This window comes from Zosterops lateralis (assembly GCF_965231275.1).
Source record: "Zosterops lateralis genome assembly, chromosome: 4".
NCBI classification, from domain to species: domain Eukaryota; kingdom Metazoa; phylum Chordata; class Aves; order Passeriformes; family Zosteropidae; genus Zosterops; species Zosterops lateralis.
Genome location: NC_139765.1, coordinates 33,001,360 through 33,073,448, shown reverse-complemented (window position 1 = coordinate 33,073,448; position 72,089 = coordinate 33,001,360). Strand labels below are relative to the sequence as shown.

The 72,089-nt window shown below is 37.0% G+C and overlaps 1 protein-coding gene across 1 annotated transcript; it reads right to left on the bottom strand.

Moving 5' to 3' along the window:
* Window positions 1–22,151: 22,151 nt before the first annotated feature.
* SLC6A15 (solute carrier family 6 member 15) lies at window positions 22,152–58,912 on the bottom strand. Its single transcript, XM_083860473.1, has 12 exons — window positions 58,714–58,912; window positions 48,230–48,701; window positions 39,368–39,525; window positions 38,772–38,898; window positions 36,686–36,867; window positions 35,307–35,417; window positions 31,642–31,883; window positions 31,343–31,535; window positions 30,125–30,317; window positions 27,588–27,747; window positions 24,799–24,961; window positions 22,152–23,403 (listed from the first exon to the last, which is right to left on the bottom strand). The coding sequence occupies exons 2-12, from the start codon at window positions 48,516–48,518 to the stop codon at window positions 23,032–23,034; spliced, it is 2,190 nt and encodes a 729-aa protein (XP_083716599.1). The 5' UTR covers window positions 48,519–48,701; window positions 58,714–58,912; the 3' UTR covers window positions 22,152–23,031.
* Window positions 58,913–72,089: the final 13,177 nt, after the last annotated feature.

The window sequence follows — 72,089 nt, the reverse complement described above, 5'->3', positions numbered from 1 at the left end:
GGGACCAATCACAACCTTTTGCCAACGTATAATGAGGGAATGCACAACTTTTGAACCAATAATAAGTAACTTGGGGAGGAGGAATACATGATGAGGGGGTGGGGAAGTTATATAACTTAAAGATTGACACTTAACAGAAAAGTGGTAAACAACTATTATGGGATAGGGTTACCAGGACAACCAAGGTTTTGGCAGGAAAGTCTGGGGAAAGGGGAGAAGGGGAGAAGGAGAGGGAAGGAGAGAAGGAGAGGGAAGGAGAGGCCATCTTAAACAATAGTAATAATTACAAAATTATAAAACACAAATTATAAAACCAAACTGGAGCAGTAAAAACCCAATTGGAATTGAATTTAAGCACCACCACAATTTCTGAATCTCTAATTATCTGAAGTCCACAGAAGAAACCTGTATTGGCTGAAGTCTGTACTTTGCAGCTATAAAAGAAGTAATGATTTCATTTAGTTCTTTCTTTAATAAACATTTAAAAGCCAACAGTAATTCAGTTTATAAAAATATCAAATCCTACAATAAAAACCAAAAGACCTTTCCTTTTTTGACCTTAAGAAACATTTTTACTGTGTGGTCTGGACAGGTACTTCTGGTCAAATTACAATAATGAGTCAGATTTCATCTCCGCTTTGTGTTGGGAATAGGGAAGGCAATTAATGTGGAATCAATTTGGGAGTCATACTGTATGAAACAATGTACTTTATTACAGAAGGCTGCAAAAGATAGCAGTTCATGTAATGATTTGTTATCAACATACAGTTACCCTTCTGCCTCATGGCATGAAGGCTGGAAAATTCATGTTTCCATACCCAAGTAATATAACTTTGATGTATACTGTACATTGGTACAGGGAACACCTGTGCACCAACCTTGTCATGCCAATAAAGATTCCAGATCAAAATGTTTAAATAATTCACCAGTTTTACATCAAAGAGAGACAGATTCTAACAATACAAAACAAGCTAAAATGAACAGAATATAAAGGAGAACAGGAATTTCCTGTAAAAATCACTGATTACTCCAGATGCCATTGTGTAATTAAAATCTGAAAAAAAAAACCCAGGGATCACTTTAGCGTCCTGTAAAATAAATTGGAATATTCCTTTTGAGCATTTTACTCAGTCCCATGCTGCACAATGTGTATTTACCATTGCATTGCCAGGTTCAGTTTTAAAAGCTGTAGCCTTTTCAAATGGTGTGAAACTGAAATGTAAAAGGAAATATATATAGTGCTGTATTATGTGCAGAAGAAAAGCTTGTTAGACTTCAGAGATAGTTAATGAAATCCAGTCTTGAAACAGAAAACAGATTTGCAAAACAGAAATATAAGACTTTTGTCTCAATCAAGAGGACTTTTCCAGAAAGTGTGAAATGTAACAGAGAACAAGGTTACATTTTTGTCTCATTTTTAACAGTTGGAAAAATGAGTACTAGAGCCAAAATGTTGGCTTTTATGTTATTTTCAATATTCCAGCATGATTTTTATCAGTTATCTCCCTTTATAACAAGGCCTTTCTTCTCTTTCCATGTTGGGGCCAATCTTACTACAGAGCAAAACAGATCATCATTCCTTTTTTTCATTTTTAACATAGTCAAATGGTGAGAAGAAACACAGCAGTCTGATGTGTTCCCACCCTCCCTTTTCTCTTTTGTAAAATGAGATATCAATAAAACTTTAGATTATTTCCGTGTTAGTTACAGAAAATCTAGATATCTTGGGTGCTGGACATAACAGGAAAATCACAAGCCATGTTTTAAAGAGCATCAGTTTTCAACTGGTTTTACAAGGACTAGGCAAAGAAGGTGAAAATAAAACAATGTTAAAAAAAATAGGAAAACATTTGAAGGAAGACTTCTTTTGGTATGGGGAAAAAAAGCTAAAACAATAAAAACCAAGAGTTTTTAATAGGTGTGGGAGAGGTACTTGTAAGCAGTTGAAAAGAATCAGAAAATGAGAAATCACAGGGTGAAAAAAGTTTAGAAGGTGAAAATAATGAAAAGTAAATAAATGAAACATAAATCAGAACCAGACTGGCTAGAATAAATTGAGTAGAATTTACAAGGGAAGAAAGAAATAAAAAGAAGCAGATTTATTTCAGAACTAAAGGCCCTTCAAAGAAATCCAAAATGTATAAGAAAGTTGACCTAAGTGAAATGAAGCGCAGTTAAAACTGGAAACATAATTAAAAGTAAAATGGTTGGAAATATTATTATGAAAAAAAACCCTGAATACTTAGAAATTGAAAGGAACCAAAGAACAAAAATTAATACTGCTGACTGAAACATAAAACTCAAAGTAAATAAACTAGAATTTAATTCATAGTGTGAAAATAATATGGCATAAAAAGCTGCAAGATATAACTTTGTTCATTTCTAACAGCTACCCCAATGGAAGAGACTTGACCTTCATTTTAAATATACAAATCAAAATGGAAAACCATTCCTTTCCAGGCAAAACCAAAAGCTGTCACTTTTTATTTGCAGCACAGTTATGTTTGGGTTTTTTCATACTATTTCTCAACATAAAAGTTTGGAAACACACTAAAAACACAGATCTCTTTTTTTTTTTTTTTTTTTTTTTTTTTTTTTTTTTTTTTTCCATTTTACTGACATTACCTTGGCAAAGACATACCCTGAAACAAGCTAGGATTATAGTCCTTCTTCCCTGGTGCCTCATAAAAGGAGGCTTGATATCTTCGACTCCCTCCACTGACAAATGGCTACACCTGGACATAGAAGCTTATTCATACAAAAGCTGACTTCTTCGCATGTATTTTTATACCAAATGACAAAATTAGTATTTTGTTCAATGAGAGGAAAGATGATATAAAAAAAATCAACTTTCTATCAACTTTCCTGAAGTCCTGTGAAAGATGGTATTAAATTTCCTTAACTGACCAGCTAGGCAAGATCAAGTAGATCATTATTTTATGTATTGTTGCAGGCTACTTGAGTAGGAACCTGTTCTTTTCCTGTACTCATGGTGAGCTCTGAAGATTGCATATCTGGTTCCTGTAGAGAAGGAATAGATGTTTAACTCATGAAAGACTTAAAGATAATCTGGTATCTCAGCTTAAATGTTTTATTTTTTCACTTAAGCTCTCTACTAACTTCAGTGTGAAATCAGAAAAAAACCCAAACTTCAATGTGAGTCTGGTGAAATGAGGCTGCCAGAGTATATTTCAGGTATTTATACTTATTCTGTTTTTAAAGATCTAGATTTGTTAAGATTTTAGTTATAATATTGCCTTGGATTTACTGCCTATATTAAGCATCTCTACAATAAATAGTTCTATTTCTATTGTCCCAGTGTAATTTTGGGTTATAGTATATGGATCAGAGCTAAGGAAAATCAAAACTTCTGAAATTAAAATACCATGTCACCTTCATTTACTTTAAAAAGAATAAACCATTAAGAAAACACATGAAGTTATTCTGATCCACATTTACAGTAAGTGTGCATGTGACAAAGAGACTTTCAAGACATAAAATCTTACTAGTGGGTATTATATTTCCTACTATTGGAATAATAATACACCATTCACTTTTTGAATAGAGTATTTTGTTTCAAAGTATTACCTTTGGTTACTATTGTAGAAGCAACCCCAACAGTTTTAAAATTTCTTTTGAAACTTGAGTTGATGCCAATAACAGTGAACTTGTGTTTCTTTTGAAAACTCTGAAATGTGTGGAACAAGCAGCTATTTGAAAAGATATCCTTAAATAGGAAACATTCCCTAATCCAACATGGAACAGAGGATAGCTGCTCTCCATACTATAGAAATATTTTCTAATTTCATATCAACAAAATGGAAATTAAACTGTTCTTTATGAGCGTATCCTTAAATGTAGCATACTCAAGGCTGGCATTGAGCGACAAAATTAAAGAAATTAATGTTGCCTGAGGATTTGGCTAATGTTTTCATACTGAGAGACTGCTTCTTTCCTATTCTCTGCAGGTCAGCTGGCACAAGCACTCATGAAGGAGAAAAATCTTATTGTCAGATTTTGTTGAAAAAGATAAATGTCAATGTCATCCCTACCCTGGGATTGCGAATCCTTCATGATTCATAGGCTAACTTATGGGGTCGTAGGCTTGTCACAGCAATAAGAGCACTGACACAGTAACAGACTAAGAGAAGATGATGCTTACAATGAGGAAAAGGAAGGATGGACATCTGTAAGCATAGCCAAAGGTTACACTGTTGTAGATTACTGGACAAAATCCTACAAACTATATTCCACAAGATATGAGCTTAGGTGTCAGGATCATTAAACTTTTTCTTGGTTTCTTTTCTCATTATTTCAACAGTGCCAGTGCTAGATGTTTTGATGCATTCAGACAAGGATTCTGTGTTGCTAAGACCACTGAAAAAGGAAGGGAATGTTTACTGTGAACATTATGCAGCCTCCTCTGCCTCAAGCACAGTTTCTGAAAAATCTATGTCAAAATTACCTTTTTCTAAGGAGAGGAGGGGAGGGGGAAAAAAAAGTAAAAAACCAATCTTTGCTCTTTAGTCCATTCTTACTGTGCCAGAGAGGAGGTTTGCATTTTCAAAAAATTAATGAGTATTAATTTTCAAAAAATTAATGAGTATAACTATACCAGTTAGAGTATGTCCCTATACTTAAGCATAATTTTCAATACTGTGTTTTGCTATCCATAGTGAGTTAAATCATCTGAATCAAATGTTATTCTGTTATATGAAACCTGTCTGAAGAAATACTATCAAGATTTTATGACAAAAGATATTGAATTTCCAGAAAGATGATTAGCTGCTCCTTGTCACAAAACTGATGAGTGATTTGGAAGTTTTAAATACAGTTATTAGTTATCTAGGGAGAATGAGCAGATATGAATACAATGTGCATTTGTCACTAAGCCAAGAGGACAGTTAAAGTACAAGAATAAAGAATAAAATCTAATTAATATGTATGTGCTTAAGGATTTTTAGTATGTTTACTGAGAGAAGACATGAAATTGTTCTTCATTAAATTTGTAGATGACACACAAAGAGAAAGGGTATTTAGATTCAATTTATTTGGCAGGGTTTGGCAGCAGGGGGGCTGCTGGGGTGGCTGCTGTGAGGTCAATGAGTTGTACTGTGGTGTAGGGACAAAGGGTGGATTATACTCTTTATCAGTGTACGTGAGCTTTGTGTAGCTTGTGTGATGAATGTATATTTTAATGATAATTTTAAAATATATTCTTCACAGAGGTGAGGGGGTGATGTCTGAGGGCAGATGACTCAGTGCAGGCAGAATAAATATGGAAGCTGCAGCCTGTGGGGTCTTGTACTGCAGCAGCTCTGGAAGAGTTGCATCCCATGGGAAAGAACCTTGTTGAAGAAGTTCATGAAGGATTGTATCCCATAGGAGGGACGCTGCAATGGAGCAGGGGAAGGGCATGAGGAGGAAGGAACAGCAGACCTGAATCATTATGAACTTATCACAACCCTATTCCCCATCCACTTGCCCCACTCACAGGTGTGGGGGGCAGACGTGCAGAAGTCAGGAGAATCTGAGCTTGGAAAGAAGTGGGAGCAGTGAGAAAGTGTGTTTAATTTTGCTTTTGTTTCTCACTATCCTACTCTGTTTTCGTTTGGAAATAAAATAAATTATTCTTCCTTACTTTTACTCTGTTTTGCCTATGACAGTAATTGCTGAGAGATCTCCTTCGCTCAACCCATCAGCTTTTAATCTTACATTGTTCCCTTGTCCTGCTGAGGAGCAGAAGCAACAAAGTGGCTGGGTGGACACCCACTGCAGTACTGAACAATGAAAGGGCAGTTTCTTATCAATACCCCTGTTCTCTGCAAAGTCTGTGCAGTCAAAAATAAAGTCAATAAGCTACACAAACTGGAGGGAAACTTTTAAAAAGAAGCAACTAAGAGAAAGGTACTGAGAAAATCGGTTTAATATAATTGGTTAAAATTGCTTCCTGCTAAGTGCAATTTTTGAGAATATCATGGTGAATTTCTTATGTGTAAACAGAGCATAAGGATTGGAAGGTGCAAGTGTAGATACTGTGATTTCCTTTTGCCTTTCTCTGTGTGGCACTTGTGAAATAATTTTTTGTGATGTGTTTATTCGAAAGAAAAATAAGGCAATTGCATTTCTTTCTGTAGGTAAGTATGGAATAAATTTCCTAAAATACAGACATCTTTAACAGACAGAAATTTTGCAGTATACAGTGGCTAGAGGCTTTTATAAGACAAACTCAGACTAATATTGAAGAATTGTTTTTTAACACAGAGTAGCTAGCCATTGAAATAACTTTCCTTGTGAAGCATTGAATATTATATCATCTGCAGTCTTTAAATAAAGGCTAGATCATTTCTCTAAAACATCTCTAGCTCAGAAGTTGCATAGTGGATACATAATTTACCAGTTTAAAATCCACAGCTTCTACAAGCAGGTCAAGTTATGATAATTCCTTATAGACTTGAAATCTGTGTTAATTCTTAAGAGGCATATTAAATGTGAGTGATAGACTAGAAAGTAATTGCAAAGAACAAGGAAACTTAGGCACAAATTTAGTAAGATGGTTGTAGAGATGAAAAAGGCAGTATGAACACAAAAGTCTGCATCCAAAAAAATGTGTGGATTCAGTGAATGACTAGTGATTTTATTTTAATGCATCTTAGTGTGAGTTATCTTGTAACACAAACTGGAAAGGTTTCGGAGAAAATCAGCAATTCTATAGTACAGAGTTTATTTTTATTGTGATGTTTCTATTTAATTATGTAGATTTCATGTCTGAATTGTGACATTTTAGTCAATGAGTACAAATGGCAAAGAAAGTAAACAAAACATGGTGCAGGACTCTCATCTTTATATATACTTACCTCTGAAAACCTGGTTTAAAAGTAGGATCACTAGCATTTCATCACATCCAGATTTTTGATGCTTTCAATTTTCATGATTCATGAATTCAAGTTATATTTTCTAGAGAAACAGCTCTAGAATAGGGTGGAGCCAAGTACATTTCACAGACCATATTGTATATATAGTCACAGATCATTTGTTACAACTCTAGCCATGTGCCTCCATTCAGCCTGAAACTTCCACTGATTTCTGGAGATGTTTAGAGAATGCTTGAAGACGAAAAAGAAATTGGTAATAAATTTATCCAGCTTGGAACAACTATCATAGCATTCCGCCCTGAACTTTTCAATGACAACAACCTGACTTTTATGCAACTGCTGACAGCAGAAGGAGAAACCAGCAAAACTAGGTTGTCTACTATTAAAACTGGAGCAAACTTAGAATTAAGCAAATAAGAGTAAAATCCTGTTATGGCTGACACCATGCAAATGTGCATTATTTTGCTTTCCAGTCTGTGTATTCTATCAGAGTAACTGTGTGATTTTATTATATTAAAAATAGTGCTTTGCTCCAGAAAATGAGAGTGATTAATGATTGATTTGCCGTTGTTCTGTACTTTACCATGTGGTTCTTGCTATGCTTCAATTTAAATGCAGGCTTTATTGCCAACATCTTTGTTCTACATCCCTCCAAGATTGCTTTTACACAGTAGGAATAGCAAGGAAAACTGCCAAAAGAAACCGAACTTTTCACATAGCACCTGTGCACACAAGAGCTGCACATCCCTAGTCTGTCAGAGGTCACACCAAGTTGATAGTTCCCTTTCCTTTTAAGGACAGTGTGCCTGGAGGAAAAGCAATGTGTGAAGTTTGACATCCTGCTATGCACTTCCTCATCTGACAAATAGAAATTAGGGCTTTCCCAGTTGATATGAGGGCTGATCAAATTTGGGACTCATGTACAGCGAAAGTTATTTCGTATCAAGTCCATTTTCCTTTCTGGTTTGATTCTTCCCCTTGGCTTTAGCAGCCTACCTGGTCTAGCCAAATGTGTTCTCTCCTTTTCTGGATGGCATTCACAGGCAGCTCATTTTTCACCTCCACACTGGAACAGAGTTTTCCTGGAGTAGTTCTTCTTTCTCAGAATTGAGGATGACAGCTCAAATGCTCTTAGAGCCTTTGCTAAATGGATTTTGGATGGTCCCGCAACAAGAGGCAGAGCTGGATACTGATCAGGATATCTTGCTATACTAAACTAAGATGCATGGGTGTAGCAACCTTAACCTTTTTTCATTTTCTCCGTGACTGCAGGGAAAAGCAGTGTATTAAACCACAGCAATGTAGATTTTAAAATGGGCAGAGTTTGGAATAATTTCATGATAAGTATCCTTTGATTCTTTCTCTTCTTGTGGGGCCCACCAATTCACTAGCTAACTGACTAACTAACCCACTCTTAACTAAACTGGCACTAAACCCCATCCCTGCATCTCTTAGAATCTAGGGCTTTTAACAACTGGAGATGATGCTTTCCTAGTGCAATAGGTGGAGTGGCAGCCACTGACATATTCCAATGTTATATCCTGGTTCTAAACAATGTTTATCCTGTAAAGCACATTTACCAAGCGTAATCCTACATCATTAAATCTTTTATTATTCATATTATATATCACCTGATTTCAACTATCTTTCACCCTTCAAAAAGAGTTAGAAATCTCTTCCACCCAGATACCTGGGTGCTGACTATGTGTGAGTCACTGGGAGAAAGTATATCACTACTTGTGAAATTTTAGAAGATACACCAGGGTTCTTGTTGTGTGGTTTTATGAAATTATGATGCACTCCATCGGTTTATTTCAACTTATTTATTATCTGGTTCCTGTTTTACATTAGAATAAAGATTACTTTCCAAGTACAAACCCAGACCATTTATTATACAAATAATTCATCTCTATCCACAAAGCCAAAAAGCTATTTCTCAAGAAAAGTTGTAAAAACAGATAATGCAGTTGATTTAGGAAAATTGAGCTTTGCTCATAGTAAAATATGACTAGCTGGTAAGCGGGCATTTCTTTTCAGTAGCAGAGATAATGAAATTTCTTCCTGGCTCATATTTGTGGATTGGAACAAATAGCTGCAAAGTTCTCAAGGCAGGGGTGTTTTTCACCTTTAGAAATATGTCTCCCTTCATATTCTAAAATAAAATTTATTTTCTGTATACAGTGAAAAGAAATTGAAGATCTAGTGATAAAATGGCTTCTTTTGCATTTTGGGGGGTTTCTCTTGTCCCTCGTTACTAGACAGAATCAGATACTACAGCACCTCATGTAATTTTTTTCAGCTTATTTGGCTGGAAGTACACTTTCAGCAGCTACATGGCTATGCTGCACTGTGTCTTTTTGTGTCCATGAGTTGTATGTTTCCAAAGCTCAGAAGTCTGATTCAAAGAAACCATGAAAATGCACAGGCAGCAGATGTGACAACCTACAATATCTTCTGTGGCTCACGATGGATGGGAGCCATGACTTCTGTCTCCTGTTATTTTGTGTGGGTGGTCACTTGACAAGTTATCTGCAAGGATATTACTAATACACTGATACTTTTATTTGAAGTCCAAGCCTATCAGTTAGAATGAAATCATGCTGAAGAACAAACACATTTTACAAGGACAGCGAAAACTTTCTTTGAAATGAAACTTAGCCTCATGAAATCTGCAGCTCTGGCAAGTGTCTCCAAGTGGCTGACCTATTCATCACCAGCAGTTTCCGTAGTTAGTTGAGGAAAACTATCAACAAAACACCTCATTCCCATGAGCATCAGAGCATCCCTGCTGCCAAAAAGAGTCTCATTTTTATGACTGTATAACCTGCCAGCATCTAAATATGACTATTAGCCACAACACTGTGGAGAAAAACTGCTTTGATTTTGTGAGCTGAGTACTCGCAGACCCCCATTACACAATAGTTCTAATAAGAAATCCAGGTCTCATATGGCCTGGATTTGTAGGAAGAGCTGCATGTACATTGGTTACAGAGGTGTTTTACTTAATGCAAAAGCCACCAAAACTTCTTGTACCAGTCTACACATGGTAGAGTTTTTCTGAAAAAGCTAAATATATCCTCCCATTACAAATGAAATCAGGCATTAATAAAAGACTTCAACATCTGCTGTTCTCACTCTATTTCTTCAATTTTTTAAACTGGAAATAACTGGGGAAAATGTGATATTTTCAAGAAAATTTCAGTACAAATAAGCATCTTTATACCACAAAGAATTTCTAAGCAGCTATCAACTTCCCCTTGCCAACTTCACAAAAATGATTGCAAAATCCCAAACCCTCCTTGAAACATGCATATAAACCATTCTTTTTCTCCTGCAGTTCTCTGAGTGAAAGCAGCCTTGCCTGCATTCCCCCTGTATGTGGTGTGACTGAGTTAAGCCTGAATTAAGAGTGCCAAATTACAAAATTGAACTTCTAGAGAAGAGCTCCAGCTGATGTCTCTGCTAGATGCTTTTTCAAGTTCTGTTCTGTGTGGGGGCAGCATTATGTATTATGCTGTCTAACCCATTCATAATTGATCACCTCAAGCCTCTGTCCATAAAACTGAAATATTATGCACATCACTGTATTGAATGGGCTGGATGCACACTTATGACTACACTTGAAAATGAAATGGGTAGAAACTCTGCCCAGAATATAGTGCTCTATTCTGCCATAATGGAGGAAACATAATAGAGTGTCACAGAAAACTCTCAGGCATTTCTGTCATTGAGAAGAATGGTTTTCATGAGGATTGACCAATCTATCTATCTCTGTACCAATCCATATTTCTGTCTTCATTAATCTATTTCACAAGAGATATGCAGTGTTCCTCCGGATGTGTTGCACAGATTGGAATCTGTGCTCTTATTGGCAAATCTTTTGACCCAAAGCACATTAACAGTGTACAATAAAGGACTCACAAGAAATTAAAATCTACATTTGCTTACAGATCTGTTAGTCTCAGATGGTATTTTACTATTTTGAGTATTTGTTAGCAAATTTTTGACTGAAGGCTAAAAATTAACCTGAATCTCATTCTGCCTTGGGAGTGGCTAAATTTTATTATCCTGCAGATCAGGTAATTGTTATTGTTATTACAATGATCAGATTCACGGCTGTACTATTTCACTCCCAGTGTAGTCATATACTGGTAGAAAATTGAATCAGTAGATCAATGACTCTTGTCTTTACAAAGAAAATTTCTGTTCTAGCTAGCCACAGTCTAACTAAAAAGGAAAGTGAAATTACTTATGAACCTAACTATGAAGGTGCTAAGCCAGGTTCCTTCAGAGAAAGTGCCAGCAGATATTTATGTCTTGAAGTGGTCCCAGCATATGTGGCTTACAAGCAACCTCAACACTACCTGAGATCCCAGGCTATGAAAAATCTATGCTCTAGATAGGTTAGATGGCAGCGATTGTTTTTGGTGGAAAGGAAAAATCAAAGGATTCTCTACTGCTGATGGAGCTGGCTGAGTCTAATACTGACTGCAAGAGACCTAGGACTTTATTGCTGCTAATACAACACAACTTTCCTTCACTCAACTGCACCTAGAATTCCTTATGCGAAACTCAGTATAAAAATAGAATTCTAATTATTAACTAAAAAAAGAATACTTGCTCTGCTATTTTGACTGTGTTCAATGTAATAGTGATTTTTTATTATTATTATTATTATTATTATTATGGGAATATTAAGAAAAGTCTGGCAACATATTCAGAATTTATGCAGAAAATGGCAGAAGAGAGATTAATTAAATTAAATCACACAAGAAATCTCTGTCAAAGTTAGGTTTAGAACTAGTGTTCCCTGATGCATAACTGTACCTAGAGCTTAAGAAATTCTCTCCTATCAGTACCTTGTCCATATGCAGAACAGGTTTCAAGCTTACATTGTATACCTGTCCTGACATTCTTGGTGCTCAGCTGTTTGGACATTTGTGCACCCTATGTCATGGCTCCACATGTGTCTTCTCTGAATAGCACCTGCTGCCAAACAATCTCATTGTCCCAAGGCACACGTGTGCTATATATAGCTGCACATCATCACGAAATGTCAACATGCATGTGAATTTTCTACTTTTAAAGCAAAAAATCCAAATTAATTTTTTTCTACCTTAAAAAAAAATTACAGGAAAAAAAGATAGCCAAACCTCTCAATTAAACTAGGGAATCACCTGCTCTTTCTGTTCCAAAAAAGATATAAAAAAGAAAACCTAGGGTAAACATATTTCCCAGGGATTATAAGGCTATTCAGCTCTGCACAAGGTATGTGAAATTGCATCAGTACCCAGTATCAGTCTCCTAATCCACAAAATACTTTTTAAAGTAAGGACACATTTCTTTCTTTGTCTTCATACAGAAAGTGTTAGCTTCTTTCTCTCCTTCCCAGTGACTGTGATCTGATCTTTGTTTCTAAATCTGTCACAAATTTCATTTGTGTCCTTTCTAGTTTTTTCCCTTCTCTGCACAATGGAGATCAAACTTCCTATTTCATAGGATCTTTGTGTAAGTACAGATTAAAACTAAAAAAAAATTTAAATAATAGAAAGCATGCATCATGGTTCTCACAGTACTGGAAGGGACTAAAATGATCCAAATTATTTTTGCAGTCTCATAGGCTTAAAACTATTGGAGAATCAATGTTATTGTAACATCACCCAAGAGGGATGTCCCGTGTATGTTGTGCACATGCTGTGCACTGTTGCCCCTGCATTTCTTGCTTTCAAGTGTTTGAACCTTTGCAGCCTGATTCTCATGCTGCTTCATGTAAACAATGTGTATTCTTAGAATTTATCTGTATGTTTTGCATAGCTGTTCTCTGAGAGAGAATTTGACTGATGGTCATAGTCAACAATGGAATCAGGAGGTTGTAACCTCCTTGGGCCAATCTTGGCCCTCTGTACAAAATGTATATAAGTAGATTGGAGTCAGATAATAAAGAGCCTTCCATGTTTGACCCTGCTGCTGCCTGCTGTCCTCTGTGAGGGTCCACACCCACATCGCAACTTGTTACCCCTCTAAGGGCAGGGATAACAGTGCACTGCCTGTTGTTTCAAGCAGCAATAAAAACTCAACCCATTTCCAATGTCTGACAGCAGACAGTCCTGTGGACTGGTACCTGCCCCTTTCCAGGAGTAGTGTAGTGGCTGGGAAGGAGGTATATCTCATGGAAATTGCATGCAATTCTACCTGCACAAGAAGAATCCTGTCACTTCTTGATTAGGAGGTTTTTACAATGTTACCAAGCATTACTCATGACAGCCTCTCAGGTTTTGTAACAAATTTCCTCCATTGGAATCAATTCCCAAATCGGGGTTTTTTTGTTGTTTTTGTGGTTTGTGAGGGGTTTTTTTGGTTGATTGGTTGGTTGGTTGGTTTGGGGTTTGTTTGTTTCTTTTGTTTTTTGGGTTTTTTTAGTGAAAAGAGAAGAAAAGTTATAGGTGGGGAAACACCAAGTTATCCAACCACCTACAACCATACTCTTCCCTCCCATAAAAGATATTGTCTTGGGAAAGATTATTTTTTTTTACGACTCAAATAATTATTTTTTAATGGCACCCATCAATGAGTAGAACTGTCTCCTCCATGTAGAAAGGGCACACTTGCCAGCAGAATTGAATCCTTCCTAGTGTTAATGATGATGCAGCTGTATTAGTTCAGCTTGGCACAATTTTATGACATGTGAGTCAGGATGTGTAGTACATGAAAGGTTCAAAAATCAAAATCTTCATTCCTAATGGTTGACACGTCTTTAAAGGTTTAAGCTGTGTGACACCCATTAAAGTAAACACAGGTATAAATCTTAAATCTTCTGTCCCACATTCAAGACTTCCCACATTGTAGCATGGCTTTCTTCATACAGAAGAAAACCATATTGTCCCCTTAAAACCTGAAGTCAACAAAATGAGAGGTTAATCCCTTTAGTTTATGATGTGCTACCTCACCTCCATAGTATCATGTACACAAAAAAAAAAAAAAAAAAAAAAAAAAAAAAAAAAAAAAATTAAGAGAGGCACTATTTTCTCATTTTTGGAGTGGTTTGCTTGTTATTTTATCTTTTAAGAAAGGCAAGTAAAGAGGAATATAAGTGAACATCACAGTTAGTGTCTCATTTTGTTACTGTTGCATTTTTCTCCCCATTTTAACAATCATAATAAATCTAGGTTTACAGAGATGCAGACTGGGGCAACAGTGATGCTACCCAACAGGTTGCTTCTGTCCAAAAGGGCAACTGTAAGACTGTTCAAGATATCTGAGCTTGGCTCTTGTTCTACTTGCATTAGAGGATTATATCCACATCTCACTGAAGATCAGTATTTATGTGTCCTTTCTCAGTAAAACACTGTCTTGAGGGAAGAGCAGGTATCTCCCACTGAGTATGTTTATCTATACTACTGTCTGTCGGTACCTTGCCTGAAGCAAACCCAAATTTTCTTCATTTTGAAGCACAGTCTTAAAATCTGTTACACCACATGCTGAATTTCTGAAATATTTTGCCTTCAAGACTTCAAACATATCTGTCAATGTGCTAGGAGTCAAATCTCAGAGCTGACTTTGGACACATTTGCAGTCTTTAAAGAAATGGTTTGCCATAGATAAGTAATGATATGCTGTTAAATAAAATTAGCTATTCAGTATTATAACTATGATGATGAAAGGTCAACAGCACACTAAATCCCACTTCAAGACAGGGAAACTTCTTGAGTTAGTTCAGCAGAAACCAGCAAACAGAGTTAAAAACTGAAAGAGTGGCAAATTATTATATTCACTTTGAAGACAGGATTTGGCTCTAATATTTCCCTCTCAATTTTCCAGAGATTATAAATGTGCTTTAATAAGAATGTGCTTTATGAATTTAATATATATTGTGAAAGTTCATGAACACATAAGATAGTCTTTTTATTATACAGGGGATACAGGGGATTTGAGAACTGCTCCTTCTAGGCCAAAGTTTATATTATCAGGTCACACATCTCTGTCTTGGTGTAATGCTAGATGACTGAGCAGATATAATAATTTCATTACTAATAAATGAGAAATGTCAATTCCCTATCCCACTCCAGTGATCTATTCCTTTCCTGACTGTACAATGCCTCCTCCCTCCTGCATCTCTGCTTGCACTCATTTCATCCTGAGAGGAATCAGTTTGATTCACAACTTAAGAGGAAAATAAAAATTGGAATAACAGGTGAAGCATTTTTCTGGGCTAATGAAATGGATCTGTCTGTGAAGTTCTGATGAATATGAAAGTGGGCAGGAGTGAGAGTAGGAAAATTAAAAGAATCTCCTCCTCTTCCCCTTCACCAAATTGCTAGATTTGTTCAGTTGCTTGTTCAGCACATCCCATAACAGGTGTTTCAGCTAAGAATGGTATGAAGTGTTGAAGAAAATGAGAATTAGATCCCTGTGTCCTTTACACAGACAATACAAAGGGATGCAGGATGTTTACACACTCAGAGTGTGTTCTGGTCCAGACTCCTTCTGACCTGTGCAATACTGGCACAAGTGTTTTCTGTCCAGTGCTGTCCAGCAGTACAGGCTCAGCTTCTCTGCATTCAAAGTGCAAAGGCAAGAAAACAAATGTAGATAATTCAACAGCAATTTTTTGTATGTGTGTGAAGCTGCTTCTGCCAACTCCAGATACTTCAACAAACTGTTGAGTCCTGAAGATTGCTGCTTCTCTGTGGGGTAAAAGGCAGATATGGAAGGATACAAAATGTAATCCCTGAAAACAGAATGAAAAGGCTGTGTAACAATGCTTAAGAATTCTGATTCAGTTTTATTTTTAATGATTGTTATAAAGTCATGGTAGTGCCACCAGTGTTTCTTACATGGCTGTATGGCCATATATTTGTACTCCGTGTGTTGCCTAATTTTCAGCTACTTGACAATTGTAAATTATGTAAAACCCTTAAGAGGCTGGATACTTTTGCAATTGTTTATTTGTTCATAACGTAGTTTTTATAGAGTACTGAATACTTCTAAAGCTGAAAGCAAAATTCCATGTTTCTTTCTTCGGGTGCAGTGCAGGTTTAAGCAATTTCTGCTCTCAGCCCTTCCTTCCTGTCTCCACACCACCACATCCATTGTGCCAGCACAGCTGTTTGTGCAGCTTGTGGTGAAAATGGGAACCATCTGAGAAATCCCAGTGTTGCAGTGTGCATTTTGCGTTTCTCAAAGTTCTGTACACTTTGTTATTTGTAATGGTTTGTCCCTATAACTCCATGATCAAACCCTTTGGTTTTTCCCAGGTGATGGGTCCTGTCAATCACTCTGCCATCCCACCCTAAAGCCTGGAAAGTTCCAGTGAGGCTTCAGGGTGATTCAGGAAGTTCTCAAGTTCCCCACTCCCCTTTTTATTCACAGATTGTTCTGCTAATTGTCCCCTGTTCTGGGTCACACTCCCCCTTCCCTGGAATGGTTCTAGGTTCTCTGCTCTGTCTACGCCCCCTGTACTTAAGCTGAAACCCAGGGCCAGTCCTCACTTTCAAGTGGGCTGTCTGGGTGGAATAAACCCTGGTGAGAGTCCTCCTTCCTTCCACGCCGTCTGCCACGCCTCTGCCTGGGGTTCAGACCCATCAAACTTAAAGGGCACAAGGCTGCACCCCTGAATGCAGACTCGGTGAGCTGGCTGGCCACTGAGCAGCCCCAACACCCGCATATCCCAGGGTGGCAGAGAGGAACCAACATCAAAAGGAAGCTTATAACAATGTATGAGCTAAGATGTATGAGAGGATAACCTTGCATTGTGACATCTATGAGGTCTATGGAGGCCTTGTTAAGTTGAACCTAAAGGATCTGAGGTTGAGGGAAACTTTTAGAGTCTCTTATGAAATTTCAAAATATGTCTAAAGAACCATCTTATTTATCTAATTCAAAATCTCTTTCACTATCTAGTGACCTTAATTTTTAGCTGTTTGTTGCTTTGAAGATTCTTTATGGAGCAATATTAAACTTATTAAAAAATAAACCTTCCTGATGAGTTAAGACAGACCCTTAAGTGACAACTCTTCTTTCTTCTTTTTGCTTTTTTCTCAGAAAGTAAGATGAATTGTAGCTAGATATATGCTTATGTAAACATATAGGAAAAGAGAATGTGTACATATAATCTTTGCAACATTTTTGAAAGTCACTCTATTTTTTTTTTGTGTCAGGTAAGCAGCTTGTCTGGTTTTGCTGCCTGTGGGGGAGCAGAGCATTCATGACAGCTTTCTTAAATGCAATATCCATATAATTAAACACAGTTTTATTCAAAATATTTTATACTCGAACAAAGCTGAATGTTTAATTTCTGCAGTGACCCATAGACATTGATATCTCACCCCTCTGTTGGGCAGTTTCTCCAGAGTGCCTCAGTTCCCTCTTTTTTTGATAATGAGGGGTTCTGTCACACTTAAGTCTCACACCAAACGTTGCTCCTTTATAGTCATATAATTTTGGAGCACTTCACTGTCCAGATGCTTTGCACATGGGAGGCTGGGTATCTGGTTTCCATTGCAGGGACCAGGCAGTAAAATGCATATCATTTAGGTGCTTCTGAGATTTTGGCTAATTTCAAGTCTGTGAATAATGCTTGGAACTATTCATAACGTTGATGCTAGGCAAATGCCCAAGAGATTTACTAAAATGTTAAATCACAGTAACACAGTGGTCTCCAACTCAGAGCTTTTAGTCACAAACTCCTTTTTCTTTACCTCATACATTGAGTTTGCTGTGCTTTTAAGTAATTATTTTTCTCCTTAAGCCTTAAATACATGGCAAAATTTCACTGCTATTTTACTCTGATAGTTTTGTCTTCTGATCAGACAGCTAAAATGAGGTAATTTTGGAAGGCTGCATTTCCTTAACATCTTTCCCCAGAACATCTCAAAATGTGTTATGAAAAATAATCAAGCTCTTCAGTATGTCAGAGACACTTGAATACTTGAAGGGAAATTAATTCTGGAACAGCTCAAGTCTTTCTTCCCAGCCCAGCGTTCCCTGTCCTGATTCATTCCTCCTCTCTTCCTCTCCTTCTATGCTAATAGAACTTCAGCTACCTTTGATTCATATCTGTTTAACAGCTATATCTTTTCTGCTAAAGGCTTGATTACACCACAGTTCACCAGCCATCAAAATCTGTTTTCCTTCTGAAGTCCTTTTTTTCCCCCCCATACCCCTTATCTTTTTGATCAACTACTACCTGTTCAATTACACTTTGTCATTTATTGAATGAGTCTTATTTCCTCAGTATCTTTTTCCTTCCTCTTTTAATGTGTTTCACTTCATTTCCACCCCTTTCATCAACCTTTTGAAATGTTTCTTAATTCTTTATTTGCAGGATTGCAAAACTGACTCTTTTGTTGTGTGTCTTTCCTTTCTGCTTGAATCAAAAACCTGAAAATCAACTAGACTTGCCTTGAAGGAAATTTCTTTTGCCTTTTCACACCATTCTTATTTTCACTAATCAGTTCAACTTCTTTCAGTTAAGAGAGTATCTCACATCTTTGAACTTCTAGTGTTGGAAAACATACTCTTTTTTCACCTGTTGAGTTTGGGTTGGACATGAACGATCCAGAGGGCAATACAAAATCAGAAAACTACATGAGACTGAATAAAAAAGGAAGAACGTTTGGTAGATTCTTTATCTTAACACCCTAAATTAAAGACTATGCCGTGGGAGCTCTCATTGCCATTCTGTGTACTTTACTGGATAAAAATCTCTAAAAGACATGTACTGATGCTGGTTTCAGACAAGGTTGCCTTGGTTAGTCTTTTTCACTCATTTAGTGTCAGTAATGATGAATACAGAATAAATGGAAGACATAGTGGTTTTTTCAGAGCTAGTGAGATATGCTTTACACCTTCCTTACCAAAAGGGTCAAACAGATGCCCAAGGCACGTTTACCAGCTGTACTACTTTTAAAATGGTATCAGATATCTCAGTAGCTGCTTTCCTCAGAAGCAATGTTGCAGGCTAGAGTCACTCCTTCATCTGCTGCCTCTTCTCAGTGTTCCTTGCTACCTCCCCCACACCTTTCATCTACCTCCTGGCAACTTTAATCATTTACTGATGATGGCACTGAAGTTGAAGTTTTTAATATAATCAAAATTGAAGTTTTTAATATAATTATCAGTGTTAGTTGTAATGTTAATCCAAGATTCTCGTATTCCACTAATTTGTCAACTAATTACTTTACTAATTTAAGAAATAAAAATAGTAAGTAATAAGATATTTTAAAAATAATAATTTAAAAAAGCATTTCAGAAAGTACTGTTTCAAAATACTGACTCAAGAACCTACTGTCTGCTCTCAAGACCTGCAAGTGTACTACCTGGCAATGGGATACTGATGGATTTGTTTTGGTTTTGATAGCATTAAAAATTTTGGGGTTTTGAAAATAAAACCCCAAATATGTATGAAAGCTGTTGAAGGAACAGATTATCAAAATTCTGAGCTTTAGCAACACCATGATTATTCAGAAGTCTTGTCTTGGCAGAGAATAAAAATATTCTGCCCTTTTCGAAACTCTCAAGCAGTCAGTTTCACCAAGAGACGTGACATATGAGCACCATCAAGTGGCAAGGCACGTAAATTACAGCTAGTATTTCGACTTCTTTTCCTCGAACGACAGAATCTAACCAGGCATTTAGATGCTTATGTTAAATTTCCTGCATTTTTAAAAAATTCTCATAACTGTCTTTCTGCTAAATTCTCAAAGATGCGGTAGAAATAAAAAGCTTTTTTGGAATACTCTGCATGTCACCTGAAGAGGGCATCTGAGTGTTCCATGGTGGTTAATACAGGCAAGTATTTTCAGAGTATCTAAAATTCTTTTGCAAACTCCTTTTTTTTCTCTGTTACTGGTACCACAATCATAACTGATTCCTCCCTAGTATAAAAAGACCCCTGTTCCCCTTACAGCAGGATAAGAATTTATCAGCTAAACTGTATCTGCTGCTTCCTGAGAATAGGGTTATGTTTGTTCTACTCTTTTTTCCCCCCTTTTTCATGCTTGCATGTATTTTTTCCCCGCCCCGCCCCTATTCTCTTTCTTTTCTTCACTGCAGGATACTCTGTAAGATATCAATAAAATTTTGATCCATCAAAAAAGACTAAAAAGAGGTATCAAGACTGTATCTCTATCCTGTACTTCACTGAATCTGGGAACCTCCCCTGAAGAGTATGGAGGTAATTATGTGGTCTTCATTTGTGCCATATTAATGGTGACTGATTCTTTTAAATTTCTGTAGCAAAATCGGATCCCAAAAATAATATTGGTTAGAGGAACCTTATGCCTTCTGCAATAATTATATTGGTAATCTATTTTCGCTCTCCACATGGATGATTCTGTTCTTAGGCCATTTCCTAAGTACAAAATTGTCTAAGACTCAATGAAGATTTTCTTTAATTTTAAGCATGACTGACTTTTGCAATGGTCACTTCCTTAAACCTCACCCCCTAGATTAATTGTAGCTATGACTGACATGACACACAGACATTCTCTTTTAAGTAGATAAATATGAACTCTCTGTTCTGCTTTTACTACTCTGCTCCCAAAGGTGAAGTACCAAAGCAGTGTAAATTACCTTGACTTTAACAGTAAATGTACATACGATTTCTTTCTTTGCTTCAGTAGTTCTTTCATTAATATGTAAGAATATGGATGTCACACTTTACAGTGTGACATTTTAAATTACGTTTAAATTTTTTATAATCTTCACATCTGGCTATTTTTCTTAACCAGTACTGCTTCTTTATGCTGGACAGACTGTGCCTTTTTAAGACACAAACAGAGCTTAAGAACTTCTGCACTTGAGCGTGTTCAATCATAGTTATTATCAAATTATGAGCTGAGCATCTGACAGTAGACAGGACATACATTCTGGCCTTCCTCAAGCCTGAAACATTTCATGAAGCCAAGGTGATGTGCTAACTAGAGATAATAGGAAGCAACCAGTTGAGATCCAGTGGTTTAAATGAGTGGAAAATCTTAATACTTATTAAAAGTGTTGAAGTAAAGAGCAAAAGGACAGACATATATTCCAGCAGAATAATCTTCAGCAGTCAGCTAAAGCAGCATTAGTCCCCTTTGTGATTAATTGAACAGAAGTAGTTCTTGCATTTTAGTAGTAAGATCTTGCTCACATTCAAAGAGCTCTTCTGTAGCAGCAAACATTTGACTATGACTCTACATTGAAAACTAGGGATATAAGCAAAAACATCTGTCAGTGCAGGTAACTCATCTCTAAGAACAGAGTTCTGCACTCTGTGGACTGGGCACAGAGGGATGCATGGCAACTACCCCTAACAGTCACTTTAGAAGCCTGATGTGGTATGATGGTGGAAATTCGCTCTTGCTCTGCCACAGCTGGAGTATTTTGTACATGCTTGCTCTGTCTCTAATGGTGAGCCATTTCATACATGCTAATATTGCCAATACATCAGTAACAAAACAACAAGGTGCTTGAATTATGCTGGCTCTACCCCATATGTTCCAATGCATTTTAGAGGCCTTCTTTAAATGCTCTTTTAGGTGCACAATTTCTATCACATGTAAAATAAGCCTGATAATTTAATATAGCTTTCTGTCAATTAATGCTACTAAGTTCAACTTTCCAATGACTGGAAGTTATTCCAAAAACTCTCAGGTTAAAAGTGGAAAATTATCTGAGATCATTCTCCTGTGACAAAAGAAGTTATCCATAACAAATTTTATCAAGTTGCTAAAGTGCTTTGGCTTAAGATTTTGCTCCTTTCCATTGACATAGCTTTTCCATACTGACTCAAAACTGTAGTCTTACAGACATACAGAGCTTCAGAGACTTGTATTTACCTCAAATAAATTACTCTGGTTCTTTGATGCTGGGACAATGTGAGCAGGTTCTGCCCTTTGCTTATTAGAGGTAGAAAAGTCAGAATTTATGCCTAATTTTAAAATACTTTAAGGTAAGGAGTAGATCATGTACCAGCTTCCAGAGTATCCTGCCTGTTCACAATGCTACATCACCTCCTGTATTGAGAGTAAATGGCCCTGTCCAATAGTTTAAGGTGACTGATTTTTTGTTTTCAAGTTCTTTTAGCATCTCTATTAATCTAGTAAATGTCTTTCAGGTAGTTCAGATGAGGAAAAAGGAGGGTGTGTTATACTAAGTGTATTAGGATATCACAGAGAAATACTTTATCAATCTCTTTATTCAGAGGTTAAAATGTAATGCCATACAGTTCTTAACAATTACTGACTGAAAAAAATTATCTGCATAAAACAGAAGCAAAACTGAAGGAGACTAATTTAAAAAGCCATCTTGCTCCAACTTTTGAAACAATTACATACAGAATAATATACATATTTACATTACAAGTATATTATATAAATATAATATATATGTAATCTTGTAACCACAATAAATATCAAGGTCTTTTTTAGGCACACAGCATAGAAAAAATGCAGAATCTGCACAATCCTTAAGATTCTTGGAGTGACTCACTCTAACATTGTTTTCACACTGAAAAAGCAAATATTTTACACAAAATATACAGCCACAGTTTATGCAGTCCCCAGTGAACAGGGAATCTTTGATCGCTTTCCTATAAGTCTACTCCTTGATTTTCTAATACTATTGCTCTATACAGCTATTACATAAGAAAATAGTTTGCAGGTTCATTTTTTACTCAGCTAATAGCCTAAGTAATTATCAGTGCTAATAAAGTAAGTACAGCATATCTACATAAGGTATATACAGGTGTTTACACAAACACAGGTTTGGTGAACTACTATGGAGCTCACCATTAATACTTGGGAGTTAACCTGAAATTGAGCAGAAAAGAAATGGATTTTCAATGATATAATCTCAGAAATACTTTATCATTTGAGCAAGACCTGGGCTTCAGAAATAGAAAGCTTTAAATTTAGAAATTAATTAAAAAATTAAATTCTTGGCTATGCTGGCAGATGTAGGCTGCCATTGAATTTGAATGTTTTCTTCAGTGCAAATAAAAACTCAGAGAATCAATCCAAAGGGAGTTTTCTCAACCAGCACATACAGTCATGACATATTACAGACTGTCACTATGGAGCACCTGAGATCACACCCTAGTAAGTGACGCTGACCACTTCTCAAGGCAAGGCCGTGATCAGTGAGAGAAGAAACAAACAGAACTTTTTTCCTGTGGTTACAAATCAGACTCTGGCATGTCAGGCATGTCTGCCATCAGGTAGCCGATACCGTAACGTCCATTTGGAGCCGTGTCCAGGGTTGGCGATCCAGTCTGTTTCCGATATATGTTTTTGCCGAAATTTGGAGATGGCACTTCACTTGGACTCTTCCCATGAATCAGACTTGTATTATCTCCCTCCAGATTAACAGGTTCCTTTATTATCCGCCCTCTTTTGTAGGATACAGATGCCAAACTACCAGAACTGTCATCAATAAGGTTGCAACGGCGTACCATGAAGACTATCGGTACTGGCAGTATGGCCAACACCATCAAAGATATACAAACAATCATTCCCCATGTTGGATAGCTGTGGAACTCTTCCATAGCCTGAGAAATACAACAGAAAAACTATTAATCATCCTTACCAGAAAAATAACAAAAACCTGCAGTCCTCACTGAGGTCTATAGTTTTCAAGCACATACTCCACTGCACTCACAGTGTGGGCACCACTACAGATCTCAAATTTGAAGAGTCATGGAGATGTAGGATTGCTATCTTTCAGCCAATGGAGCAGGACTAAAACACTGTTGAACAGTTTCTGAGAGCACTTCAGCAACACACAAATCAAGATTTTCACTTTAGGCTGTTACATTTCTCTGTAGTTGTTCCCTGATGCTTTAAAGCGTGTGCAGAACAGACAAATGTGCAAATGTATCTGTAACTACCCCTGTAAAACTGTTCTGTAGGCTGACAGCTGGTCTAGACAGGAACCATCTGAGTTATGGCACTTTGCATAAACTTCAGGTAAACTATAATGCTGGGGCACTGACTACACCCCACACCTGTATTAAATCCATGCATCAATGGCCAACAGGCTCCACTTGCCTAATTTTGGACGTGGAAAGGAATGGCATGTTTGGTATTCTATGGTATTTCTCCTTCTAATTTTTGAGGACAAGAATTAAATGTAACAAGAGCATTCTTCTTAGAATCATGCAGTTGTCTGGATAGAGGCAGGAATACTATCTACCTATAGTAAAGCCAGCCTCTTGTGTTTATCCTTTACCTGTCTTTGCTGTGACTTCCCCCCACCCCTGGCCAATTTGGAAAAGTTGTTAGATTAATTTCTCTGACATTTTCCCTCTCTCCATTTTGCATTAAAAACCTGTAGAAAGAGCTGAGGGCTCATGAGCCTACAACTACCCAAAGTCTTCAGTTACCTTGACTGAACCTCTTTTTGAAGTCAAAGCTCAGAACTGTTTTGCCACTTATCCTCACAAGTTCTTATCAGAGACACGTTCTAATACAGCTGCAACCCACACTGTGATATGTGTTCCCAAAGGGAAAAAAATATGACATGGTTAAATCTCAATATTTAATTCCCCATAAAAAACTTGATGTAATATCTGAAATGATTTATGAAGTCATCACCTGTTTTCTGCAGTAAAATAAGACTTAATGAATGTGAACAACCTCTCCCATCATTAAAAATTTCGACATACATTACAAAATAAAAGTCACCTAGAACATAAAAGTTTGTGTCAGTTATATTTTAAAGTAGAACTACTCTACAATTTAAAAAAATGTTGGGTTTACATCACAGTTACTTGAAATAAAAGCAACCATGTCATTATTTAAACTGATTAGGAATTTCTAATCGTAACTTATTTGTCTGTTCATGTGTTTCTCAAATGCTTCAGGTACAATCACTATGATGATGACAGTATCATATATACATACAAACCCTACATCATATACACATATACATCCTATATACATACCGTATCTTCAATCCAAGCATTGTAACCAGGAGGACTTAATCCCATTTGGACAATGCTAGCTACCAGCAAACATAACAATACAAATGGTGAAACATACTTCCACATGTAGTAATAATACTGGCTTGGAGAAAACCCCAGCATATCTTTCAGGTCCTCCATAAATCTGTGAAAAGATCAAAATGTTATTGTTAGTGTAGACACTGAGATTTTGAGCACTATAATTGATACATAGCACCTAACCTGAGGGAATCAACAGACTGGAAAAAAAACATATTTAGAAAAAGTTGTAGTTTAAATTACTTGATGGGCTGAAAAATAGAGCTTATACTATTAGTTCAGACCAGATGAACAAAAGGAATCCCTGCATACTGCAGTGACTTAGTAAGCTGCTTTCTGGACTGTGCTGGAAGATGTTTAAACTCACTTTTCTTTTATAAGATTCTTTTTTATATTTTCTTGTATTGTCTACTAGGTTGTTTATCAGCACATCTAACAGATTGTGCAATACTAGTTTTGAACCCACACATGTGCTGCAGTCTAAAAAACTAACTTACGCATAAGCTATGGTTTGCATCATATAAGCTGCTGAAACAAAATTTTGCCAAGCTATAAAACTGCCTCCTTTTGTCCTCAAAATTATAAGTTAAGACATGAACTCCTATTTCTGTACTCATGATGGAGTACATGGTTCCAGAGCCAGTAGAAACAGAGAATGCTTTTAGAAATAATTCTTTTGGAGTGTGCACAAGCAATGATTGTTTTAACTCCCTTGAGTTCCTACTCCCTTTTGAAATGTGAATCTCTTATAGAAGACAGCTCTTACAGAAGGATGTTTTCCAAGCAGTTACACATGTGAAGCTTCTGTCATGTAAACTCCCAGAAAAAAAATTTACCTCCTCAGCTTAAGGCATTCTATTGTTGGTTTACACTGAAATAAAACACATTATTAAAAGGAAGCTGAATTTACAAATCGATTGTGCCCTCTACAGATAGCCTTCTCTTTATGAGATCTCCAGTTCTTCTTCCAGTTGAACATGAATCTGGTATCTTTCTTTTCAAGTCTTCCATTGTCTCCATCCTACTTTTCCTCTTCCTAAAGTCTGCTTTAGCTCAAGCTCCTTATAGCACTGATGCCAGCATGGGAGATTTTCCTTCTTGGCTACAGAGATTCATGGGTTGTCTCTGTTCTGGAGCACCCTTTGGATGCTATGCTTTGGTTTTCTACCATCTGATCAAAGATTTTATGCCTAATAAAACATTTATATGGCATTTCATCTACAAGGAACCCATGGTACTATGCCCAATGGCAACCTGAGGCTGTTGATACTGAGTGTTTTTGCAAACTGAATTGTTAGGTTCCTGAAGGATATTCTGAAGAAACATACATCAGAATAAATACTAGGAATACTCCAGAGGGAACATTTGGGTGGTCATTACAAACAAGAAACTTGGCTGTTAACTTTTCACTGTATCCTGTCAGAACCCCTCCTGAAAACATGGACTGCCTGCATTGTGAGTCATAAGCAAAATATTACCATATTTTAACTATGCCTAAACATCAACTTCCTCACAGGTAAGGTGCTGACTTTTGGCATGGCTACCTCTACTCACAAGGGAGCTTGGACATTACCTATCTTATAACTAAGTCATCTGTTTCATCTTTTGGTTGCATGTGTAAAATAATCTACATGGTGCTTTTATATCTAAATCATCAATTAGAGGATTATACATGTGGTCCAAGTTGGAATTCTCCCTTAATGAGCAAGCAGACCAAGTACTACATGCATACACCAGAAACAAGGTCTGGAAACCATAAAGTTAAATTTTCTTCTTATATTTTTGTTTCATTGTAACGAAGGATTGGCTGATTACTCAGATCAAACAAGTGAAAAGTCAAATGAAACCCTGCCTATTCTTTGTCACACTTTTTCTTCATGCAAAGTAATTATAAACTTTCAATTTTTTTTTATTTTAATTACTTCAACATGTTAATACGGCATGCTGTGTTTGACCTGCACATGGCACAAGTTATTTTTGATACAAACTCTGCCATTCCTTAAGTGTGGCACATACTGATCTTACTCACTGAACACATTCTGCTGATTTTGGATATAAAAGGAATAAAGAAAATAAAGAAAAAAAAAAAAAAAAGAAAAAAAGGAAGAGGGATTTATAGTCATTCCTCTTCACCTATCCCCAACAGGTCACATTACTGTTGTCAACTGTGCTGCTTCCAAGTAAGCTTTGAGCCTGTTTTTGCTATCATCTCCTCTCTCACAACTAAAACAAAGAAAAATTAATTACTATAAACACCTCAAACTAAATTTAGTTCATAAATTGAAACTTCTTCTTTTTACTGTCATTAGAATTTGCTTTGTTTCTTTCTCAAGCTGCCTGGAATACTGCATTGAAATACTCATCCTCATCTGTTGCTTAGACCATGGTTATTTTTGAAATCTTTCTCTTGATGTCGTTGTTGATACAAATTCCCTATACTCTCCTATCCAGCCTCCTTTCCAAATCTCTAATTTTGTCTCTTTTACTGCATTCTCCTCTTTTGGACCTCTTGCAATCATTCTTTGGGTTTCAGTACACTGTTCTGATGTAGTCTATCTTGCTCCAAACTTGTTCCTAATAAAAGACCAGATTCTTGACCAGATTGACCTGCTTTCTAATTATTTGTATTTCTGTGTATATTGCAAATGCTTCATACAATATAATTAAAATAGCAATAATTATTGTAAAGGATGGTGTTGATATGGACAGCAAGATACATTTCCTTCACTTACTTGTCTATTCCATAAATTCGGATGACTGCAATATTCTCCAAAATGACCACGATAAGCAGGGGCAGAGTAGCTGAGTAGTCATCAAACATTGTCACAAAATAATTTCCAGAGCGCTGCACAAAGATCAGGCCAATAAAAAATGCTACCAAGCAGCAGATGACTGGAATAAAGGACAGAAATGTGAGTATAACTACAACAAAGAGTGACTAGACAAAGAGTGACTAACACATTATTTCACAAAAGTAAAGTCGATAACCTTTTACTGTTTAGGGGTTCTCAATTTTAAGAATATTAGTAATCCTACCTCTATCCTATAAAACGGAGAAGTTATAAAATTAGAATTACTAGAATCACCATACCACAGCAGTCCTGATTAAGCAGCAGAGATTAATCAAGTGACTGTTTCTCACTAAATGTAATGCAAATGGCAAGCCTAAAATCAACCAGTAGGCAAAACATCATATATCATGTTAATTGGACACCACCTCACTTTTTGGAATTCAGAAGTGAAAAGAACTTAAAAGTGAAAATATGGGGAAAACATTACATAAAAAGTTTCTATGATTCTAAAAAATACAAAGGCTCAACAGACTTCCCTTAAAAGATGGATCATGGCATAAAGTTCTGTTAGAACCTGTCTAAATGTATTTGTACGTTAAGCAACACTTCTGTCCCTTCTTTAGGGACAACCCAAAATATATTTCTAGAAAGGCTGATACTGCATAATGGATCTAAATATCATTTTTCTTCAACCAAATTTGTCAGTAACGGGACTTAATACTTAAGTAAGTCAAATTTCAATAAATCGTGAAATCAGTTGCAGGCTGAGCATCAGTAAGACTGATTCTTACAGTTTAAGTGTTCTTTTTTTTTTTTTTTCTTACAGAGAATTTAGGCTAAGGATACATCTAAGTAGTCCAAAAATAGATTAAATTAATCTGGGTCAAAATATAAAATATATTTACAGAATACACTCATTGCATGAATCTGAGACAATGAATTATTATTGATTATGGTACTGAAAGTAAGACAATGACAATGTTTCAAATACTGTGGTAGAAGTCTAATCACTTTCTTGAACCTTGTAGGAACTATCATTGTAATGACTTTCTGAACTTTCCACCACTCAGCATGAGGCACATTGTTGAATGTAAAACAAATTTAAGCATTTGAGTTGGTTTGCCTGAACTCTTAAAACTTGCAAATGTGCTAACAATTCTGTTAAAGTTGAAAGTTTTTGTCTTGTAAGCACACAATCTATTGCAGCCATAATCCTTCTTAAGTGCCACATGAAAAATAATCCAGATACTTCATTTTTTTCAGTCAAGAAACAAGACAAGTCGTACTCTTTTGAGTACAGCTGAGTTTAGCTAAAATCACACATGCACACCACTTTAAAAAGTTACAAGAGAAAGGCAGTTCTTGAATTTTTTTTTTTGGTCAAACAGGGTAACAAGGAGTAACTGTAAAATGCTTCATTACTCCAGTGCAATGACTACATATCATGGTATTTACACACATACTTAGGAAGAACAGCTAATTTCTAATCGTTGCACTGGTTATTCAGCAAGAAGTTAGGACCTAATTAAAAACCAAACAGACCAAAAAGTGCTCAATATCTTAGGACTTCTGAAGAATCAATTGATTTATCTTTTTTAAGATTTTGGTTTTATCTATCAAAAGTAACTTATTATCTCAGCAAAGTAAGGAAAGCAATTGGGAAAAAAGCAGTGCTCTGCTGCATCAGAGGTTAACTCTTATAAAATGTAGTATTATTTCTCTGATAGTTTATTATTTTCTTCATAGAGTTAGATAATGTTAAATCATCTTTTCTTAAAATTTATTTTCTACCCCACCTTTTACAGGCATTGATATGAAATCTGAATTGGTGTACTCACATCCCTTTGCAGCTGTCCTGAAGGTTTTCAAGACAGCTGAAAAAACTTTCACACCTTTGCTGGTCTTTTATAAAAGAGAAATCCCTACAAGTGAAAACTACGTGAACATGCTACACCTCAAATAACTTTGGGCATTCAAGTAATAAAAAACCCAAACAAAACAACCAGACATCTTGTTTAAGATTTTTATAAACATCTAACAGTGAAAAAATATGGTTCTCTAGAGAGTAACTGTACTGATTTTAGCATAATAAAAATTTCATCATAAATTAAGATTTCATCTGGCCCACTCAGCATAACTGGTAGTAATTTGCAATGTTTTTTCATTCTTTCCTTTTTCTTTGTTTCTTCAATTTGTGACACAGTCTGGAACGGAAAGTATTCTGAAAGAGCCCGAAAGGACGGACCATACAGAACTTGTAACAGAAATTAAATTAAGATTTAAGTTTTAGGGTTTTTATGCTACTGTAACATTCAAGAAAAGGTTTTATTGGCAGATATTAATGTGCTTGTGCATGGTCTGGAATATAGTGATTTACTGCTCTGTAAAATGCTCTGTAAACTTTTATGTCAAAAAAAAAAGAATAAAAAAAATTTAGTTTACTGCTCTATGGTGAAAAGAAAGTTTGTGTAACTCACCAGTAAGAATTTCTTTCCTGACCTTGAAGGTATCAACAATGGGTGTGATAATGCCTTCAATGGTTCCAAACATACTTCCAAGTCCCAAATTTACTAACATGAGAAAGAACATGACTGACCAGAAGGGAGAAGCAGGGAAGTGGGTCATTGCTTCTGTAAATGCAATAAAAGCTAAACCAGTTCCTTGAACTGCCTGTCAGAGAGGAAAAAAAAAAATTATATCATTATTTATGAATCTATTTCTTTTTTTCGGCACTGTGACAGCCTGACAAGTCTGACTTCATGTCCCTACAGTGTCAGTGATTACATCTTGGAGGTAGAGTGGGAAGTTGCTATCTAATATGCAATTTTCCCAATTAATACTATTTATTGAAACATGAGAATTTTTAAGTTGATTGGCATTAACACAATTCTTTCATAGAATCATAGATTACTTGGTTTGAAGGTGTCACATGGATCATCTGGTCCAAACTTTCTTGGCAAAAGCAGTCTAAACAAGATGGCCCAGCACCCTTTCCAGCTGAATCTCAGAAGTGTCCAGTGGTGTGGAAACCACCAGTTCCACTGAGAGATTAGTCCAATGGCTGATTGCACTCGTTATGAAGAATTTTCATCTTGTGTCCAATCAGAACTTCTTTCTCTCTTTCACTGAGAATCTTGCCTGACAGCTACTATAAAGGTCTACTACCAAATATACTATGTTTTCACCAGTAAGCATATAAAGGATTTAACTTCTATACTTTTGTTTCAAATTTAAACAGCGGCCATAGTATAGAAACTTCAAAAGTCTAAGTCCCCAATTTTATATTTTATCTTCAGATGCTGGTGCAACTATACAGAAGTCAGTGTTTAAATCTGCAATTGCCTCTCTAAAGCTAGAAAGCTGTAATTTCTGTTACAGATTTGGCTTACTGTAAGATTTCAAAACAGGATAATACTCATTAAACAACTACCTAATAGATAGTAAAATCTTATCGCCTCCTGAGAAGAACGATATAATGAACAAAATATATTATAAATCACTGAAGTCTATATTAACTCATCAGAACCAGAAGTCCTCAAGTGAGCTAGAATGCAACCATGTTTTCATCCAAGTCTTTATAGGTGCACAGCTCACAGGTACACTGTACTGATACTCTGTAGTTACACTTCACAGCTTATTTCAGTCTTACATATATTCATTTGTTCATAATCTCTGTATTCAGGACTTAATCTCACCTTGTCAAGTTCATCTTCGATTTGACAAGACTTCAGACCAAGAGAATCAAATTGTTCTTCTTTGACTTTCTGTATAATGTCATAAACTAAATTGTAATCTTCTGCTGTAATGCTTGAGAAATTGATATGATGTGGGATCATGTCTTGGCTGAGATTGCCCATTTTCAAAAGTTTTAAAATCTTCTCTGAATTTCTGTAAAACACAATAGAACAGAGAGAAAAAACTCAGTGGTCTGTGTTAGCTCATAAATGAAATAAACCGTAAAATAAAAATTAAAAAAATAAATGGATGTTCATACTGGATGACACATTTTTCATTTATGATATTGGCTTTGAAGCCCAGAACTGCAAACACCACCAAAGTTGCCAGCACAGAAGTGAAAAAATTGATGAAGGACACCAGTACAGCATCAAAATGGCAGTTGTTGTCTCTCTTGTTGTAGCTTGAAAAGGCAATGACTCCACCAAATCCAAGCCCTAAGGCAAAGAACACCTGAGTAGCAGCTTCTCTCCAGACCTTGGGCTCCAGCATTATTTCAAGCTGTTTGAAATTAGATATAATATATGTCAGCTATAAAATGCATTTCTATTATATGAAAAAACAACAGAATAAACCCTACATCATAAAATGCTAATACTCCACTACAACTGTATTTTCATTATGACAAAATGAAAGCTGAATGTAACCCCTGAAGACCCCATAAGCAAACTTATGGGCCAGAATTTCTATTTATTCTATATTATCTAAACAACGAAGAGAAACATGCTATACAGTATGTTCCCAACAACGAGACACTACTGGAGCTATGTAACTTAAATAGCAGCTGGTTGTACTGAGAATTGAGAACACTTTTTTTTTTACACAATTAGCTGTCTTTTATTTACAGTATATGTACTGACTTCTGTTAGACTTAAGATGTATTTTAGATTGATCAACCCTCTTAATAAATGCAATGAGTATGATTAAAGTTGCTTTGTTGTTACTGTTCAAATGCACAAAAAAAAAAAAAGGATGAACACAAGATACACATGCTTATATGGAATTCTATTACATGCAAATAAGTAAAGCAAAACAAAATATATGAAATGAATGCTTGCCTCCACAAGCTGTAGAGTGCATGAGTCAAGTCTCTTAAGTCAGATGCCTTGAACTTAACCCTATGTTAAATGGGTCATGTACTTCAGGGGCAGCTAAGCGTTTTATCAAAAAATTTAGCAGTATTGCTCACTCAGATCAACTGCATTGCTCCTTCCAAAAAAACAACTTTGTTACAAAGTTATGAGTCACCATCTGTCTACCCCAAATTTTTCTAGATACTGAATCATAAAAAAAAAGTAAAGAAGCACATGTCAAATTTAAACATCAGATTTGTTCAAGGTGATTCAGGGCTTCCATTAATACAAGTATCTTTTATTTTCTTTAAGCCTTAGGTTTATTCATAGAAGTAGAACTAAAAAGTATCAGCAGAGATGTCAGCATTATTAGACTGACTGTCTTACTCTCAGGAGAAATAAATCTGCTATTGTTACATTTTGAATAAAATGTCAGTTTCCCATGGAGATATATTTATTACAGATAGGCAGCAGAAAGCTTATTTATTCACTCATATACAGCTGAAATACAATATAATTGGGAAAAGGTGTTTATGACAATAAACATATTCCCGATTTATGGTTCAGATTATAATTACAATGCACAAGTGGCTATTGCACATAGTTCTAACTCTGTATTACTCTGTTGTGCAGAGCTTTCCCACCAGAGGGAGCGCAAGGAACGTTCCTAACTGCACCAAACCTGTAACTGGTTGAAATATCAAAACACTTCTCACTTCCTATAATATATCCTTTGGTACCATCAAAAGCAGTGTGTTTTCAGATACACATAGCCCAAACTTTCAAAATAGACTCCAGATTGATTTGCTATTAGGTAGTGTATGTGAAATTTTGGAGTTTCTGTACTTCACCTTCATATAATCCTGCAGTTTAACTGCAGTAGTTGATTTAAGTGGGCTATTCACATACCTTTCTTTAGGTTTTCCATTAAGTTTCTTATCTAGAATTTCTGCTTTGTTTAACAGCCATGTCAAACAGAGAAATTCTCCCCTTCTGCATTAGTCTTGCACACTCACCCTGCAGCAGTATGTGCCAGTCCTCTCCTGTGCTGGCGTAACTCATGGGAATATGCTGCTCAAAATGTGGTCATTTGCTCAGCAAATGGGGCCAACAAGATGCTTCTGCCTTCCTTCTCACAACTATCTACCTGGATAATTTTCAATTTTCAATAATGCTACATTGGTTTAGCACTCCTTTTTATCACCTGGATGCCCAAATAAAGTGTTAGCACAGTGGAGTGAATGAAACAACAGGTGGGAGAGTCTGAATTTCTTCAGGTAGTCTCATATGAACCTACAGTCCAAATTAGTGCTCAAGTCCAAAAAATTATGATGGAAATATTTTGTAAGGTTTATATTCATATATAATACATGGGACATGCAGGCCTCCTAACTTCAAATTTAAACCACAACTTAAATTTTGATACAGAACTGGAAACCGTCAGAATAAATCAGAAACCAGTTTTTCTTTTGATATCACTTATGAACAGTTGAAACAATTGTATAATTAAGTATAACATAACTGTAAAGTAAGCACTGGCTGCAACTTATTTTAAGTCTAACTCGTGAAGTAGTGAATACTGAGAGGTGTTGGTATCCAAGGGGAGTTTCTATGTTTATTTTCCCTCAGTATCTAGTGGTACTTCTTCAGCCGAAGAAAGTATTAACACTGTGGTTGAGAAACCAAATTATATCTTACAGAGGTCTGTACTCCACCTCCACTTTAGATTTTCTCTCATTAGTAGCATTCCATTTCTCTGTTCCTCAGGTTTCCCTAATTTGCCTGAGCAGCCTTCAAGTTCCTGCACAAGCATGACTCTCTGAAGTGGTGACAGTGAGTGAAATGGAACATGACTGCATCAATTTGACAGCTGACAAAGGTCATGTTTATAGGATGACAGTTCTCCAGACTCAAAACACCTGGAATCAAAACAACTGACAACACCCTGTCATCTGGCATTAGCCACTATGTGCATTGATTTTGATTATCTTATTATTAAGCTTTCATTTTTGAAATAATACTCCTGTTCTTCTCAACTGTATTGTGAAGTGGACTTGTTGGAAAGCCCATTTCACAATACAATATGAAGCCCAGAATGACACATTCGTGAGTAGGGCTCTGAGTATTGAAACATGCTGTTCCTATAGTATAGATGTAGCTGCAAGCATTTGAGATAGGTGTGGGTAGAATTTAGATCTTCAAGCTAAACACCTCCACAGTGAGACAATCTAAAGCTGTGTAAGACACATTTCTGGCAAAAATATTGGCAGTAAAAAATATATGCTTAGAACTGCTGCTATCTTGGCATGTCATAAGAAAATTGATAGGGAAAGCTGAGTGGCAAGTACTAAAACTACTTTATTATTAAATGCAGGTCTCCTGTACTTTGGGCTACTATGTAAACAGCTTTATTTTTTTTTTTTTTCTAAAAAGGAGGAAAAGCAATGCTCCTTTTCAAAAGGGACAAGTTAATTATGTATACCATGATAGTTCAAAGTAAGGCACTGACAACCCAGAACCAGACATCTCAACATCAGAAAATGGCAAACTTCTCTTCTCAGTGTTTAGAGCTCTCTAAACTTCCTGAATCTTGTAAATTGCACTCTCAGTTGTTTAGCTTTGTAGAGGTGTGTAACCTCACCTAAGAGAGGCAATTCTATAGACCCTTGGAACACCTAGAGCCTTTGGACTTGGTATTGTGCCACTGAGATAAACAAAAATTTTGCAATTTAAGCAAACAGAAATACAGCCAAATGTTCAATGAGAACAATAAGCTTAAATGAGAGCGTTCATAAATGGTCAAATTGCCAAAGAAACTTTAATACCCTGCAAAGAGCAATTAAGTACATACCTTAGGGGTGAACATGTGACGAATTCCATCCACTGACCCATTAAGGAGCAGTCCTCTGATCAGAAAGCATAAAAGTACCACATATGGAAAAAGGGAACTAAAATACATGATCTGAAATACAAGAAGGTAAGAAAAAAATGTAATGTGACATTTAACATGGACTTTCTTTTCAATAGGTTCATTCACTACACAGTATCCTCTGGATATATTCTTTGGATTATATCCTTTGTATATAATCATATGCTCTAAGAAATATGCAGAACATCTCTCATTCCCCTTGTCTCTGCAGAAGAAAGCAAAATCACATGAATGTAAAAGAAATTAAATTCTATACTATACAAAAGCAATATAACTGCCTGATGTCATTGTCACTAACTGATAAAGAGCCACTGGACTTCTAGGGAAATTCAGCATTAACTCAATGAGATTAAAAATAAGACAGAAGTAAACTGTTCCAGAAATGCTTCTCTTTACAAAAGCACTTTGACTGGGGATGGCAAAGGCATACAGTGTGAAGAGAAACTAAGTTTGTCTTCAGAAGGAAAGGAGAAAAGAATCAATAGAAAATATATTAATAACCAATGGATTCAATCACTAAGTAATGCTTACTGTCAAAACAACAAAAAATAGTTATCAAATCTGATCTTTCATTACCCATCACTTAAAAAAAAAAATTCTGTAAAGTCTAGTAAAATTATTTGTTAGTTAAACTTGCTACTTATTTCTTTAACTGAAATGCCCAAGGAGGTCACAGAAATTGCCATGTCAGTGCCAAACTTTTTAAAAGCAAAGAATTTTGCTATTGGGACAAATTATTTTTCCTCTGAAAATCCCACTGAGAACAACAGATCTAGCAAATCTTTCACCAGCAAATCCAGCTGGCTGCATGCAAATGAAAGAAGACAAGGTAACAGTGCTCAGATGCAAAGCGTTGGTAAGTCATTTATCAAAAGAAACAATCCAGAATCCTGGAAAGCAGCTGTGTTAATGCCAGAAGCCTGCATATGTGAATCCACTGCAGTCATATGGCGAATACACGTGGAAACTTATCTCCTCAGACACTCAAAACACAAAGACTTATGCTGCACAATAAAGCTGAGGTACAGTTACATGCAACTATTATGCTGATGAGAAGCAAAATGATTCTTCTTCAGATCTCAATTCCCATTAAATTACTACCATTTCCAATAAAATTGACAGGAGTTTAATGCTTAACTGCTTATATTCTTCTACTTGAGATTATACAAACGCAGGGGTGAGTCAAAGCACTTAACCTGCTCCTACAGATTTCATGAGATCAAACAGAGGGTTTGGTGAACAGAAATGTTCTGAAATGCTTCAAAATAAAACAATGTCGTGCAGGTGAACAGTATACTCACTTTGCCTGAAGACTGAATGCCTTTAATCATGGCTAAGCATACCATGACCCAGGCAGCCAGCAAGCAGATAGTCATCTTCCAATTTAAACCCCCACTCTCTGACAGAGAGCTGGAAATATTCAGTGCTTCTCTGTACCAGTAATAAGTGGTTGCAGAACTTTTTTCACACTCTGGCTCCACAACTGTCAAAGAAATGTTAGCAAGTAAAGAATGGGTTCAGGAGAGAGATTTCATAACAGTGTTTTACCATTTCTCAGTATTTCTAACTGTGCCATCATCATCTATTAAGAAACTAAACTCATAAAACAGCCTTAACACATTGTCTAAAAGAAAAACTGACTGCCATCAGTGAAAGCCTTTGGGCATATCTTTTAAAACATCCTTTTGGGATAACATACTCATCTGCATTATGGTTAATCCTACTCCAAGGTAGAATTTATTTCTCACTTCAGAACTAAATAGTACACAGGTTTAGAAGAAGACATACATTCCATTTATCACACATAAAATTATATTATCTGCATAAGATACTATGAATTACATAATATGAAAAACTATCTCTCTGCAAAGAACACAAATTTGAAGACATATGGGAAAAAAATCATTGATTGCCTCTGCTTTGATACGACACACAAATAAACAGGGACCTAAATGCCTTTATAAACAATAAAATAATAACATAATGATATCAAGTGATGAGAAAAGGAAATAAATGGTTCCTACACAGATATATTTAATGCCAGTTGCTATGTATATTCTGGAAGTGATTCCTTGGATCATACTGTAATTCTGCTACAGTCATGTTACCAAACAGCTTAAGAAACTGTATCTACATATAAATACAAAGATTTCTTCAGAGAAAATATTTACTAAAGTTCTTTATAAATTATTTATACCTGACAATCAACCATATATGTAAGCATGTCCTGAGTCAAGATAATTAACAAAAAAAGGGGAAAATACACTATTTTAAAGAAACCTAACACAGATGACAGATCTTCATTGAAATAATCTATTAAAAATGGTAAGATGTTATCAAACATAATAGTTTTCTTTTTTTAAGCTTAGTTCAGATGGCCTCTGCTCAAGTTAGGCTGGCACACTGTATCTTAATATTTAGGAAGGATAAGAGTACATGAACAACCAGTGCTGCTCAATTAATGGACAGTAGCTTGTGGAATACAGTCAGTTTGACTGTGTGTCCACATTCACAATTCACACTATTTCTGTGTAATAACTGAAGCAAGTAACTCTGGAAAAGACACTACAGAAAGGTACAACTTTTCAAACATCCCTGGCTGTTCTTTATTCAAGTGATATTCAAAAGATAATTAAAGAAAATTTAGGATCTGAAATAAAAGGAAACAAAAACAAGAAATAATTCATATTTCAATAGCAGTAATAATAAAAAATGTGTACTGTTACAAGATAACCAAACCCAAGGGATAAGGAACCTTTCATGCTGTTATAGAATATGTCCACAAGAGATTATCTCATTACAGCAAAAATCAAAGGACTGCTTATCTCATTTCTATTAATTTACAAAGAAAACAGTGCTCTTATCACTTGCATTTCATTGATACTTACAGCTTTCCATTTTCTCCTTTGTTAGTCAACCAACAACTTTTTGCTAGGAAGTATCCTACTAGTTGAAATGTAAAAATATCCTTCTTTCTTTTTGTTTTTCACCAAGTAAGCAGTATCAACATCAGAAAAAAAGAAATAAGATTTTTTTTCTGCAACACACTAAATAGCATACTCCTAATTTCAGTGCTCTTTAACATACAGTTGGCTTTAACATTGCTCTTTAACATACAGTGATGCTTCTTTTCAAATACAGTGTATGTGTCTTAGATTAACCTTTTGTTGTATTTTTTCAAGTATTATAATGTGACATCTTACTAAGACAGAAAACCACTCTTGCATGCAGCACTTCTGCACACAAATACCTTCTTGAATTGTAGTTTTTCTCTTTTTTGTTTAAAAATATATATTTATATATTTTATATATATATATCTATATATTTTATATATATATTTATATATTTCATATGATTTTAAGAACCTTATGTTAACATAGACTTACAGGTATGAGAGGCATTTTTAACTAAAGGACATTGGTCCCACGGTAAAGGATGCTGAAAAGACTGGGAAAAGTAAAATAGGCTCCATCCAATAATGACATTGTAGTACAGGGCCACAAAGAAGCATACCTAGTAAAAAGGAAAAAAAAAACAACCAACCAAAAAGTTACATTTATGATGTAAATAAAAATTCCCTGCTGAATTTCTGTACATCAGTCAATGAACCTAAGTTTAATTTAACTAAATCAGAAGAAAAAGGGAATGACTTGTCCCATTAAAGTACCTGATATTTTCTAAATTTTCACTTTTCTCCATGTTTATCATGTTACTCCTATACTTTTACAGGTATTTTTCCTCCAGAAGACTACTCTGCTCCACAGTTCCTAATTTCAAAAGAATCACAAAATACAAGTTGACTGATATAACAGACACATATATACCAACAGCTTTAATGGATCAATTCAAGTTCAAAGATCTTTGAAAACACTGTGAACTGACCTTGATGCCCAGCTATAAATCAATTGCCTTTCACTGCACCTAAACAGGAAGTCTAAATCATAACATCTGAATGCAAATGATACAATGTTAAAAAACTTACTACACAGCTTGCAAATCCAATTCCTCCAAGTTTGGGGCTGATGTAATTCCAAACACCAATACTCCCCCGACGGATCCTCTGCCCGACAGCAAGCTCCAAGAAAAAGAGTGGAATCCCTATTATCAGTAGCAAGATTAAGTACGGCACAAGATAGGCACCTATGAGGGGAACAAAGTGTAAAAGTATAAATCACAGTAAATGGAAGAAGAGTCAGAACTTGACAGAACAAATGTGAAAATTTCTAATAGCTTCAAATTTTAATTAGTGTCCTTCACTGATCACATGCTTTTTTGATCACATGCAAGAATAATTTTAGCTGAAACTTGGTCATAAGTCTTGTAAGATATCAACAAACCAAAGACACCTGATTTATAAAGCACTGTAACATGTTTGAGGTAAGCCTTACTGCAAGTGAGATATTACTGAAATGAGTTACTTGTTTGAAATTTTGGACATTCAAACTTCTTAGAAATACAGAATCAGTGGAGCTGAATCAACATTTCTTAAAAAAACCTTACAGCTTGACTTGCAACAGAGCAGCAAGTCTGAATATAAAGGATATATAGAAAACATTCTGTACACAACATCCTAAGTGAGGTTCAATTATAAGAAATTTCAGAAGATACCTCTGAATTTCTCAGATGCTCAAAAAGGGGACTTCATACTATACATAATAATGATGCTACCCAGTTAAGCAAGAAAACTTTATCAGCCTGCTGCTACAAGGCTCCAGACAGAAAATAGAAATCTGAGGTGGAAGTGAAATGGAGTATTGTAGATCTGAATCTTGCAGTACTCACCAACTCTCTTCTTCAAGTCATATTTGAAAATGCAACTGTAACTTCACCTTTACATAAAAACATATATAAAAAACAATTCTTCTTTTTAAGGTCTTATTCCCCGGAACTGATCATACACAATTCTAACTTGAGGATGCATCTCCATTTTTTTCAGGAAGTCTGATTGCAAGGAAATATATCCATACACTAAGAGCACTGACAAGTTCTAAGCCTAACTTCCTCCTTGGTGTTGTGGACTATTTAGTACCAGAGCTAAGAAAACATGCAGGCATCAGCAATAAACACGTGGCACCTGATTTTGTGTAGCTCTTACACTGCAATATAGACCACTGTGCTGGACAACTAATCAAAGGCCTAAGAACTTCTTTTTGAAACTATTATAAGGCTAAGAAAAAACATTTGAGAGATGCAGACTGCAGCGTGTTGAAGCTAGCTACAAAGCAAAGATCTAAAGACCTCAGAAGCTTAGACTCAGAGCTGCTAACTTGTATAATCAATGTCTTCATCCTGTGATGAAAGAGAAGCTGAGAGAAGTTCAGAAACCAATTTGGCATTTATCCTCAACTCCAGCTAAGTCCTATATCAAGTCCTCTCATTCAGGGTCAACTTTCTAGGACTTTTTTAGGAATCTACCAAAATGCACTGGCATTTTTATATCCTTAGTGGGCAATTTATCTCAGAGAATACAGTTTATGTTAGAAAAGCTGAACCTTCCTAGGCTGTGCAGGAGGTCTCAGATCTTTTGGTAGCATTTGTTTCCATTTAGATCCACTTGCTATTTTGCACCTCATGAAGTACACACTAATTGGACATCCCCTTCCATTACAAAGATCCTGCAAAATACCTGCAGTCTTGAGTTCAAGACTGGGGGAAAAAAGGAAGAAATAAAATCTAGGAAAAATGAGAGCCCCAACACAAAATGTTGACCTCCTGGAATAAGTCCAGAGGCACCAAGTTGGTCACAGGACTGAAAGACAGACCTGGGGAAGTTCAGTTATTCAGTCTGGAGAAGAGAAGGTTCTGGAGAGACCTTACAGAACCTTATAGCAGTACCTAAAGGGGACCTACAAGACAGCTGGAGACCTTTAATAAGGGCCTGTAGTGACAGTATAAGGGGGAATAGCCACTAGATGAAGGGGGGTAGATTTAGATTAGGAAGAAATTCTTTACTATAAGGTTGATTAGGCACTGGAACAGATTGTCCAGGGAGGTTTTGAACTCCCTATCACTAGAACTGTTCAAGGCCAATTAGATGGGGTTCTGAGTAACCTGGTCTAGTGGAAGGTTCCTTGCCTATGGCAGGGCAGTTTGACTCAATGATCTTTAAGGTCCCTTCCAAACCAAACCATTCTATGATTCTATGAAAAACTACTGGCACACCAGACAAAGAATATTAATCTCACGTACCTCACAGGCTATAGGGTATGTTACCAATGAAGTAGCTCCTATGTTTTATTTTCATGATGTGATAATATGCTATGCAATGATATTGTCTGACAGTGTCTACTGAGGCATTGTTTTTAGTAGTAGCTACATTCCTATTCAGTACTTTGGTGTCTCTCACAGTTCATTATGTGCACATAATGGAAACATAACTTTCTATTAAGAAAAGAGACAAAAAGAAATAAATGTGAGGAAAACTGAGGAACAGAGCAACAACCACATTCAAAAATGAGAGGGACTATTTGTCTTAAAAACATATAACACAGAAACCATTAAATATCCCTGACTGACTCTCAGAATTTCTGCAAGGTAGAATTTACATGGCAAGTGAGAAGCTTTGGCATCACAGTCTTTAAAAAAATCTGCTCATACAATTCATTGAAAGCTAACAGTACACAGGTATTTTATTATATAATGCTACTGTAAATGATACCTTAGATCTTAATTAGACAGATGTGGCATAGCTGAGCAGAGACAAACCTATACAGCTCAAAAAAATTGGGGCCTAGTGACTTACCCTGTATCCCACTGGATGACTGTACTAGAGCAGGAACTGAACCCAGCTCTTCAGTGTCCCAGTCCACAACCTTAATCACAAGGCTGCAAAGTTAAGCACATGTTTAAAGACTGGGCTGATGTGGGTGTTTTATGGTGCAGTATCAATGTAAATTGCAAGATTTATCAGTTAGATTCTACTAAATTAGTTAAATAAATGTGGTGTTAAATCCACATTACATTAGACATGACAACCCTGTAATTCAGTGGGTAGCCAGAGAGCAGAGTTCACCTCTACACTGCTAGGTTTGTGCAAAGCACCTGAAGTGCTGGTTCTTCTCATTATTCAAACCTGCTGAGTTTGCTTCTGATCCTGTTCCAGTCGCCAAAGTGGACATAATGGAAAATTGTGCATGTGTGAGTTTCAGTACAAGAAAGCTTGGACATAGCTGGATTATACAACTGTATCACAGCTACAAAGGGCTTCTGTGCCCCACGGTCAACATGAAACCACAGCATCTCTGGGCAAGTATTTTGCTGAAGTCTTCCCCTGAAGTTAGACATACTTCAAAGAACTCTTAAGACATCCTCACTTCATCCTGAAAAAGAATCACTATGGAAACATCTCAGCATGCCTCTTATCGGCCTGTGCACGAAAACATGGGTTCTTGTAGTTACAACTTTGGATAAGGACCATTCTAATTTGAATTTGAATAATAAATTGGCCTGGCACAACATCCCACAATCATTTGTCTGCTACAACTATCAGCTAAGCTGCCTTCTGAATATTAGAATTCTGTGTAGTTCAAGATCCCCAGGTCTCCTTTCTACATTTACAAATTTATTCAACTGTGAAGTCACTTTTTTTTTTGCCTGTTTTGGTCTTAAACATTGGCTTTCATATTAAAAAACACATCTCAATAACAAAAAAAAAACCCCTCACCCTTCTTCACTAGAATGAATGAAAAAGATAAGAGATTTCACAAAGATTTCATGATACTTAAAACTGGGCACAGCACTGCTTTGATGTCCTAATTTTTTTATTTAATCAAGTATCAGAATGGGATAGCTGGTAAATTGTCTTTCTTGAGATTACCATAAGCACTCCTTTTGGCAACATTAATGACAGAAGTGGAATAATACATTGGTTTTAAGCTCTTATAAATGCTCAAAAATTAATAAAATTACATGATTCATTAGTGATTAAAGAGTTTGAAAACATTTTCAAAAGCAGTAACACAAGGCAACATAACCACTACCACCTTGATACTACAGAAGAATTTTCTTGTCTAGCAATTCTTGGTGTAACCTGAAAAACGTATCAACTTTCCACATTTGTTTCAGCTGCTTGCTGTGCTCCATTTTAATTAAGTGTCTGATGTTTGATTTAATTCTTATTCAATCAAAGTGAAGTTTCCTACTTTCTTGAAGAGAGATCTCAGCTTATTACTTATTAGACACTTACTAACAGAATGCAAGGAGGAAGCTGGCATTCAGATGAAGATAAAGTTATTTAAAATATCAAATGCTAAAATTTTCAAAGTTATGACAAGTGAGCAACAAAACCCTATGAGTTAACAATACACTAAGCTTTGGTAAGTAAAATTATTTACCACTACAAAATAGAAGCTGCTTTTGTCAGGAAAACTCTGATAAATGGTTTTATGTTTTATCTGTAGGTTTATAGTCTATCCTGATAGGATAGTCTTCCTGTCACTAGTTTCAGTATGTTCAGTTGCTCCTGTTTTACAAAACTGTGCTTAAAGGGTGAATATCACTTTAGCCATTTATGTTCACTTAAGAATTACATTTTCAAAATAGAAACAAGACATTTTCAGTACACTAAAGTACAACTAATTTGTGAGTCTGATAATACCAAACTCAAAAAATTATACTGTAGTCATCAGTGAACTCAAGGCACTGAATATAAATTATTGATCCAAAGCTACATAATAAAGCCTCTGAATCCATACTCAAGTGTTGGAATACAAGGGAATACTTGCTTTGCTCCCATTTCTCTTGTATCAGTTGTTAGCTTCTAACAGAGGAAAAAGCATAACTGCTGTGCTTTTTCATTGAACCACAGAACTTTAATGTCAATCTGCTGGTATTTCAGTTAAAAAAAAAAATTCAGACTACTTAACAGTAAAAACTCACAATGTGACTCTGCCCAGGTCAATCTTTTCAAAACATAATCACACTATCATCTGGTACAATTTTTCCTATTTTGCTCACAGCTTTTATCTAGAATTGTTTAGTAGTTCTTTTGATTTTTTACATCACAGAGATATTATAAAAGACTTACCTTAAAAAAAAAAAAAAGGAAATTCAGAAAAATTAAGTTAATGCTCACAAAAATGCAACACAAAATCTTTGAGCATGTAGTATCTTGTAGACTCCTCACTTTTCTTCAAAGTAACACAGTCATTTCAGCAGAATAGCTGATTTAATTTTGTTATGTTACTTCCAATTATGTAACATTATTATTATACTTCTGCTAATCCTAAAGAAAAATGACAACCAAACAGAATAAACTTTAAAAATTTTCTTTGCTTGAAAATAGTGAAAGGGGTGCAAGCTGCCCTCCAGATGACAGTATGAGCACCAGGAAACTATATATCTAGTTTATCACTACGTATGAGCATCTTGGCAAGACTGGGTAGACCTGAGCAGTTCATTTTTAAGGCCATCAACCATAGGAAACTGAGGCAGCTCTGAACTTATGTTATGCTAATAGAGGTTATGAAATTGTTATATAGGAACTGTGCTTATCTGAACAAACACCTTCATGTAGTAAAGGAGTAATAGAGTAATAAACAAATCCTATAGTGCAAAAATGAAACTGAGCATACTCAGCTCTAGTACAAATTGCCTTTATCAAGAATCACAGATGAAACAGCTTTTTTTTTTTTTTTTTTTTTTTTTTTTTTTTTTTTTTTTTTTTTTTTTCCTGTTAGGCTGCGAAGGGTGGAAGAGGTGCCTGCCATTTGGGGTCTGGGCACTGCCTGCCTGGGGTAAGAAGGGCCTGTGGTGAGGACAGAGAGACCAATAGTCAGTTCCTCAAAACTTTACTGAACATCTTCAGCCCCTATTGCACAGAGCCTGAAACTCCTGAAACTCCTTTGTGCCCTCCTTCTCAAAGTCAAGAAAATCAGCACCCTGGAACGATCTCAGTCTCCTCCCAGACTCTGTTTTCCACTCGACACATTTGGAATTACAGCTACATCCCCAGCGTGGATCCAAGTACATCCCAGCCTTTTCTCTCACCTCTCCCCACAAACATTTTTCTGGGAATAAGACAAGTGTGAAAGTCAGCAAAGAGCTACCCAGCCGAGGTGTAACTTAGTTAACTATAAAAACCAGCAGATATGACTCTAAATATTTATGAGTTGCTGTGAATTAAAGCAATGGGAGTAAGTGTTAAATAATCACATGAAATAAATTGAAGGAAGTTGGTTTGGTGGAACAGACCAGACCCAGAAACAGAGATTGCAAAGATATCTACAGACATCCAATTCCCACTGCAGTGTAGTGCTAGTCAAGTTGCTTTTAAAGATGGTATCACAGGTATCTCATTGAAGCTGTAGAGAGCTCTGACGTTAGCAGTGTCATTATACCACAGGCCACAGCCACAAACAAACTAAATCTCTGTTGAGAACAGGATGGGAAACACACAATTTTTTTCTCCACAAAGTTCTCAAATCACATATCTATTTGGGCTAGCCTTGCTGTGTCTTATCTATGTTTATTGTGTTGTTTTTTCCACAGAAGTTTAAAAAGAAGATAAAAATGAAGATTAGTACACAAGTTAGGATTTGCCTTTTCTTTTACTGGTGGTTGTGAAGAAACTAATGAGCAACTATGGTTTTTACTTCTTTTTGGTTTAAATTGGAACTGGATTTATTGGTTTACTACTTTTTAATATACTTCCCTCCCCTCTCACTGTACTTTCCACATACAAGTTCCTTAAACACAGGGAAGAAAATGAAGGTCTAAAGTGAAGGTAGAGACCTAGTCATACACTTCTCAGAGGAAGTCTACCTCACACCAAGACAGTTCAACAGGTATTAATAGCAAAGCTTTGTCAGCAGAAGATTACAGAAAAGTCCTGACACTGATATTTACATGGGTTACATAAAACCACTCTAATTTTACCTAGAATACTTATTTGAAATAATATGTGTGGCAGAAAAAGAACCTCATATAAAATATGTGCAAATTTTCTTACCATGTGTTGGAAATTTTCACTCCCTCCCCCTATTCTTCTACGCACTTGTGAGAATTATCTGTCCATCTGCACACACATACAGGAACGAATGCACTTTACATATTTCAAAGTTTTGTCACCTTCTCCATCTTACATTATGATTAACTTGAAAACCAAACAAGCTTCAGCTCTAATGATCAACTACTTTTCTCTGCTGTTCAGAAGGCTGCCAATTGTTAAAATGGTGCAAGATTATTGTTAAAAGCCAAATGCACCCTTCTTAGCATGTGCAGAAAACGTATCTCCACACACTATGTTATACATCCAATTTCCTGCAATCACAGCACAGGAGAAAACACTTAACTACAATCTCAAGTGACATCATAGTTACTTTTTTAAGTTTGATTAATAAAGTGTCATAATCCTTGAAGACTGGCTGATTTACTGTTTTAGGGGGTTTTTTTGTTTGTTTGTTTGTTTTGTTTTGGGTTTTTTTTTTTTTCTGAAATGTGAAACTATTAACTAACTTAATTAATTTTATATTTGACCACAATTAAATTTACCCTCACTGACAGAGTAAGTTTAAAAGGACCCAAGGGCATGAAACCAATAGCCCAAAGAGCACACCACTGGATCCCTTCTTTTGGTTCAAAGGAGAATCCAACAGGCTTGCAAAATTTCTAACTACATTAGACATAGACTTTCAAAGGGACAAAACTACACAAAATAAACTGCTGTATTATTATCCTTGAGATTGTATCTTGACACCATAGTTCAAATCAATCATTTAATGATTTTCTCTCCAGAATAAAAGAGAAAAAAACTTAAATGATAGTAAAAAAACATCAGTAACTAGATATAAAAGAATTTGTTATCCTGAAGATAAGAGTATTTGAAAGCATAAACTTAATTGTTAGTGCTTGAATTGAGAGAAAACAAATAAAGAATTACACTTTTATCATATTCTAGGCTCATTTCTATACTCCTCAAGTACATCAGTTGTATCATTCAGCTTTTAAAAAAAGCATTGGGAGTAGAATGTTATTCTTCATTTTCTGTACACATTCACTTTCAGTATCATAAAAATTGAAAGGTCTGTTTTGAATTCAGCTTAGTAATTAGCCACAATAGAGTATGCATTAATGTAGTATATCTGGGTATGGTATAGCATTGGATGAAATACTAATCCTGCAATCACAGAGGAAGGAAAGTCTCCAGCCTCATACTTCAAACTGTATTCAAGATCACAGAGGGTCAACTACCAACAGCTTGATGTTATAACTGCAAGGTACCTTGCTGCTCAGGAAAATAGTAAACTGTCTAACAGCACAAAAACAGATTCAGTCCCTTAAGGTAAGGATTTCAATTACTTATCATCAGAAAAACAAACTCCCCCACTACTTTTTCCCTCCTAGAATATTTTGAAGTTCTTGCCAGAAGTAAATGATGATCAAATGGCCAGGTGCTAAAAAAAATTAGAAAGTAAAGGTGTGAAACTTAGTACCTCTAAATACTAAAAGACCAAATGCTGCTTTGGTCTTTAAAGTAGATGTGGTTTTAATGCCTTGATTTATTGTCAAAGTAGTATAAAGAACATTTAAGCACAATAACCACGTCCTAAACAATGCAACCCTCCATAACTATGTGTTACGGGCAGCCACTGGTTCAAGCAGTAGCTAAGGTTGTATCAAGAGCTTTCTACCCTAAAATGGGGAAATGGCATCTGAGAAGAATCTGCTACTTACTTTAACAAATGCATCTTTCTAAATAAAGAGAATGTGGGTTTTTCCTCAAAGAGTCATAAAAGAATAACCTGACATGTTGGAGCGGGTTTTACTGTGGCAATCTCTGCTAACTTCGATTTCTGAAAGGTTAGCATCATCATCTAGACACAACTAGCTGCATCACAAAACTTACCTCCACCATTCTTCTGACACAGATAGGGGAATCGCCACACATTCCCCAATCCCACAGAAAATCCAACTTGTGCCAGAATATATTGGAGTTTGCTATTCCAAGCAGGTCTTTCATCTTCCACATCTGAGCCTTCTTCAACATCTACATCTTTTTCTTCTTGATCATCAACCATAAGTTCACTTTTCTTGAAGGCATCATCTGAAGAGTCCTCATTAGAGAGCAGGTCTTTAACTGACTCAATGACCTCATCATCTAGTTCTCTTTTCACTACCTTGCTGTTCTTAGGCATTTGTAATTTGAAACAAACAGCAAGGAGATGACGTTCAGTTGAGACAGACACTGAAGTAGACTCTCCCTCTGCTTGGGAAAAAATACTGAATAAAAAGACTGAAGATGGTGCCTGATGAGTCCTTGATACCAGGGATCAAGAGTAAGGATTTCTGTTTCTGAAGGCTTGTTCTACTGAAATTATCTGTGGAAAAAAAATTAAAACAGATATTATAATATTATGCAGAAGAAACTCAATTTTGAAAATGTATGCTTTGTTTAACCCATTTCTGAGTATCTCAGTGATTTGACAAGAGGAGAAAACAAGAAGAAAGGGATGTTAAACCATTTTCAAATTGTAGGGAACAAGTCCACTATTTAAAGATTTTATAAAATACATTTCATTCACCTGTTAAGGATTTTATTTTGGTTTCGCTCCTAAGGACCAACAGGTTAACTGCTAATATTTTGATACCATAACAAGATTCTCCTTATTAGGTATAAAAGTGTATGCTTTTTACATAAAATGTAGTAGCCCAACTCCATTACTTCCTGACTTAAAAGCTGTACTTGAATTTACTAAAAGTATATTTTAACCAAAGTAACTGAAGTTTTTCAGACCATTTAGAAAGTCATGCAGCGATTAAAATTTTGATAGAGAGGATGCACCTAATAGTTCAAAAGCAATGGTGATTTACTTTCTTGTTATTCTTCATCCTGGAATATATAATCACAGTCATAGTCTGAGAGATGCTCATCTCTTATAAGCTTTGATGCTTTAGATATTTTTAATTATTTCCTGTTTCTAGGAAACTATTTGAAATATTAGAAATGTCAAATTCATTTTAAAAGCCTGCTGTTTCAAATGTGCATGTACAGAAACAAAAATGCCTGCATTTGAGTATATGGTTTTCTTAAACACAATCATTTAAAAAGACAAACAGACTTGCTTGCAGCTGCCATACAAAAAGTAACCGTAAGATTTGGGGAGGAATGTTTTTCAATAAATTCTTCACTAATCACATGGGATAAAACTAGTGTATGCAAAGCCATCTGCACAATTAAGAGTCTTAAAAGGGATTTAGATTATGCGTTAAGCTTCATGAAAGCTCTAAAGAGGGCTTCTGCAAAGAATACACAAGAAGTCCAATCAAGAACTGCTAACTGATGAGAATCAGAAATTACTTCAGGAAACATGAGACCTTACAGCTTTTGCTTATGGACTTGCTGCAACATCTGGTCCATAGTATGAAGGCTGCATCATGTACTGACAAAATGCCATACAGTGGAGAACTGCAGGGGATGTTCACACAGTTGCTGAGAGATCAAGCACCTCAAGGCTGCTTCTGTGCCAGACCCAAAGGAAGGAAGTTAAGCTGTTGGAACCCAGCCCACAGCTTATCAAGATGAGACTGCACAGCACCAGAAATAAACCCTTGCCACCACAAGTACTATCACCAGCCTCCTAGCCAACAGGGCAATTACTTTTTCCAATAGTTTCCAAGGATCTGGAAGTTGAAGTTCACTCCAGTTGCCTACTGAACTCCATCGTAACCTATTTTCACCGATTCCCTAGACTCCGGTCACGGTCTTCTCACTTTCCCTTCTGTTACTGCCTCCTCTCAGCAACTCCAGCTCTGGCAGTCAGCCCAATTCTTTTAAGCATAGTAGAACCTACTTGGCTTGTGATCTGCTTCGTGTTCATCACTGCCACTGAAGAGTTCAGGGTCCTATAAATCTTCCTTCTGACATGCAGCGGGACTAGCACTAGGCTTTGCTTTGACTGATACCAGTTCTTCAAAAAAACAAAACAGAACAAAAACACACACATAAAAAAAACCTAACCAAAAAAAAAAAAAAAAAAAAAAAAAAACAACAAAAAAACCAACAAAAAAACCCCCACCACCTAAAGTGAATGAGCTAGACAGAGAACAGTAGAATAGGGAAAAAGTTGTTTATACAAGAGAGAAATCCTAAACTCTATCGTGTATATCTGGGCTAAATGAATGTCTGTGTGGGGCTCTTTTCATCTGTTCTGTCTTTTGCATTGCAGTCTTCAAAGGACTACACCCTCTTTTAGTTCTGACCAAGATACCTATGTAGAACCAAAATGTAAACTTAATACGTTAAGTTGAAGCATTTAAGGAGCCCTAATGGAGCTTTGGGACCATGAGCCACAGCATCTGGTACTTCAAACATTACTTTTAGTCACATTTCAAACTTTTTTCCCCTTTGTTCCACTGATGCAAATTAGAGAGCAGTTTCTCAGTTCCAGTAATTAGTAATAAGTTCAGGGAATACATTAAAATTAAACAGCTGCACATGTGAAACTACATCAGTATTTGTAAGTCTGAAATCCTTCTCTAACTGTAATAACAAAAAGAGATTTTCAGGCAAGAAGACACAAGCCATCCATCAGTATTTACTGGAACATTTTAAAAGGCCATACCTGTTTTAATTATTTTAGATACAGTAATTTGCAGGGTAGCAATATGATTTATCTGGAGCTCTCACCGATGAGTCAATTCCAACAAAAATTGCATCACTCTGTCCTGTCATGCATTAAACATTGTACTGCTACACTTCAGGATAAATGGGCTTGAGACTTTTAGCACAGTATCACAATACTTTCCCTTTCATTAACCATCCATTAAGTAGTAAGTTATCCACAGAAATATCACTGTATAGACTTGCAACATTTGCAGGGCTTGAGAAAATGTGGGAGGCATGCTCAGCACACTGGTACAAGGTTCTAACAGTACTGCTTTCCTAATTCAATACATTATCACTGCCCAGACTGCAAGGATGGAGGACAGCCCTTCTGGACACATGACAAATCCAAAGGCACTCTCCAACTGTCAGATTTAATGTTTCCCTGTATCAAAGGAGCTGGAATTAAAGCAAATAAGGAGTCCTCTCTCAAGAGATACTACCATCAGGTACAAATGTTTGAAGTGTGGTCCCAGCTGGTTGTGCAAGGCATCTACTGCTCTGTGCTCAGTGCTCCCAGAAAGCAGTGAGTGACATGCACAGAAGCCTCTCTTTGATCCAGAACAAACCTGCACAGAAGACTGATATCAAACTACTCAGCTTGAGCTAGGTCTAGATATGAATGCTCCTGCGTGAAGGCTGAACAGGGAGAAAGAGTAGTTACCGATACTGTCTAGCTAAACATGAACCACTGAACAAGCTTTCTTTTCTTTTTCTTCATCAGAGTATTGGACTCAAGCACTTCACCATATAAAATGCTATTCTATGTTCCCACATTATTTGGATGCAGTCCAGTATTGAAGTTCATCAGCATTAAACTAGGAAATATCACACCAAATTCTGTTAAACATCTTCAGTTAGTTCCAATCCTTGTTACTTTCTACACTGCCTTGTACAGAAATACAGCACTATGTGATGAAACAGTTAATTTCGTAAATCCTTAGTAAAATGGTCATTTGTTATGTAGATTTTTAAATGATACTTAGGAGAAACTATCATTATATTAGCACTCCACATCCTAAATTTTGTCAGGTATTTTTAAACATTACTATGATACTACCAGTATCTTGGATTAAAATAAAATGTCTAAAATATAATTCAGCCATATTAAAGTTGTTTGTTTGTAGGTTGTACTTTTTTTTCTGTCTTGGATTTAGATCATGGAATATGATCAACTGATTTAGTTCTCAGCTTCTCATCCTTTTCATGACTCAAATGATGTAACCTGTCAGATGAAAACACTGAAAGGAAATTTTTATTATCACATTCATCAGAGAACATAATATTTTTCTGGACTTTTCCACGACTGAAATGAGCAAATAAGAAAGGCTTTCCTTTTTTTATGTAAAATTCCATTTATAAAGAAATCAAAAATTACTCTTGAAGTGACTTAACAAGTGTCTGTATTGTTTGATGGAATTTACCAGAATGGAAATTGATGTAAAGTAAATGGTTCAGTTAAAAGAACATTTAGAAAATTATTCTGTCACTGAAATAAAAGCAATCAATAATCTCAGTTGGCATAAACAAACTTGCAAAAAAAACTTAGTAAATCAAACATATGAGCTAGATTTTAATTATGTCTTACTAGCATTGTCCTTGATATGCTAAAATCTACTTCTTTCACATACTGAAAGATAAAACAGTGAGTCTTTTCTGACTTTTTTCATATCAAGTAAACTGCAGACCCCAACTTTCTCTCTCAGAACTCAGTGGGAATTTTGGGGTTTTTTTCCATGAAAAAAGAATCAACTCAATGCACCATCATGCAGAAGTAAAGTAACCTGATTAGCCCTCCACATTACTAACAGATTAAGCAATAATAATCCCTTGCAACAGGGAATTCAGACCCAAATTAGCTCCCCGGGAGACCCAGGCTCGCTATAGAACTTTTACTTCAGCTTCAGGCCTGCATTCAGAAATGCTGGCACAGCGAGATAAGGCTTGCAATGCCTCCACTGACCAAGCATTTGCAGTAAGACCCAAAGGAACTTCATTAGTCAAAGCACCAAAAGACACTGAAAACCTCTGCTGTATGTCCTTTTCTCACAATGTTTTTTGCATGGAATGCCTAGTAAGGGAGTTGTCCTGTCTTTGAACACTGCTGCTCCTCTTCACCATTACACTGGCAATGAATCTTATGTCAGGCTCCTTTCGATGCCCCTCTACCCCAGACAGATCTGCATGCCAATCACTATGTAGATACCTACTAGAAGAACACTGTGCTTCTGGTTCTCTCAGCTGTGTAAAACCAATAAACAAAAGTTATGAGGCTGGAGATTTTCCCAACATGTAGAAAAAAAAGACACAACCCCCCCCCCCCTCACTTACAGATTTGGAAGCATAATGAGTACAGCCTGCCTCATGTTCTTGGAAATTCAGCACAAACCTCTATAAAAAGCCATTTGTAAGGCAATTTCATGTTTAAAACATCCCACAATACTATTGCAACAACTGATATAACTAAGTATTAATGAACTTCTAGCAGTGTTTTACCAAGATAAATTACAACAATAATTCGTATATTGCATTTCTTTTTAAAAGCAGCACTTCCCTTTGAAAAGGAAAGCCAAAAATATTATTTTCTAACACAGTCTACTTTTTTCTTTTATAATCTTATTTTTACTTCTCATGGAAGCACAATAGCATTTCAATAAAATTATTTAGATTTCATTTTTAATGTGTTACAAATAATCCTCAATAACTTCTTTAGGTTCAATGTTTGCCATTGAAGGGATTAAAGAGATCGACATTCTATTCTTCAGAACACTACGTTCTTCAGAACATGCTGCCATGAGGGTGGTAAAATGCAATAAAAAGGTGCAGCCAGTTCACATCACTACAATCTCAGCTTTGAAAGTAGATTGTGCAAGTGTGGTGTACCAGTCCCACAAGCTTATGTCTCATGCTTCTGTTCACCAAATCTTCCCTTTGACTCCCAATGAAGAAACCAGTATGGTTAAGCAGAGGACATGGAACTAAAAGTCAGGATTCTCACCATGACACGTGTTTGTGAACAATCTTTATTAATTTTCATGCCAAATGTTTCAGTCTGTGTGAAATCACTGGAGGAAAATCATATGCAAAAGTGAAGAAGAGGAGCCTGGGAAGAAAAAGCATGATGGGAACAACCAATATAGAAAATGAAAACCAAAGGTTTAGGAACAACACTGCTGTAAGTCTGCAAAACAGAAATCTGTGCAGACAGGATGATGGGAATACCTAGTGACCATCATATTTGAGTGAAAAAGAGAGGAAGAAGACTGCAGGAGCAAACCAGGTTTCATGGGAGCACCGTGACTGTGAAGAATGGCTATCACTGCGGGAATCTGTGTACAGATAATTATTTCAGGAAGAGTTACACTGGTACAGTACTCATTGCACAGACTGAATTACTGCTGCAATGCAGCATTGTGCTCTTTGGCGGAAATAGGAATACACACCATAACCTTTTTGCCTAGTCAAGCCCATCTCTATCTACGAACTGAAACAACCATTATGCTGCTCTTCAGTGTGAACTACACGATCTAGCATTTTTCCTTACCTAGTTTAATACAGCCTGGCAGTATTATATAGATTCAATAGGTGCTTAACTCAATTGCAATTAAAGATAATTATATTCTATACAATTATATCTGTATTAGCATATCTCAGAAAACATCATTGAAGAATGTAACATTCATAACACTGTAAAAAAATAAGAGCTCTGTGGGCTATGGGAAACTTAACAGCATTAGAAAAAGCTTTTATTCCAGTGTCTACAACAGAATCATTTATACTATAGCAAAACTACTTAAAAATGCAAGACTAAATTTACACCTGCTGCAGATACAGGTAGTTATACAGACTTCAGTGACACTGCATCTGTCTCATACTGCTCCAAAATTTGTTCATCATTCCTACAAAACTTTGTTCAGGGCTTTATCCTACAACAAAACCCTGCACAGACTCAAATGCAAAAAATTTAAGGTCCAGATTAGTCTCCTTAATTTTAGTTACAGGACCTCCTACTACCACAGAACTAACACAATAAATTGACAAAACCTGCAAAGTTTCTTTCTCAGGATTGTTCATTATCAGCAGACTTGATCTTAACAGCCTATACAACTACTGCCAAATCACTGGCCCAATAGAAACATCTAGAGACAGAATGTTACAACCTAGAGCTCTTAAATGTCAGTTTTTCCTTTTACTGTACATAATCTCTAAAGAATTAATTTGCCTTTTTGTAGTTCCTCACTTCTGCTTTCACAGGTTTCTCAGTATTTTCTCACAAATCAACCTCACTGAAATACTTCAGAGACTTACAGAATGAGTTAACGGTAACCTCCTATTCAAATGGAGAAAATATTTCACTTACTCAGTAGTTTTTTCTTATATGTACTTTATTGAAGGAACAAATTCAGTAGTTACAACTCCTTCAAGTGAAGCAATCTCAGCAATTATGAAGAAACTCTACCCCTGGTTGGTCAAACTCAAAAGGTGCAACTACTGGGAACTTGGAACAAAATCTCCGTATTCTAAGCTCACCATATAAGATACAGGAGAACCATGAGTTTATTGCACAATTTTATCACATTTCTCAGAAGTCAGAGGCTATAAACGCATATTAAATATTTCAATAAATTAACTGTTATTTAAATTGCAAAATCAATTACTGAAAGTTAGATATTACCACATATACAATTGCCTCAAGACCCTGATTCTCTGACCTCTGTGCGTTAGTATGAATCAATAAGTAAATCAAGTTGTCCATGGGAAGAATTTATGTGATTATTTCTTTCTCCGTGCTTTTTGCATACAAGCAAAAAGCTAGACTGAACACATGGGTTACTCATCACATCTGAATATTTGATTTTATTACATGAATCACACTTTCAAGTTACGTTACAATAAATGCCTACATCTTTAGAAAGAAAATTATTAATACCAATTCCACTACAGAAAATCAAACACTGTAAATGTCCTATTACAGTTTTCATCCCTCCTCCATTTTGGCTTAGGGAGAGCATGCTGAATTATTAATATTGCAGTACACATTTCTGACACTTGAAATACAAAACTGTCCTTTGCCAGCAGCACGAAACTCTTTTGCCAAAGTGGGAAATAGACTACTGGCACTATGACTTGAGGCACTGTTGTCCACAGCATTATACAAACATTTTCTTTGCTTTCTCCCATACAAACAAGGAATCCCTAGCCTTAGGAATGAAGGGTAAGAATGCAGAGCTCTGTTTCAGTGTAGACTTACGGGAAGCTCAGCCCAGTTACTGCCATTGCCCAATGCAATCCTTCTGGCAGTTACCACGGCATTTTCACACCAATGGGCACCGTCTCGCCAGTATCTGGGATTCCAGCTCTTCAGTAGAATACTATTTGGTTGTCATTTGTCAATGTATTTTTTCTTTTTTTCCCTAAATAATTTCAATACATTTCCTGAGTTACTTTGATTCAGTTTTCAAGGACAAATGGAGTTGCGCAAGTTTTAATCGGCCACCTGCTGATAGGTCAAAGTTATTCTGCAACTGAGAATTCAGAGATCTCTAAAGTCATATGGAAAACTACTACCATTGCTATGCTGATCTATAAATTTGGGACTGAAAACTGTTCTTCCAAAATCAACAGGTATTTTGTCTTTTAATTAAGAGCATTACTCATGGAGATGAGTGAAATGGTCAGAACAATGGAAAATAGTTAGGAAAACAGGTAAAAATGTCCTTAATGCTGTGTACACTTCTGGTACACTACTCTAAAGATTAAAAAAAAAAAAAAAAAAAAAAAAAAAAAAAAAAAAAAAAAAAAAAGTCTCCCAGAAAGATTCTACCACAAATTCTTCACGTGGTAATTCCATACCACTTGAGCAGTGATTACTCTTTAACAATTTAATATAAAACAAAAAGAACAGCTGCAATGAGTAGATTGTGTTTCTGAATAATCTGTGATTTTTTTTTTCTGACTAATTCAGTATTTGAAAGTTTTGTGCATACGGGCTTTTGCAATACGGAAAAAAGGCAACTGTAAGAACGACAAGACATGAAAGGTCAACAGGAAGCGGCTTATGCTATAAAACCAGTTTCAAGATGCCTTGGCAGTTTCACACACTCAGTTTTCTGTATCGGTGATACATCTGAACAGCTATAAAATGGTTTGGTTTTTCACGCACAGATCAAAACCAATGGGATTTTTTGTTCTTGAGTCTGAAGTGCAGAGCTGAGCCCAAAGGGAGTGTCTGATACGCACTGCATGCAGGCTGTGATTCTATGGTTATCTTAATATGGGGTGTGGGTAAACAAAAAACTCATTTATTAGCCAAAATGAAATTGAGCAATCTTTCCTAAGAATTTTTCAGTTTCCTTTCTAATGTGATGCTGATAATGGGAAATATACTGCTAAATAAAAAGAAACTGATTATGTTGTCATTGGTTTTTAATCAAATGGAGAAAGCTGCCTGCATGGTACATCCAGCATACATTTGGATAACATCAGATAACAAAATCTTTACTTCATTTGCTTTTCACTGTTCTTTGTAGGGGGAAATCGGGTCCACATCCTATGGTATGCCACAGTGACACAGATGGTAACATCCTATTTAAAAATTATTAGGCTTATCTTAGAAAACAGTGCTACGGCAGTGAGCTTGTTATGTAGCAGTAAGTGCAATTTACTTAAACAGATGAAATCCCATCACAGCTCCCATGTGTGCCAGGTCAGTGTGACTGTGCGGACATATTACAATCATCTCATTCACTTCCACAACAAAAGCCAAGAAATTCCAGTTCGCTGCAACATTAGCAAAATGAGAACAAACCCAGGCATTACGGGCACAGAAAATCAGAATGTTTAATAAGCAAATCGAAGAGAAAAGGAATCACTGGGAGAAAACCGCAGGTACCCTGTCGACATGCCGTAGTACAGGGCGGGCTGCACCCATCGAAACCCCGCACAGAACATAAACCCCGGAGGCACAAGGGCTGGGCGCGGGTCCTCATTGCCATTCCCAAACATGGCTGACAGCGGGGCCGTGCCCCAGCCCCGGCCGCGGGGCGCCCCCGCCTCACAGAGCCCGAGCGAGCGGCGCGGGAGGCCCCGGGCGGCCCCGCCGGGCGACGCCCCCGCCCCGCAGCGACAATGCAGCGCCGGGCCCGGCCCCCGCCCCGGCACATGGCGGGGATGGAGCCCAGGGCCGCTCCCGGCGGTGCCCGGCGCCCTCAGAGGCCGGCTCTGCCCGCTCTGCCCGGGCCCGTCCGTGCGGCCGGGCACATCACGGCGGTGCTCCGGGGACAGACAGCCCCAGCCCCGCTCCTCCCGCAACGCGCGATACACGCGCATCTGCGAGGTTTTTACGCAACACACGGGAGATGAATGAAATTTCTTTCACTCGGGAAAATATGTAAGTTCCTCGCCCTTGCCAATAACTCACTTCAAATAACAATAATAATGACGCTAATAAAAACAGCCCCCTACATCCTTTTAACCTACCGCCGAGATAAAACACATGGGCGGCTCGCTATTGTTTCCCGAGGGGCAGCCTCCCGGTGGGCTGGGGATCCCCGACCCGCAGGAAGGCGGGCACCGGGCGGTAAGAAACCCCCCAGACACCCTGCCCCTTCCCGCCCGGCGGCACCGCGGGGCGGCCCCGCTCCCCCGCCGCACGGCAGGGCTGGGAAAGCGCAGGCGGCCCCGTACCCCGCTCGGCTCCGTGCCCTGCCCCGCCGTGCCGTGCTTACCTCCGCCCGCCAAGCAACAGCTGCGGAAAGGGGGCTCCGGGGCGCGGATGGCGAGCGGGGCCGAGCGGGCGCGGGGCTCAGCGGAGAGCAGGCGGCGGCGGCCACATGTGCCCAGCCCTCACTGCGGCGGCGTTTAAAGACAGACATAAAAGCGGCGGGGGGAGAGGAAAGGGGAGGGCAGCGGCGAGGCGGGGGAGCCGCACCTCCTGACGCAGGGAGGAGCGCCCACCCCCCCGCCTGCAGCAGCAGCAGCGGCAGCAGCATCTCCGTGCCGGAGGCGGGCGGGGAGGAGGGAGACGCGGCAGGGAGGGGACGAGGAGGGAGGGGGCCCGATCCCCGCTGGCGCGCCAAAATCCCCGCGGCCAGGCTTTGGCACCGCGGGTGCCTCATTTCTATCCTCACCTTCATCCCCTGTTCGCCCCAGGGCCCGGAGTCGTGGCGGTGCCCAGTCCCCTGTGCGCTGAGGGGCTGAGCGCCGCCCGCCCGGCCTTGCTGTCGGCGGGGAAGCGGCACAAGGCGGGGGGCGGCCTGAGGGCGGGAGGGGCACAGGTGGGAGCTTCCCTGGGGAACACGTAGGTCTTCCAAAAGAAGGGCCCTGGTGGGAATGAGGGTGTGGGACCCAGGCAGGAAGAGAGGTCGGCCGGAGGCAGGGGGCGGCCCAGCCAGTGCACCTGTTTGCGGGAGGCCGGCAGGCGGCTGGGAGCCAGCCTGGGGCTGGAGAGATGGAGAGAGACGGTGACAAGAGTGGAGGGCACCGGCCATCCGTCCCCGGGGTGATGGTGCACACACAGGTCCTGTAGCCCTGACAGTCGCTTCAGCTGCGGGAAGGTGATGGTTCCCCTCAACGCCTCCCCTCAACATTCTGTCATTGTGTTCACTGCCCTTCGGTCAGTTTGTTCTCTGCTTGCATTTCTCTTTGAGGAAGAAAAAGAAAAAGGCAGTGAGCTGTTCAGAGGCGCGGCAGCCAGGTGGGAGAGGCGCATTGGCTTTGGTAAGGACAGGCACGAGCGAATGGAGAATGAACTGGTTTTAGTGTTCGCTTTGAGAACAATTTCTGCAACAGCTTCAGTCTTAACATACATAACCTTATTATACCTCGTGAATCAAGGAGAGATTTTCCTTCAGAGCAGGGAAGATAGTCTGGCTAGATGGTTTGCATTTTCTTCATCGTTTACTGAGAAACCTGTGATACAAATTTACTTTCATTTCTGCTCTGTTATTAAAAGTAATTCATCACAGCATTGTGCATTTCTTGCTCTTGGTGGTAGTTCACTTAAGTAATAATTTCCACAGTGTATTTCAATTATGTATAAAAACCTGTAGATTTTGTTCTCACTGATTGGATATTATTTGCAACTCAGGAAAAATGAACCTGCCTTGAGTAAGTTTCTTTCATACTAAGTACTAATAAGAGGAAGAATTTATGCTTTCATTTACCAGGTCATAAGTGATACTTTTTTTTAGTAAATTAACTAGTAATGTTATCAGATGACTGCATAGTTAATTGAAATAGGAAGAGGTAATTTCTGGATCCCTTTAAATTCTGTGTGCTGCTAATGATGAGCCTAGATCTGAGGTAGGGAGCTACACACACACAGAGAAAGCCTCATTTGCTGATCAGACTCTCCAAGTGTCTCTACTTGTGACTCAGGAGATTTGAGGATAGAGAGAAAAAATCTAAATGGAAAGCAAGAAATGCCAGCAAGAGAAAAATCATTATCCTAAAAAGCAAAACCCAAATGCTGATGTACAAAAGCTCTATAAAGTTAAACCTTTAGAGAAAAAAAATGCAGAAGAAGAGAAAATGACTGGAAGAAAAGCACTTATGCTAATTTCATTTTTCTCCTAGGTTTTGCTATCTTATCACTTTTGTAGAGATTTTAAATATCGTGAATTGGAAGAGACCCACAAGAATCATCAACATCCTGGCTCTGCACAGGACAACCCCTCACACATCATGTGTCTGAGAGCATTGTTTGAACACTTTTCAAACTCTGTAAGGCTTTGTGCTGTGGCTGCTTCCCCAGGGAGCCTGTTCCAGTGCCCAACCACTCTCTGGCTGAAGAACCTTTTTGTAATACCCAACCTAAACCTCCCCTGACACAGCTTCAGGCCATTCCCTCGGTCCTGTCACTGGACACCACACAGAAGAGAGCAGTGTCTGCCCCTCCTCTTCCCCTCATGAGGAAGTTGCAGACTGCAGTGAGGTCTCTCCTCAGTCTCCCCCAGGCTGAACAGACCAAGTGACCTCAACTGCTCCTCATACGGCTTTGCCTCAAAGCCCTTCACCATCCTCGTGTCCTTACTCTGAATGCTCTCTGAGAGCTTAATGTCTTTCCTATATTGTGGTGCCCAGAGCTGCACCACAGGTGAGGCTGCCCCAGCTCAGAGCAGAGCAGGACAATCCCCTCCCTTGCCAGACTGGTGATGCTGTGCCTGGTGCCCCCCAGGACAGGGTTGACCCTCCTGGCTGCCAGGGCATTGCTGACTCGTGTTCAACTTGCCATCAACCAGGACCCCCAGGTCCTTTCCTGTGATGCTGCTTTCCAGTATCTCATTCCCCAGTCTGTCCATACATCCAAGGATGCCTCAGCCCAGGTGCAGAATCTGACACCTGGGCCTTTTGCATGCAAGCATCATTAATATTCTCAGTGCATATAAATGACGCTTTTTCACATGCTGGGTAAATGCGGAATTAGTGCTGCATTTTACACCTTTTGAATCTGTCACTTTTGTTAATATTCTCTCTTTGTCTTAATGTTAGCTCAGCATTGAGTTTTACCTTACAATATTGCACTCCAGAATATTGTGAATTATAAACGGAGTGATGTCAGTAATTACCATCTATATTAGTTTGCGTAAGAAACAGCCATTCCTTTTTTTCCCCATATTTTTTCAAAATGCTTCATGATCTAGTAATTCTAAATCACTTATGATCCTTTTCAATTTTTTTTTTTTTTTATTTTATTAATTGCATCCTCTTTGGTTAAGAATTGTAGTAATCTATTCAAGACAAAAAATATGTTTTGTTTTCAATAGTAGCAGTAGGATTAATTAAAAAAACAGAGAGTAAAGATGTTTTACATAAGTTTCCCATTATCACTGATTTTATGATAATGAATATGTTCAGGAGCTGCAGCTGGACAGAACAGAACCATTGATAAATCACTGTGACTTCTTGCTGCTGCATCATTCTGGCTGCTCTTAGTTCTCTAGGAGATGGCATCTTGTCAAGATTCTGAAGGAGATTTTGCCTTATTGCTCAAGGCACAAATTATCCCTTTGGACACAGCAAGCGTAGTAAGCGTGGATTTCCTGACTGCAGCACCTGTTTTTGTGTTCTGGAGGCACAGAAGAAGACACCTTATTCTTCTTAGGCTGGGGCAAATCAGAGTAGATTGCAAGCGTGAGACCAGTACTATTACAATAGTTCGGCAACACTGTCAGTTGAAGGTTGGCTAGTTAAGGTTTGAAGTTTAATTTTCTCTAAATTGAAAGTTTAATTGGAATTCATGGAATGGTATAGTGGCCATAATTTCTTTAACAGAATAAATTAAATAAGTACCTTGTTTGACGCAGAGAAGAAAGAATTAGCGTTCAAAATATTCAGATAGATACAAAGTATCATGTAAAGTATAAGTGTAGCCATAAACATATGAATTTTGGTTTTGAAAGTAATACAGACTTACTTATTATACTGCTTACTAAGAAATGTTTGCATGTGTTATGTTCATCTATGTGTAACACATTATGAGAATGTCAGAAGCCATTTTCCCCTCTGAAATCCAGTGCTTACCATAAAGTCATAGCAATAAAATTATACTCAAGGGAAGTTCTTTCCAATCCCCAAAATTTATTGAAGAAAAAGATTTTAGCATCTCAAAACCCTGCATGAAAAATTAAAAATAATTTCCTCTCATGATGTGTTCTATCTGAGATGATGCGTTTTCCAGAAAATTATTGGGGATGCATTTTTAAAATAAATTAATACTTCTATGATAGAATTAAACAAGTAGGAACTATTATTTCAATTATTACAATTCAGAATAATATGTAAATAACAGAATCTAAATTAAGACAAAAGAAGAGCATTTATTTTCAGAAATCCCCAAAAGATTTTTACAGATTTAATCAATGATATAGTAATTTCTGTGGCAGCAAGGAATAAAAAAGCATAGGATTTTAAATTGCAAGACATCCATGAGAGTTACTTAAATGCATTTAGGCATGTAAATGGACATTTCTACAGTGCATTTGAGACCATCAAAGGAACCTCTGAAACGTGCTAACGCACATGGAAAATAAGGAGATAATTGATAATGGCCAGCATGACTTCACTAAGGGCAAATTGTGTCTGACATCACCTGCCTGGAACTAGTATTCTTTCTGGAACTGTACAAAGCATTTGACACTATCCTGCCGGAATTCTAGTCTCCAAACTGGAGAGACGTAGATTTGGTGATGAAACACTCAGTGAATAAGGGATTGGCTGCCCAGAGCTGCAGTCAGCATCTCGATGTCCAAATGGAGACCAGTGGCAAGAGGGGTTCCCAGTGGCAAGGGGTGCTGCTTAACATCTTTGCTGGGGACATGGACAGTGGGATCAAGTGCACCCTCAGCAGCTTTGCAGATGACAGCAAACTGTGGTGTGGTCAACATGCTGGAGGGAAGGGATGCCATCCAGAGGCCCTGGACAGTGTGACAAGTGGGCCAGTGCAAACCTTGTGAAGTTCAAGAGGGCCAAGCGCAAGGTCTTGCACCAGGGTTAGGGCAATCCGAAGCGCAGGTACAGGTTGGGTGGAAAACAGATCAAGATGAGACCCCAGACTTGGGGTCTTTATGGATAAAAGTGACATAAATTGGCAGTGTGAGTTTGCAGTCCAGAAGGCCAACAGTATCCCAGGTTGTATCAAAAGCAGTGTGGCCAGCAGAGTGAGAGGGGTGGTTCTGAGCCTCTGCGCAGTTCTCATGAGACCCCACCTGGAGTCCTGCATCCAGATCTGCAGTCTCCAGGATAAGGAGGGCTATTCTATGTGGCCTCCAGGACGTAGGGAAATAACAAGTATTCTGCTCCAGAAACTAGAAGAAAAAAAAGTCTCAGCCATGGGTGTCACTGCTATAGCTGTGCTAAAAAATACTTACTTTGAAAATTAAGAAGCCAGCAGTTTACTGAGTTATTTTCTTTACATCAAAAATAGATCGTATTGCAACACAGCATTCAAAAAATAAAATGTTTACATAGAAGTCTAATATTTTCAGATTGTCATATACTCAGCTTTAGGACATTTTAAATTAATATATACCATTATATATACGCACAAATATGCATCATGTAATAGTTCAACATAACGTAATAGTTCAACATACAGCTGAGCATAGTGATCTGTTCATAGATGTACTATATCCTGAATGAAGATAAAATTATGTCAAGAAGTTTGTTCCTTTTTTAGAGCTTGCAGAGTAGTCATGTAAATTATTTTTTTGCTTGTAGAACAATGTGTCACATTTTAAATATTATATATATATATATATATATTATACTGAGGTCTCCATTCAGAATGGCCTTCATGTTAAGTTCCTGCCTAAAACTGCACATGATTCTCAGAATTGTTCCTTATGTTTGAGCTAGATAAATTATTTTAAATATAAAGTTTTGCTATGTCTTGTGGTTTTTTATCTTTTCATAAGGAGGTGAGCTAGAATGGAATCTTAGCGTCCTCAAAATTAATTCCAAAATTCATGGATCTAGGATAACATGAGCTGTGTTAATCTGTACATTGCATGAAGAAAAGTTGTTTAAAGAAAAGTTGCAAAATGTCTCTGACTGTCTTGTCTCATGAGATTTCAGGGCAAGCCAGCATATTTTAACATATGTCCTGTGATGACAGGCTTCTGGGCTGAGAAAATCTAAGCATATTTCTTAATCCCAGGACTGGCAAGGGCAAATGTAAGGCTCCACTAATGTATGCAATCCTGTGAGTCATCACTGCCCACAGAAGCTATCGTTCTCTACTTGCAGCCTAATAACTGGGTTATTCTATAATAATATGAAATCTATGTTGAATTTTGCCCGTGTCTTACACAGGCTGTGTCATTTTTAGTTATTGATGGGGAAGGGTGGAAACTACCTTTTTCTCCTGCAGGGAATTTTCTTTAAAATCTGTGTACAAGGGGCTAGTGTATTCCATATGCTTCAAGCTGAAAATCTTATGAATCAACCACAACAGGACCCTTGTGTCAAAGGACACAAGCAATTAATGTGAAATAATCCTATTTTAATACATTGCAGTTATGAAGCAATGAGGATATGTAAGCTTTTAGTACATTAATAGAATTAGAATTTAATTGTTGGCCATCAGTTAAGGCCAGGGAGTGGGGATCAGGATGTGTGTTTTATTCACAGGACTAATAGACTGGAGGGGACAATTGGCATTAGCAAATCTAGTTCAGTGATATCCTAGTTAACCTACCTGTTCCTGTATTTATCATGTTCATTCTTAAAACTGAGGTTTCACCACTGCATCTTGCTGATGTTTCTCTAGAACTTCTCTCCTGCAATGGTTTGAAACCTTCTTTGAATAGTCACACAGTATTTATCATTATTTTTTCTTGTGCCAAAAGGGTTTTAAATTGCTTTTGGCCTTTCTATTTATGTATCATTATGTACTTTTGGAGGGTAGCCCCATTGTTCCCTCCCTTTCTTTTAGTAGGGTACAAAACTGATGGATTTTAGCGCAATGAAAGATGATACAAAACTAACCTCATGAATATTAGTCATGCACATCATGAAAAGGTGCTAGCTTGAGTCTTAAAAGGAGCAGGCATGTGATAGTTTACTTCAATATTGTGACAGAGAAGTGTTATTCCTGAGTTAATCTATTATTTTGTGTGAAACAACAAGTAGGTCCCATGTAGCACAGTACATTGCCCATGTAATACACATTGTTTCCAGTTAAATACAGGACTAGAACAAAGGTCCATCTGGACAATATCTGTCTTCAGCAGGGCTATATGCTAGATGTTTACAGAAAAGCATGAGGAACAGTGCAAGTATGACTTCTGATATTATAGCAGATGTTTAATAAATTTCCAACAAATTTACTATAATTAAAATACTAGTTTATTCAATAAAAATATGAAGCTAGTGTGCATGAATTATCCTTAGCAAATCCATACAGAGATTATCAAATTTTATTTGTCCTTGACTACTTTTTCTTTCAATTTGATTGAAAAATGAGCATATGAAATCAAATGAGTAGTCTCACTGTTTATCTTAAATATATTTGCTTCCAGACATATTTACATTTCTTAATTTATTCATTGTCAAAAATTACTAAAGAAAGTCTTAGAAACGTGTTTTAGAATCTATCATGCGTAGTACTTCTTGGTATTCTGGGATGGAAACCATTTGGCTTTTTCCTCCCTTAACTGTCTCCAGCTACACTGCCAGAAATGGAAGTTTTATTGTTGAGATTTGCTCAATTTTAATCATTCTCATTAGTGCAGCTGCCTTTGCCACCAAGAGTTACACCACCAATTTTGCTTGAAGACTCTAGCAAGCTCTCTAAATTTTTGCATATTTTATTTAAGGACACTCTCTTATTGCTCAAGTCCGCAAACTTCTGTAATATGTTTCCTAACTTACTCTTGGCTCCTCTGAAACCAAAAATGTTAGTTACAGAATTACTTAACCTCTGTGTCTATGTAGACCAAGTTTGAATTTACAATGGTGCCTTTAGTTTGGACTAGAAAAGTTATTAATTCCTTCAAATATCAAAGTAGCTCACTCATTGAATTCAGCTGTTGTTTTTTTGTGGGTTTGTTTGGGGGTTTTTTGGTTTTTGGTTTTTTTTAGGTTTGGTGTTATGTGATTTGGTTGGCTGGTTGGTTTTGCTATACTAAATGCAAAAGTACATATTGGTGTATCACAATAACTTCACAGACATGATTTACCTAACACAATGTCATCCAGCCCAACATCATTGTTATTTAGATTCCTCTGGGGAGATGTGATACCTGTTCTGTGCAGCATCTGAAAAGAAGAACCTGAGTTTAATCCGGACTGCTAATTTTGAGCCAGCCAAAAAAATTCAGTTTCTCACCCAGGCATTTTACATAGGTAGAGATATGAGATCCCAAGTCATTAAATTGGTCTCATTATGACAGAAATATTTTGACATGAGTTTGAGATCCAAGCTGACTAGTTGTACACTTTGACTAAATCCATATTATTACAATTTGTGATGAAGAAAAGTTTGAAAATGACAGTGTTTGAATGACAATTTACTGCTAGGCTATGTAAAAATGCTAGTTTAAAAATAGCAGGATGTAGAAAAATTGGCGTCTAGATATTGCATCCTATGTATTACATTAATATGACTATTAGAAAAAGACTATTATGATTCAATTTGTGCCAATTCAACTTTGTCAAATTACATTTTTCTGAATATGCATTTACAAATGCTGGAAATTTTTAACTCTTATCTGCCTGAAAATAAGCACTATTTTCTGTACACAGAAATCAACATAATCAATATTTACACTGATTATATTGTAGGATGCTTTCTTTACAGGATACTCTGATACTCTAATTTGGTTTCCCCTTACTGCTAGACAAATGATGTATCAAGGAATTTATGTTGTTTTGGTGAGAATTTTCTTTGAAATGATACCTAGACTTTGAAGAGTCATTTAAGCAACACAGTTTCTCAATTTCAAAATGAGAGACCTTCAGCTATAGAGGGCCTGTGAGTCAAAAGCAAACCTTAAATGCAATTTTCAGAGGTGTTAGTGAAGTTTGTAGGGATGGGATACCAGACCAAGGTTTGGAGTCTGTTGAGGTTAGTTGTCCTAGTCTAGTTCTCCTTAGTCTTAGTTCTCCTCTAGTTTCCTAGTCTGTGGAGGTTAGGGTTGGAGTCTTGTTAGGTTAGTTCTTTTTTCCAGGCTGTTGCTTTAGCTTGGACACTACTCTGCACCTGAGAGCAGTATGGGGTGTTCTACTGTGGAACTGAAATCACGAACTAATGACTGTTAGCTTATCTCTGTACATGTGCTTTTCTTATGATACTGTCTGGTTTACACGACTCAGGGCTCTGACAGCTGGGAGTGATCCTGTCCTTAGTACAGTCAATGGCAAAATTTCCACTGTAAGCAATTAGAGTTTCCCAATCCTTGATAATGTTAAAATATACATGAACAAAAGCTTTACTTTTCTGCAGGTATGAACTAGCAAGAAATAACTCCCCAGAGTAAGAGAAGTAGGCAGGAATGTGCACCACAGCCATGAGTACCTCAGGGCACACAGACACAGTACTTGTGAGTTCTGCTGCTTTGTGCATCAGACTTGCTTTAAGCCAAATGTTCTCAGGAAGTCAGCACATGTAACCAACATTTCAAGTGGTAACTGATTGAGAAAGTTTGTCAAGATTGATGTCTGTGTAATCATATACTAGATGAAGTATGTGATTAAAAAGACAGAAAGCTTCCTCATATTTACATGTTTTATTCACAAAAGTAGTATGTTCAAAGTAATGAATCTCTCAAAAATATGTGCAAAGACAATTAATACTGGATGCATTACATGAAAGCACCAGTTAGAAAGCTGATTTTCCTGGTCTCTTATCTTTAAAATGCAGTGGCCCTATTTAAATACTACAAATGAGGACAAGACCCTGCAAATCAAGCCTTGTCTAGTTCATAGTGCTGGTATTGTTTAAGCAATGAAAAGAATGGATTTTGTTTTAAAAAGTGAAAATATATAATGGATTTCCTTAGGGATCTCAGTGAAAAGACATGCATGTAATATTATTATTTAACCTGTAAAAGTTAGCTGAATACAAACAATTAAACTTTAGTTTTTAATTATGAGAAATGCTTACTCGTATTGGGGGCAGAGAGTTACAATCATCTTTACCCAATAGAACTGATAAATGCTACAAAATTCAACTGAGTATTTTTCCACCTGTTTGACAGAGGATTATGTGTTCTCAAAAGCTTTTCATAAATCTGTCAAAATCTGGAAAAAAGTTAATAGAGGACAGAGTGTCTCTAAACAAATAAGCTCATTAATACGCCAGAAGTTGGGAGGATGATGATGTGTACATACTTCAAGGTGGCAATTTGAGTGTTGTATAATTTTGGCAGTCAGGTTCATATATGCATAAAGACTCTGGTGCTTGCTGGAGGATTAACACAAATCATGGATTTGGAGAAGCAGCACCAAGAGTTCAGCTAAGCATTTAGTGAAAGAGTCAAGCGTGAACTGTGTTGAGGAAAGTGATTTAGTTTAGCGAGTAAAATTCTTCAAATATATGTTTACATGTTTTCACTTTTGTGTAAGAGCCCTACTCAGAGCCCTATTTTATTCTCTTCTGTGACAATATTGGAGGAATAGAAAAGCACCAACAAAGCAGATAAATCATCCTTTATACCAGAAAGGAGGTCAGAATTTAATTTTCAGCTGCCAGGTTCAAGGTCCTGAACAAGGACTCTGGCAGGTTGCACTTGTTCTGCAGTGCCATGATAGCAAGTACAAGGTTCTCTTTGTGATATCAAAGAAGGTAGCCACCTTCCTCACCTGTTTTCTCACCACTGACTCGTAACATGTCTTTAGTGATCAGTTAAGAGTGGGAAAATGTTCAGGTTTTATTCAATAGAAGCTACATGCTTCTATTAATTGTTTTTAACAATTAATTGTTAAAAAAATTAAAGACAAAGCTTTTAAAATCTTAGATTCTTTAAAGCTGTTATTATTTTAGCTTAATAATTTTCTGAACCAGTAGAATATTTATGTATTTGACAATATAACTTGTATTTAAAAGAGTAAATTATCTGTTGTATAATTTCATTAAGCCAGCTCTCTTGTTCATGCAGTTTGAATTTGGCTAAGGTTACAGCACATTACGTGCTTGAGGGATTGGCATTAGAAACTAAAATGGGGTTAGAGGAGGGAGAGATGACTTCAGACATTTTAGCTTTGCATATTTAGAAAGTTTATTTTAAAAAATGGCAAACAAACAGTCTTTGTTTTGCTTTGCAGCAATTTATCAGATTCTATGTTTTGTTTCTTTAATTTTTTTTCTCTTGTAACTGATCCACAACACTGCAATCTCTTCTATGTCATCTCCTTAGATGTGAGAAATAGAAGGATTATAAATCACAAAATCCCTGCAAACAGAACCTACTAAGTCCCTTGGAAAAATTGTGTAAATTTATTTGGATGCACCACTGTGAAACCCAAAATGAAGCAGCTTTCATTGTAGGAATTAAAAGGAGAGAGCTCTCAGCACCTCACACCAGCCAAAGGAGGGGCAGCTATTTTGTGCAGAATAATTGGTGGGAGTTAGCCATAGTTTTTACGCAGATTAGCAGGTAAAGGGAAAAATAGAAGAAAAGCATTGTTACTAAATGCTTCTCTATATAGTGAAATATCTGTGACTCATATTCAAGTTCATGGAAAACAAATGAGGGAGTAAACATGTAGTGGTTTAGTTTACCAAAAGGACTTTGTTTTTCCATGGGTGAAGAGAGAGTGTGACTACATTTGTGGCACTTAGACAGATAGTGCTTATATTACTCATCATTGTACCATTTGCTTTTTATTGCAAGTCTAGCAGGAATAAGATCAATCATCCCACAAGTGACGGACTAACATGAAAACAGTTTCAAAATTTAACTCTTTTTGACCGACAGGTGTTCTTATCAGATAATACTTATAAAATTGTACATATTTCTACCACAGCTGACATATATTCTCTTTCTGTAAGAATGCATACATAAACTGTTCACTCATATATACACACCTGTACATATGCATTTTCAAATATATATATATATGGATGTCTGTGTGTGTGGTATGCATACCTGCACTAACCTATGGATAAATCATATATTAGAGAATGAGAGAAAGCAGGTGGGGGGGAGGCAGAGAGATGCATATCCATCTATCAGGTCCTCCAACTCCCACAGCTCAGCATTGTTTGCTTGTAAACACTGGGCTGACAAGCTGTTGTTTCTAAGCACAGAATGGATTTGCTTCAGGAATTATGTGCTGACACTGACAGTGGTGGTACTCACCTGACTGATGACCAGCCAGGCCTGCAAGTGTGATCAGTGGAGAGAGTTAGTCCAAGGGTGGCATCAAATTTGGAAGTCTGTCTTCTGGATGAACATCTTTCCATCCATAAACACAGGGAGACTGTCTATAAATCCTGGAGAGACTGTGCCTCCAGGAAAGGACATGAGGATAAAGTAGTGCATGGTAGAAATGCTGTAATGCTTTCCATATCTGTGCAAATGAATTCTTGTTGGAATTATTTAAAAATGGGTCAAAGGAGGGTGATGGTCAAACAGCATGCGGAAAATCTACTTAATTGATATATTTTATTTGATTGATTTAATTCAGCAGCTAATGCCAGTTTCTAGACCATATATAGGATGACATTATGTCTGTTGCATATAATCAAAAGAATGATATCCTGCCAGCTTCCCAGCTACAAGCCACAAAATTTGTCCTCTAGCTACACAAATCTCAAATTTAAAATGTTGCCCTAACTTGCAAATATGCAGAAATTATTTACTTTTTTGCATCCTGTTAGACTAAACATAAACTACCATTTATTGTTCATTATCCAGTTATTTCTTTTCCTGAGGAGCAGAAGAAAGTAATTCTGAAAGCTATTGGGGATGAAGATCAGTGCCAAATGAAATCTGGAATAAAATCATCTGAAACAAGCAGCAAAACTGTACATTCCTCTGCCATATTTTGGTATACAGATAATAATCCTTTCCCTTAGGATATAACCCTGTTCTTCTGACAATAGGTATTTGCTTCTGGCTATGATTTCTAAAATCATAAGTAAGTAAGTTACTTCAAAGTATGATTTTATCAGTCTGAAATGGAGGCATGCTTCTGAATTATAGATAAACTTTAAAATTTATTTCCTTCACATCCGTGACATGTACTCAGATTCCCTAATATATGGACACAGACTTTTTTTATCTTTTTACCATTTCTACATATGAGAAAGTGGGCTATGAAATGGAAAAATATACTACAAATACTTGCTCAAAAAAAAAAAATGGGCAATGAGGGACTGTCTTAGGGTCAGAACTCTATGGGATGAATAAGGCAATCCACAACAGGTTGGGAAACCTTGGAAGCATAGACTAGTCAAAGCAGTTTGTCTCCCTGATTATTTCACATATGCTCTACAATAAAACAGTTATTACTCAGAGCCCAGTTTTATTCTCTTCTGTGACAATATTGGGGGAATAGAAAAGCACCAACAAAGTGGATAGGCTGTCCTTTAGACATAAGATAACAAGAAAGGAGGTCCAGAATTTAATTTTCAGCTGCCAGGTTCAAGATCCTGAAC

Bases quoted from the DNA above. Each gene is read 5' to 3' on its own strand.
- SLC6A15 (XM_083860473.1), bottom strand. From the start codon at position 48,518: ATGCCTAAGAACAGCAAGGTAGTGAAAAGAGAACTAGATGATGAGGTC. The intron at 38,899-39,367 runs GTAAGTTTTTTA...CCTTTTTACTAG, and splicing joins TTGGATTTGCAAGCTGTGTA to GTATGCTTCTTTGTGGCCCT. The intron at 27,748-30,124 runs GTGAGTTACACA...CCTTTATTCCAG, and splicing joins CAGGAAAGAAATTCTTACTG to TCATCTGCTGCTTGGTAGCA.